We start from the raw sequence: 72089 nt of genomic DNA, 5'->3' as shown, positions 1-72089 counted from the left end.
ACATGAAAACATGCAAAAATACATGGCAAGGCATGGAGCCCATGTCAATATCTAACCCTCTTCACACACTGGGTAAATTCTGGTGCTTGAAGAGTGAGGCTGCATGATTTTTGAGGAATTATTACAAGCATAATCTCAAAGTTATAGCATTAGACATATATTTTCTATGCCAGAGTCAGAGTAGCACTCTGATTATTTGTAGCAAGACTTGTGCCTGGGTCTGTCAATTGCCTTATCTTCACATACTCTGATTCGCCACACCATAGGCCATCTGGAGATTTCCACCAATACAAGACAAAAGATGGCAGTTCAAAAAGGAATGGCTACATTTAATCTTCCTCCTTGAAGTGTATCCTGCAGGACTTGACTTCTTTCCCTCCAACATACAAAACCCAAAGCACTTACAACAGTCTAAAATTGGTTGACTAAATAGGTTGCACTTAATTTTAAAATGGCCACAATACATCTCTATTTGGAAGATGTTTTTCTTCTCCTTTCAGTGGTTAAATAGGATGGAGACTTTCAATTCTAGTTACAATGGAGTAAGCACACTCCATCTTGTCTCTCCTTCTGAATTCATCTATAAAATCTAAATAGGATACATAGAACATCCATTTTAGGACTCTGAAAAATAAATAGTGCCAGACACAGTGCAGAAGAAGACCAAAATTAGAAGTACTTTCAAACTAGGCGTGAATTTATTTTACTTTATTATTTCCTACTGGTGTCTATCAGTCTAAACTCAACACAATTTGAAACATGAAGACAATAGTGGCACAGACAGGGAAGAAGTTGCAGAAGGCTAATTCTGGCACAAGGAGCAAGAAAGGTGTCTCTTAATGCTCAGAGAGTGAGGAAGATTTCCCATATTTTACATTTTCCTCTTTTCCCCATTCTCTAGCATCTAAGAAATGGTGGCAATGACAATGGTGTCAATAGAGGTCCACAATAGCTTAAAACTCTGATGGAAAGAAAACTTTCTTTACTACTTGAGGAATGTAAGGTGTACTTCCTTCTTTTTCTTTGTCATCCCAAGAAATGGGCACAGTCATGGAAAGTGTACAGCAGAACAGGATAAATAAAGTACCAGCTTTCCAGTGACAGAACCAAAAAAAAAAAAAGTCCCAAAGAAACAGAAGATACCAGGGGACTGTGGAGAGGGTGGAACTTGGTAAAGGGGATCCCCAAGGTAAGGGACTCCAGAAAACTTTTTATGGACTTGGCTTACCCCTGAGCTATATATGTCTGGATCTGATGCTATTCATGGCACCAATTACTTTAAACACTGAACATACAGACCACTGCCCTGGTTCCAGATTGGCCAATGGATGACACACATGAAACACAAATCTAAACAACACTGAAAAGTACTTAAAAATAGAACTTAAAATGAAGTCATTATCTGTAGAGATGGGTGGCACTTGTAGCTTAAACTCAACCAGGTCAACAGCCTATAAAAAAAAAATGTCAACATTTTATGTAGGATGAAAATAAGACCTAAAATACTCTAACAATATTCAAGATATCCAGGATACCATAGAAAAATTACTCTGCCTATAAAGAGCAGAAAAGTCATAACTTGAGAAAATTCAATCAATAAACACTACCCCAGAGATGAAACAGCTTTTGAAATAATGTAACATTTTAAATTAGTTGTTATACTCTGAGAATACTCTTTAAACAAATGGAAAAATGAAGTCTCAAGTAGTAAAAGATACAAAAAAATTTTAGAATTGAAAAATACAATGACATATAAAATGCTCACTTAATGAGTTCAAAAGAGATGAATATGACCAAAGAAACAATCAGTGAACTTTGAAAATATGTCGGTAGAAACTATTAAATCTGAACAACGAAGATAAAAGGATTAGAAGAAAGGAACAGAATTTCAGTGACTGTGGAAACTTAACAAAAAGTAAAATATCTTTGTCACTGAAATCTCTCAAGGAGACAAGATAGAGTTAGTTAATGCAGAACTTTGAAGAAATAGTGACTGAAAACTTAAATTTTAGAAAAGACAAAGATATAAAAAAAAGAAGAAAAAGACAAACCTGCTATAGATTCATGAATCTTAGTACATCTCAACAAGAGAAACACAAATAAATCTGTGACTCTGTGACTATATATCATAATTAAACAGCTGAAAACAAAAGGCAAAGAAAGATCTTGAATGCAATTAAAGAAAACAACAGCATAATGATAGGGCAATAAGGATTTAAGTGACTTCAGAGTTCACATCAGAAATGGTGGTGACCAGAAGGAAGTAAAATAATGTTTATAAAGTGCTGAAAGAAAAGAATTGTCAGCCCAGAATTCTATACCTAGCAAAAGTATCCTTCAGCAATAAATGAAAAAGGAAAATAGAGACTTTGCTGACATATAACCTGCTCAAAAAAATGCTAAAAATATTTTTCAGGCATAAGGGAAATGATTCCAGAAGGGAATTTGTAACATCAAAATGAAGTATAAACAAATGGCTTTTATCCAGGTAAATAGACATTCTTATATTGAGTTCTTTAAAATATGAGTGAACATAGGGGCTCCTGGGTGGCTCGGTTGGTTTAGCGTCCAACTTTGGCTCAGGTCATGATCTCGTGGTTTGTGAGTTTGAGCCCTGCCTGGGCTCTGTGCTGACAGCTCAGAGCCTGGAGCCTGCTTTGGATTCTGTGTCTCCCTGACTCTCTGCACCTCTCCCAATCACAATATCTCTCTCTGTCTCAAAAATAAACATTAAAAATTTTAAAAATAAAAATAAAATAGAAAAAAATTAATAAATTTTAGGGATACCTGAGTGGTTCAGTCTGTTAAGCATCTGACTCTTGATTTTGGCTCAGGTCATGATCTCACAGTTCATGAGATGAAGCCCTGTGTTCAGCTCTGTGATGAGCATGGAGTCTGCTTGGAATTCTCTCTCTCCTCCTCTCTCTCTGCCCCTCTCCTCATCATGCACACTCCCATTGTCTCAAAATAAATAATTTTTTTAATTAAAAAAATGAGTTGTTTCGCCAACATGATATAACAATCCTAAAAGTGAATATACAACAAAACAGAACTTCAAAATAATGAAGCAAAAAACTGCTAAAACTAAAAGGAGAGATAAATATACAACTACAATTTGAGACTTCATGACTCCTCTGTCAGCAGTTGATTACCAAGGACATAGAAGAACTAAACAACACCATCCACCAACTGGGTCTAAATTATGTTTATAGAACACTCTACCCAACAACAGTAGGATGAACATTTGTTTCAACTGCATATGGGATATTTACCAAGATAAACCATATCCTAGGTCAATAAAACAAATCTTAATAGATTTAGGTGAATTTAAATCAAAATATGTTCACTGAACATAATGAACATAGACTAGAAATCAGTAACAGAAAGATAAAGAAACATCTCCAAATACTTGGAAATTAAACATCACACTACTAAGTGATTCATAGATCAAAGGGGAGGTCTATAGAGAAATTAGGATACACTGTGAACTGAACAAAGAGGAAAATGCAACACAAAAAAAATTTGTGAGATGCAAGTAAAGCAGGCCTAAGAGGGAAATTTATAGCATCAAATGCTTACATTAGAAAAAAAGTTTTCAAGACAATAATCTAAGCTTTCATGTTAAGAGAAAAGAGCGAAATAAATTCAAAGCGAGGATAAAGAAATAATAAATATAAGGACAGTTATCAATGAAACCAAAATCTGTTTCTTGGAAAGAGGCCAAAAGTTGATAAACCCCTAGAAAGACTGACAAAGATCAAAAGAGAAGATACAAATTAGTATTTAAATATGGTACCCATTAAGGAGAGAATGAAAATACTAGCTTCTCAGAGGCTTAGAGCCAAAAAGCACAGATCACCTTGTTTTTAATTTTTTTTATGTTTATTATTTTTGAGAGACAGAGACAGAGACAGAGAGCAAGCAGGGAAGGGGCAGAGAGAGAGGGAGACACAGAATCGGAAGCAGGCTCCAGGCTCTGAGCTGTCAGCACAGAGTCCAACACAAGGCTCAAACTCACAGACTGTGAGATCATGATTTGAGCTGAAGTCAGCCGCTTAACCGACTGACCCACCCAGGCATCCCAGATCACCTTGTTTTTTCAAAAAATATTATTTGGAAGTCTTTTATGGGTTCTTAATGGTAGCCTAAGGATACAACCATGTGTCCTGTGATTCAAGTAGAATAGACCCTTTCCATTTCTAAATTTGATGCTCCCTGACGCCACTGGAAACATAGCCAGGCAAGGATTAGATTTATTTATATAAGGAGTCCCAGGACCTGAGGGAAAAAGTCTAGGCTAACACCATCATTTAAGGTTAGGTGGATTGTGACCTGCACAAAGCACCAGCTGGAGAAGTGGTGGTTTGAAGCTGAAATCCAGCAGATGTTCATTCAGCCTTCCAGGAGCTGTATGTATCTAGAGAAAAGAAAGATTTCATCCTAATTCTCACAAAGGCGTCATGAAATCATGAGGAAATGCCTTTGTAAATGCACACCAAGGCACTGCATGGGCTAGAGGAGGCTTGTCTGACCACACAGGCCCAAGTCAAGGTTCTAACAATCAAAGGGAGGTCCAGATCAGGTGCAGCCTGAGACTTTTGTTAGAAGTTACCCCACCAGACCCAACCACGATGGCATAGGAGATAGGATTCAATAAACTACGGCTGAGCATACAACTGTGGTCTAGGAACATGGTATCTTCTAAGTCCAAGCATGAGCCCGGCTATAGGTAGGCAGTGACTTAGACCTGAAATAGGTGCAGAGTATCCCTCAGAACTTAGAAGACTGCATTAGAAGAGTAGGACAGTGGGGAAGCAGGAAGAAATACATCAGTGAACTCGAGAACCCAGGTCCCTCTGGCATAGAAGAAAACCGGCAACCACACTCCTTGGAGCTGGGTTTACCCTTTGGGATTTTTAAACCATTTAAAAGTGGAGTAGAAGTTTGAAAAATCAAGTACTGATAATAAAATGATTAACTGAAACAAAGTAAAGAGAAATGACATGTTTATATCCAAGACCTACACGATCTGGCCTCCATTTTCCCCCTCAGTGTATAATCTCCTAAAAACTGCTCACTGTCTTTCAGCCACACTGGCCTCCTTCCTGTTCCTCAAACATAAGGCACACAAATGAACCTCAGGGCCTTTGAACCTGTTGTCCCTTCCACCATGAACATTCCTTCCCCAAGATCTCCATGGCTCACCCTTTTCTCTCCCTCAGATCTTATTTTCATCTTTTCAGTGAAAACTTGCTTAATCATCCAATAAAAAGTTGGATTGAAACCTTCCTTCCATTGCAAATGCTACCCCGACCTCATTCTAGACACTTCCTATCTCCCATCCTTGCTTTATTTTTCTGATTACATTTACCCCGATGATAAAAAGATATATTTACATTTTGTTCATTGCATGTCTCCCACTATCCCCAACATGAAGTTTACAAAGTACTCCCTACCAAACACTAAAATTTAACTAATATTTTATGTACTGAAAATGTCTTTTTCTTTCTACAAACAATGATAGCTGTGAAGTGTTGTGGTCCCTGGGATTTTTGGCTTTCTATATCTCAAGTATTATAAACTTAAGACTGATTATGGTTAAGCCACTGAATTTTCAATACCACTAGTTGTTCAAAGCCCAGAGACATGCAGGAGAATAGTCCATTGTTCCTGTGCACATGGGAGGGCTGTGGTAGAAGTTTAAAGACAACTGAACCATGCAAGGCCTTAAGGCCCAGAGCACAAATACCACTGGGAACAAGGATCAGGGGGAGTGATGACCACCTCGGTGATTTCCAACCAGGATTATAACGTTACAGCTAATAGCTAACATCTGCTGAGTATCTGCTATTTGCCAGGCATGGTTCAAAGCCCTTAAACTATAATAGCTCATTTAAGATACAGAATAGTCCTTTGAGGTAGGCACAATTATTAGTCCCATTTTACAGATGAAGCCATGACACACAAAGAGGTTAAACAATTTGCCCCAAAGTCAGACATCTAGTGAGCCAAAGAACCAGGTCTGAAAACCACCCAAAGCCTGTGCTCTCAATCAATATGCTGTACTTTACAAACAGATGAGGATAATCCAAAACAAATTCCTGTGAACATTTTTATCTTCCTATAAGAAATCTCTGATCAACTCAAGCTATGAAGCAGAATTCTAACATTAATAAAAGTTTGTGACATTATATTTAGAAATAGGGAAGTCACTCAGTTTACTAGGTAGAAAAATGAGTACATACTCAACATAGTATTTCAAAGGGACAATTTATTGGACTATGTGTTTGGTACCCTGGGGAAGTGGCTAGTGTGTGTGTGTGTGTGTGTGTGTGTGTGTGTGTGTGTTCTGTTCCTACAAGACAAATGAAAGGCAATATCCATCATTTCAGAAAAATCAAAATTTTATTTGTTCCTGTGGCCTCATTGTGCCATACTGATTTGAGATTGCTTATAATGTTTAAGGAATCTTAAAAACTATCTTTTAATGATTCATTGAAAAATTCTACAAATTCTGTAGGAAATGTGTTGATTTAAACAAATCTACTTTACATTTTTCCAATTACTTTTTTCCAACTACATATTATAATTCCTTATGAAAGCATAAAATATTTTTCCTCAATGTTTTGTCTACTTTGTTCTTTATTATGTTTTCCTTTCAAGTAAAAATAGTGCTATCTTTCTACTAGCTTCCTATCAAATAGGGCTTAAAAAGAACATCACATAGTAATTTGTTTTTACATTTTTCCCCACATTGCATGTGCATTTTTCTGTTTAATCGTTTGATCCTAACAGCTCTGTTTCTTATTTCATCTTACAATTATATCTCTGTAGATTGAGATTTTCTTATAGTAAATATAAAAAAGAATGACTATTATACATTTATGTGAAACCACCTCATAGTACAAAAACCAATTTGTGCCATGTCGATCTATAAATCTTAAACATTGGAAATTTTAGAAAAAAATAACTTTGATATTTTCTAAAGGTCACAGAAATGGCTGATCAAGTATATTGCTTTTGAATATTTGAAAATTCAACACTAAAGAGGTTGTTATAAAATAATAGATGGGACTATGATGCCAGTAATTTGCAATAAATTATATGACTGGGAAACTTAACCTTCCTGTCACTTAGGAATTGTTGAGATTACCTTTATAAACAAATTAAGTAGCTTACTGATTTTGATATGAATAACGAAAGAAAAATATTCTGAAAGTACTGCAGATCCATCATTAGGAAAAGCCTTTACCATTTGGACATTTTACCTTTAGCAGTGAAGATAAAATTATGCTAGCCTAATGTTCATCCTCGACTTTGCTCCCCTTTTTGTGTCCAAACACATTTTCTTTAAATGTTGATTTAGGGTAAAGTACATACTAAGATTATCAAATAAACCAAAGCTAACTGATCCACACAGGGCTTGTTCTTATGACCCTGGCTTCATTAACACCCTGTACTCAACAACTAAGGTAATCAGGCAGAGACAAGTGATTCATCAAGCAAACAGCATATTATTGAATACCAACACATTATAAAGCACTCAGCCAGAATTTGCAGTGAAAACAAACAAGAAGGATAAAACACAGTCTCTGCCCTACAGATGCTTACAATCAATCTGGGGATATTAATTAAAGGAACAGAGTAATAGAAACTTAAAAATAACAGCAATAATAACGAGAATAAATCAACATTCACAGAAAACATGTTTGGACACAAAAAGGGGAGCAAACTAGAGAATGAACATTAAGCTAGAATAATTTTATCTCTACTACTAAAGGTAAAATGTGTATAAAGAGGTTAAAGTTGTCCAAGGTAAACATCTGAAAAAAATGACAGATGTGACCATTAGTTGAAGTACTGATAGCAGCTATAGAATGGGAATTCTCAACTGAGATAGTAAAGGAAATTCCAAGGAATCCAACCAATAGTACCTCTTATATCATATGAGATGGCTCTTAATTTTTTGTTTTCACTTATATCTCTTCTTCTGAGCTCCAAATGTATACCCAACATCATACCCAACAGATCCACTGGATTTCTAATAAGTGTCACAAATTGAATTGGCCCAAACAGTACACCATATCTCTCCTTCATGTCTTCTATGTTTTCTATTTTCCAATTCAGTGTTTCTCATTTCAGCCAGTGGCAGCAGCATCTATTCAGTAGTTCAGGTCAAAATATTTGGTGTACTGCTATCTTGCTGTTAAACTCCACACATCCAATCAACTAGTAAGCCTTGTTATCTATAAAACACATATATACGTAACACTCTATGAATGTGAACACTTTGCACTATTTTTGTGACTGCAATTTAAGTTCTTTAAACTCTTGCCTAAAGCACTGCAATGGCCTCCTGAGATGTCTTTCTTCACATTTGCCTTTCCTCTAAGGGCAAGCACTAGTCAGAGTGATTTTCCTAAAACATAAATCAGTGTAAGCACTTATCAGACTTACCTGATTTTATGTTTGATGCTCACTGCTGCTACCTCTACTCGCTGTGGTAAGAGCACAAAACATTTAATAAAGTTAATTTTTATAAGCAATGACAAAGGGCCAAAAATGGCCCTCACAATTTGTGAAGATAGTATTTTTCATTTCCAAGATACAGATACGGAGACCCAGAAAGTGTTTAATTATCATGTCCCAGGTAACAGCTGGTTAAGTCGTTTTTTGAAAATAGGCAGACTGGCTGAAGCTAGCTTTTTTATGAACAAACACTATTTCATCTTTTGTATAAGTGTTAGGACCATCTTGGTATGTCAAAATCCATATTGACTGAAATTGTATTTATAATTTAATTTGGGGAAGGGTATTTATATCTTTATAATATTATATACTTATAATATTAATTATAATGTCTTATTAAGTGCCATGTATCTCTCTTCTTTGGCTTTGTGTCCTTCACTTAGTTTTCTTTGTACAAATAACTTTTTAATATTAATGACTGAATACTTCGTATGTATTTTTTGCTGTGGTTAATTACATTTTTTCATGGTTATTGCTGTCATGTAAAAATCCTTTTGATTTCTGTATACTTATTTTCAGTCTGACAAACTCGCTGAGCTCTGTTATTAGCTGTAATAATTGATTGCACATTTCATCCATTAATCCAACATATATTTAGTGGGTACTTAATATATTTTCAATGTTATTATGATGACAGAGTAAGTAAATATATGAATCATATATATGGATGTAAATTGTGCTATTTCATATAATCAATTCCTGTGTATTTAAGGCAATTTAGTTTTTATGCTAATTCTTATATCTCGTTTAATTTCCTTGCCTTATTGCACCGGATAGAATTTCTAATCTAATATCAAATGCAAGTGGAAATAGTAGGCAACCTTGCTTTTTTCTATTTGTGAAAGATTCAATCTAAAATTTTACTATTAGATATAGTATTTGCTATGGAATTTTGGTAGATATTGTTTATTAGGTGAAATAGATTCCCCCTATTTTTGTTATGAATATGTGTTGAATGATAAAGAATACTTTTTGGTATCTATTGAGATAGGCATGTGGATAGATAGATGTGTGTACAAACACAGACACACACACACACACACACACACACACAACCATATCATAATGCTGTACATGTTTTAAATAGGTGCAAAATTTATTTATATTTAAGAATTTTGCATTTATAATAAGTGATTTTCTTTTCTTTTACTGTTATTTTCCATAGTTGTTATTAAGGTTGTACTAGATTCCTAAACGAGTTACAGGTTTTTTGCTCTTTTTATACTCCCTACAAATATTTGTTACTTGAATATTTAGTAAAACTTGCCTTAATATCCACAATGTAACATCAATAATGTTTAATTCAATGGACTTATGGCAACCTAGTATACATGTACATTTCTGCCTTCCCTACTAGGTTCTGTTTTCATGTGCGCAGCAGCCTACTAAGGGTAAATGTTCCATTTTTACTCTTAACATACTCTCAGATGTTGAGGTGTATATTAAGCCACCTGATCTAAGGCAGATGTTATTAAGTCATGGGACTAGAGATCACCTAGAGGAATCATCAAGACAAAAAGAGAAGAACAAAGATGGAATCTTGCCACATCAACATTTTAGAAGTTCAGTAGATATGCAAAGCTATCAAAGGAGATGAAAAAGGAACAGTGAGATAGGGGAAAAACCACATACGGTTATTTGAAAGCCTGAAAAATAAAATGTCCCAAGGAGGAGGCTATGGTCAACCATATTAAATGTTACTGAGAGGTTAAGATAATAACAGAAAAGTAATCATTGTCTTTGTCAAAAGTTCATCATGACCTTAAAAAGAGCTCTTTCAACATAATGGTGGTAGATTAAGAGACTAGATAGAGTGAGAAAATGGGAGTCGAAGAAGCAAAACTAGTGAGTGGAAAAGTATTTTTCTGTAAATGTGGAAAATGAGATGGGGCACTTAGAGGAACACTTTGGGACCAAAAGGAGGTTTTATTTAATAGCTCCTAAAGCATGTATGTATGCCTATAGGAATGATATAATAGATAAAATCCAGTAGTTATTCAGATTCTTTCACTTAGCAAAATGTTTTCAAGGTTCCTCCATATTGTAATATGTATCTGGACATAATTCTTTTTATAGGCGAATAATATTCCATGGCACAAATAGTTCACATTTTGTTCATTGATTCATCAACTGATGAACATTTATTTCCACTTTGGCTATTATGCATAATGTTCCTATGAACATTCATTTGTATGTATTTGTATGAATATGTTTTCATTTTTGTTGTGTATACACCTGGAAATGTACACTAACCATGTGACGAACTGTCAGAATGTTTTTCAAAGTGCCTGCCATATTTTACACATCCAACAGCAGTACATGTGTTCCAGTTCCTCCACATTCTTGTCAACACCATTACCAATTTTTTTTTTAATTTTAGCCATCCTGTATCAAATGATAGTTCATTGTGATTTTGACTTGCATTTCCCTAATGCTTAATGATGCTAAGACATCTATTTGAGCATTTGTGTATCTTCTTTGAATAAATGTCTGTTCAAACCCATTTCCCATGTTTTAATTATTTATTTGACTTATTGTTGAATTATAAGCGTTCTCTATATACTCTAGATTCAAATCACTTAGCAATAACATGATTTGCATTTTTTCCATTATGTAGGTTGTCTTGACTTTTTGACGGTGTCCTTTGAAGAACAGTTTTTTCATTTTGATGTCCAATTTAGGTATATTTCCCCTTTTGTTGTATCTGTTTTTTTAGTGTCATTTAGGAAATCATTGCCTAATCAAAGGTCTCAGAGACCTACTATTGTAATTTGTTGTAAGTGCTTTACAGTTTTAATTTTTTAGATTTGTGCCAGTAAACCATTTTGAGTTCATTTTGTATATGGTGTGAGATAGGATTCCCACTTCATTTTTTTGCATGTGAATATCCAGTTTTCCCAAAGTCATTTGTTGAAAACACTATTCTTTCCGCATTAAGAGGTCTAGGCACCCTTGTCAAAAATCAATTGCTCATCTATGTAAGAGTTTATTTCTGTACTTTCAATTCTATGTCATTGGTCTATATATCTATTTATATGCTAATACACACTGTCTTGATTTCTTTAATTTCGTGGTAAGTTTTGAAAGCAAGAAGTGTGAGTTCTCCATTTCTTCTTTCTCAAGTTCCTTTTGGCTACTCTGGGATCACACAGACCACATACAATCCACATGATCATCTCAATGGATGCAGTAAAAAAAAAAACATTTGAAAACATCCAACACTATTTCATAATAAAAACATCCAACGAACTAGGAATAGAACTTTCTCAACCTGACAAAGTCCATCTATCAAAACCAATAGCTAACATCATACTTAATGGTGAAAGACTAAATGCTTTTCCCCTAAGATGAGGAATAAGATGTCTACTTGTACCACTTCTAGTCAACATTGTACTGGAGTTCCTACCAAGGAAAAGTAGTCAAGAAAAAGAAATGGAAGACTTCCAGATGGGAAAGGAAGAACTAAAACTATCTCTATTTGCAATGACTTGATCTACACAGAAAATCCTAATCCAGTTTTTTAAAGAAAGAACAAATGAACTCAGCAATTTTATAGGATATGAGATCAATATAGAAAAACCAATTGTGTTTCTATACACTAGTAATGAACAATCCAAAGACAAAATTAAGAAAATAATTCCATTTATAAAAACATCAAAAAGAACAAAATACTGAGGGATAGGTTTATCATTAAAAGTACATGATCTGTATACTAAACTCTAGAAAACATTGTTAACAGATTAAAGATGATCTGAATAAAAAGAGATACCATGAGTATGGATGTGAAGACTTAATATTGTTAATATGGTAATATTCCTAAAAATACAGGAGAATCTAAATCAAATCAACCTCTGATTATTTTTTCCTGTGAGAACAGTACCTGATGGCTCTCACACTGTCATTTGACTTGTTAGAATAGAAACATTGTGGCATATATCAGTTTGACAGATTTTTACTGAAAAGGAAATATGGGAGTTAAAAAATTAAATATTTTCTTCCTAAGGGCCATGACAATTTGATCCAGAGCAAATACTAGATTTTATTACATCTACCTTTGACTATAAGTTGATTCATAATTTCAGGGACATTAAATTATGATTTTAAAGCATATGTGCATCTTAGAATCAAAGATTCCACGATTCCACATAAATGCTATCACACTACATAGTGCAAACTTTAGGAGAGAAAGATAGCATCTGATTGAAAAAATCAAGGATGGATGAAGTATTAACTGAATTTTGAAAACACAATATTTTTTTTTCCAACGTTTTTATTTATTTTTGGGACAGAGAGAGACAGAGCATGAACGGGGGAGGGGCAGAGAGAGAGGGAGACGCAGAATCGGAAACAGGCTCCAGGCTCCGAGCCATCAGCCCAGAGCCTGACGCGGGGCTCGAACTCACGGACCGCGAGATCGTGACCTGGCTGAAGTCGGACGCTTAACCGACTGTGCCACCCAGGCGCCCCGAAAACACAATATTTTTATATGCATTTATAAAATGAGAAGGCATGGTGGTGATGGGAACTTGAAGAAAGCAAAGCATACAGGAGGGAAAATCTAGTTCATGTTAAGAGAAGAGCAAGAATGCATTCAAAAACTACTCATGTTTCAGAAATGGGAAGTTACAGTGCAAAGATTAACATGGCAACAATAAATAAGAATGAGTTATAAAAATTAGATACTAGGAAATAACCATTTAACAATATTCTTGTTTCAGATGTTAGCAAAATAACAATGGAGAAATAGGTCACAAGACATCGGAAATATACTTAGAAGAGCATTCAAGAATTATAATATCAATTTTGGAAAACACTAAGTAAAGGCAAATGGAAGTGGTGAAAGTAGAGTGCCAAATGGAATAATGTCGAGGAAAAAAATAAAGGCAAGAATAAAATCCTGAGAAATGTCTACACTGTGGTAGAAAACAGAAGAGAACCAAAAAGACAATAGAGAAGGAATAAGGAAGAAAACAGGAAACCAAAGTTAGAGAGACTTTCAATATGAGCAACAATGTCAAATGACAATGTGAGTCAGGTTAATAACCAGGAAAGAAGCCATTCATTTTTTACATAAAGGGCATCAGGAACTTCTGCTAGAGCCATCTCATTAAAAGTCACTTTCAAATAAGAGAGAATGTAAGTTTAAATAATCTTTTTTACTTAATAGTAGTACTAGATCCTAAAACAGCATGTTTGACCTCTAGTGGCTTTCTGGCTTCTGGATCATCATTTTCTCAAGATGTGTACTAAAAATTTTTAACTGAAAAGAATACACAGGACAGCACAGTTTTCTAATCAGCTGTTCATTTATCTACCTCCACAAAGACTCAAAATTAGGACCGTAAACACAAGAAAAGAAAGTGGTCTCATCTCTAAACAGAGTTAACCTCTTGAATATATTTTATGGGGAGAAAAACTCATTTTGTTTATTTTTTATGGAAGTATAATTAACACACAGTGTTATAGGCGTTTCAGGTGTACAATATAATGATTCGTCATTTGTATACATTACTCAGTGCTCATCATGATATGTGTACTCTTAATCCTCTATTTCACTCATTTCTCTACTCACCATTGCTCTGGCAATCACCAGTTTGTTCTCTGTATTTAAGAGTCTGGTTTTTTCTGGCAAGTTCTGGTTCATGATGGTGATGGAGGAAACTTCAACTCATCTCCTCCAGAACACACCAATTTGGGCTTATTAATAAAACAATTAATAAAAGACAAGGAGCTGTGGAAATGTTCTCTCCCCTTCCACCTTATAAGAACATACTAGAGAAGGGTCCATTTCATGGTGAGCTTGAGATCTCAGTGCGCCTCCTTCTTCCTCCTGAAGAATTGAGCACTGACTTAATGGCTACTAAACAACCAAATACAGAGAAAATGGCAAGAAAACAGCAAATGAGACAGAAACACAGTAACAAAGGGAAGCCCCACACCCAACACTGCAAATAGCAGTGGGGAGGGACAATACTAGGGAATGGAGAACAGTTCCCTCTCTCCTGGGGCACAGAAAAAATGCCACAGTTTAAAAGAGCAACTAGCATATAAAAGAGAAAATACTAGAATTCTGTGAGAAAGCTCTCTAGGTCAGAGTGACAGGAGAACAACACGGTTTACCTTCCCACCCTACCTTAAAAGCTAGACTAGAACAGCTGTGTCTGGTCATCTTAGTGAATTTTTCAACTTCAGGGAGCCCAGGGCTCAGAAAACAAACCATAGTTTAAAAAGGCCAAGGAGCAGTAGGGATACTCTCTCCTTCCACCTTACAACCCCAGACCAGAGCAGGGTCTGACACCATATTCGTGGGTTCAGATGCAATAATAAGTGGGCCCTGGTGCCATGATTGGTGGGTCATATCCTCACAAGAAGCTTGCAGCTTTAGCAAACTCATGGTACACAAGCCCATACCAGTCCTAGCTACACTGGGACACAGAAAGGTGGACACAGTTTAAAAGGGCCAAGAAGCTACAGGAATGTTATCTGCCCCTCCACCTTATAAGAACACACTAGAGTAGGGTCCATCTCATGGTGAACTTGAGATCTCAATGAGCCCAGGATCCACAAGCCCACATAAGCCACCCTGTGGTGATAGGGCATGAAAACAAGCTGCCGTTTTTTGGAATTTTTTTTTAACTTTTATTTACTTTTTAAAATTTATCAATTTCTTTTCTTTTTTTTTTAATTTTTGGTCTTATTTTTTCTTCTTTTTACTCTTTTTTACTTTATTTTCTTATTTTATTTACTTTCTTTCTCTTATAATTATTATTTTTTATTCTTTCTTTAAAAAGCCAGGGTTCACTATGGCCAACTCCAGCCAGCCAGCAAAAGTCACAAAGCACAGTCTGAATAGGGCCACCCTACACAAAATCACTACTTCAACTTTAGAAGAAGTTGCATTTTGCCTAATTCATAGAAGCAAGACACTGAAAGTCAAGCCAAATGGGGAGATAGAGAAATCTGCTTCAAAAGAATAAGATAAAACTTCAGAAAAAGAACTAAATGTAATTGAGATAAACAACATGCTTATAAAAATTTAAAGAAATGATTGATTGTAAAGATACTCACTGGGCTGGAGAAAAGAATGGAAGAACTCGGGGAGACTTTTAATAAAGAGATAAAACATATTAAAAAGAACCAGTCAGAGTTGAAAAATACAATAACTTAAGTAAAAACTACACCAGAGGGAATCAACAGTAGACCAGAGGATGCAGAACATATCAGTGACCTGGAAGTCAGGGTAATGGAAGCACACAAGCTGAACAGCAAAAAGAGAAAGGAACTTTTAAAAATGAGAAGAGATAAAGAAATCTCTTGGACAACATCAAGCAAACATTTATATTAGAGTGGTCCAAGAGAGAGGGAGAAAAGTATAGAAAACTTATTTAAAGAAATAATAACTATAAACTTCTCTAAACAAGGGAGGGAAATAGATAACCAAGTCTAAGATATCCAAGTCCAAGATATCCAAGATCAAAGAGGTCTAGAAAAGATGAACCCAAGGAGGTCCCCAGCATGACACATAATAATTAAAATGTTAAAGATAAAGAGAGAACTTTAGGGGCGCCTGGGTGGCGCAGTCGGTTAAGCGTCCGACTTCAGCCAGGTCACGATCTTGCGGTCCGTGAGTTCGAGCCCCGCGTCAGGCTCTGGGCTGATGGCTCGGAGCCTGGAGCCTGTTTCCGATTCTGTGTCTCCCTCTCTCTCTGCCCCTCCCCCGTTCATGCTCTGTCTCTCTCTGTCCCAAAAATAAATAAACGTTGAAAAAAAAATTTTTTTAAAAAAAGAGAGAACTTTAAAATCAGTGAGACAGAAACAAAACGTTACTTACAAGGGAAAACCTATCAGGCTATCAGCTAATTTTTCAGCAGAAACTTTGCAAGCCAGAACAAGTTGCACATATATTCCAAGTGCTGAAAGGAGAAAACCTACAACAAAAACTCTCCACCCAGTAAGGTTATCATTCAGATTAGGAGAGATAAAGATTTTCCAGAAAAATAAAGGAGTTTATCATCACTAAAGCAGCCTTACAAGAAATGTCAAAGGGACTTCATTAAGCAGAATAGAAATGGCCATAATTAGACACAAGAAAAATATGAGTAAAAAGGTATAAAATATGACAAAATGTACATAAAATGTAAAGGGAGTAAAAAGGGAAGAGAAGGGGAAAAAAGATTATTTCTTTCTCTGATATTTTTTTTAAAGAATATGTTTGAATTTAAATAATGATCACATTAACTGCTGTTTTTCAACAAATGAACTGCTATTTACTTAGGATGTTATATATGAACCTCATGGTAAACACAAACCCCAAACTTATGATACACAAAAACATAAAGAGAAAAAATGACAAACAAAACATTGCTTATACTCATCAATCATAAAAAAAAAGAGCAAAAGAAGAAAGGAACAAAGAAGAACTACAAAAATAACCAGAAAACATATTTTTTAAATAGCAATAAGTACATATCTATCAATAATCACTTTAAATGTTAATGGACTAAATGCTCCAATCAAAAGACATAGGATGATCAAAAGGATACAAAAATAAGATCCATCTACATGCTGCCTATAAGAGACTCACCTCAGACCTAAAGACACATACAGACTGAAAATGAAGGGGTGGAAAAACATTGACCATACAAAGGGAAGTGAAAGAAAGCCAGGGTATCAATACTTAAGTCAGACAAAATAGACTTTAAAATGAAAACTGTGACAAAACACAAAGAAGAGCATTACATAATGATGGAGGGATCGATTCAAGAAGAGAATGTAACAATTTTAAATATATATGCACCCAACACTTGAGCACCTAAATACATAAAGCAAATATTAACAGACATAAAGAGAAAAGTTAATGGTAATACAATAATAGGAGGGGACTTTAGCACTCCACTAAGAACAATGAAAAATCGTCCAGACAATTAATAAGAAGCAATGTCTTTGAATGCCACATTGGACCAGATGAACATGACAGATATATACAGAACATTCCATCCAAAAACAATAGAATACACATTGTTTTTCAGTATACATGGAAAATCCTCCAGAACAGATCATATATTAGTCCATAAAACAAGCCTTAATAAATTTAAGAAGACTGAAATCATATCATGCATCTTTTCCAACCATAACAGTATGAAAATTAGCAATAAAGCACAAACTAGCAAACAACTGCAAGCAAAAAAAACCATGATATTAAATGACTAATGGGTCAATGAAGCAATTAAAGAAGAAATTTTAAAAAATCCATAAAGACAAATGAAAATGAAAACACAATGGTCCAAAATCTCCAGGATGCAGCAAAACAGTTCTAAGAGAAAAGTATATAACCATACAGGCCTACCTCAAGAAACAAGAAAAAGACTCAAACAATCTACCCTTGCACATAAAAGAACTAGAAAAATAAGAATAAAGAATAAGGTGAGTAGAAGAAAGGAAATAATAAATATATCAGAGCTGAAATAAAAGTAGAGACTAGAAGAAAAAGAAGAAGAGAAGAAAAAGATCAATGGAACCAAGAGCTAGTTCTTTGAAAAGATAAACAAAAGGAACAAACCCTTAAACAGACTCATTGAGAAAAAAAAGAGGAAGTATCCAAATCACTCAGAAAGGAGAAGTAACAACTGTTACCACAGAAACATAAGGGATTTTATGAGACTATTATAAAAAATTATAAGCCAAAAACCTGGATAGCTTAGAAGAAATAGATAAATTTCCAGAAACATACAATTTTTCAAAGCGGAACCAGGGAAAAATAGAAAACCTGAAAAGACCAATTACAAGTAACTAAATTGAATCAGTAATTGAAAAATTACCAAAAAAGAAATGTCCAGGACCAGATGGACTCCCAGGTGAATCCTGCCAAACATTCACAGAAGAATTACTAATGATTCTCCTCAAACTATTCCAAAAAATACAAGAAGGAAAGCTTCCAAATACATTATATGAGGCCACCATTAATCACTACCAAAGCCAGACTAAGACGTCACAAAAAAGGAAAACTACAAGCCAATGTCCTTGAGGAACATAGATGCAAAAATCCTCTATAAAATATTAGCAAAATGCATAGATCAATACATTAAAAAGATCATTCACTACATTCATATGGGATTTATTCTGGGGATGCAAGGATGGCTCATTATTTGCAAATCAATCAATGTCATATACAACATCAACAAAATAAAAGATAAAAATCATATGATCATGTCAACAGGTACAGAAAAAGCATATGACAAACCAAATACCATTTATTAGAAAACTCTCAGCAAAAGGGGTTAAAAAGAATACCCCTCAACATAATAAGGACCATATATGAAAAAGTCACAGCTAGCATCATCCTCAATGGTGAAAAACTGAAAGCATCCTCTCTAAAGTTAGGACAAGACGAGGACGTCCACTCTCACCACTTTTATTTGACTCAGTACTAGACATCCTAGCCACAACAATCAGAAAAGAAAAAAAAATATGAGGCATCCATACTGGCAAAGAAGTTAAACTGTCACTATTTGCAGATAGGATACTACACATACAGAATCCTAATGATTTCACCAAAAAACTATTAGAAGAAATTAATTTAGTACAGTGAAATCATAAGGTATTTATTTTCTCTGATTTATCTCACTTATCATTACACCCATTAGGTCTACCCATGTTGCTACAAATGGCAAGATCTCATTCTTTTTTATGGCTGAGTAATACTCCAGTATACAAACACAAACACAACATCTTCTTTATCCATTCATCTACTGATGGATACTTGGGTTGCTTCTTTACCCTGGCTCTTGTAAATAATGCCGCAATAAACAGAGGTTCAGATGTTTTTGAATTAGTGTTTTTATTTTCCTTGGGTAGATATCTGGTAGTGGAATTACTGGATCACATAGTAATTCTATTTTTTGCCTTGTTGTTTTATTGATGGTTGCCTTCAATGTCCAAAAAGTTTTTATTTTGATATCACCCCAATAGTTCATTTTTGCTTTTGTTTCCCTTGCCTTAGGAGATATAACTAGAAAAATGTCTCTATGGCCAATGTCAGAGAAATCACTGCCTATGTTTTCTCCTAGGATTTTATGGTTCTAGGTCTTACATTAGGTCTTTTCATCCTTTTTGAGTTTATTTATGTATAAGGTGTTATAAACTGCTCCAGCTTCATTCTTTTGCATGTATCTTTCCAGTTTTCCCAACACCATTTGTTGAAGAGACTCCTTTTTCCATATTGTACATTCTTGCCTCCCTTGTTATAGATTGACTACATAGGTGTGAGTGTATTTTTAGGTTTCTATTTGGTTCCATTGATCTGTGTTGTCTATTTTTTTGCCAGTACCATAGTATTTTGATTCCTACAGCTTTGTAATGCAACTTGAAGCCTGGAATTGTGATACCATTAGCTTTATTTTTCTTAAGATTGCTTTGGCTCTTCCAGATCTTTTGTGGTTCCATGCAAATTTTAGGATTGTTGTTCTAGTTCTGTGAAAAAAATGTTTTTGGTATGTTCATAAGGATTACTTTAAATCTATAGATTGCTTTGGGTAATATGGGTATAAGAATATTGGTTCTTCCAATCCATAAGCATCATAAATCTTTCCATTTGTTTCTGTCATCTTCAATTTCTTTCATCAATATTTTATAGTTTTCAGAGTACAGGTCTTTCATCTCCTTGTTTAAGTTTATTCCTAGATATTTTCTTCTTTCTGGTGGAATTGTAAATGAGATTTTCTTAATTTCCATTTCTGCTACCTCATTATTAGTGAATAGAAATGCAACCAATTTCTGTATATTAATTTTATATCTTGAGACTTTACTCAATTTATGAGTTCTAGAATTTTTTGGTGGGGTCTTTAGGGTTCTCTATATATAGTATCATCTCATCAGAAAATAATGAAAACTTTACTCCTTCCTTACCAATTTTGATGCCTTGTGTTTCTTTTTGTTGCTTGATTGCTACAGTGAGGTCTTCCAGTATTATGTTGAATAAAAATGTTAAGAGTGAACATCCTGTCTTATTCCTGATCTTAGAAGAAAAACTCTAAATTTTGAGGGTGTGGGTGGCTCAGTTGGTTAAAAGTCTGACTTCAGCTCAGATCATGATCTCCCAGTTCATGGGCTAAGCCTCACATGGGGCTCTGTGCCAACAGCTCAGAGCCTGGAGCCAGCTTTGGATTCTGTCTCCCTGTCTCTCTGCCCCTCCCATGCTCATGCTCTGTCTCTGTCTCTGTCTCTCTGTCTCTATCTCTATCTCTCTCTCAAAAATGAATAAACTTTAAAAAAGTTAAAAAAAAATTCTGTTTTCACCATTGAATATGACATTAGCTGTGAGGTTTTTTATGTGGTCTTTATTATGTTCAGTTTCCCTCTAAAGCTACTTGTGAATTTTTAACATGAATAAGTTGAGAGTTTTTAATATAAATGGATTTTATATGGAGGTTACAGCACAAAAACAGTAAAATCAATTATTTCTACAAAAATCAGTCAAGAGATTTATAAAATAAAAGGATGTAAAGTATGACAACTGTATACATAAAATATTTAGTGCTCTTATAATGGGTTCAAACCTAAGCAACCATCAACTGACCATAGATTGCTATAGGCATAAGAGGTTATATATATGCACCTAATGGTAACCAAAAATCAAAAACCTGTAAGAGATGCACAAAAATAAAGAGAAAGGAATCCAAGAACAACACTAAAGAAAACCATTAAACTATAAGGGGAGAGAGCAAGAAAAGAAAGGAACAGAGAAGAACTATAAAAACAACCATAAGATAAGTAACAAGTGGCAAGAACTACATATCTATCAATAATTACTTTAAATGTAATTGGACTAAATGCTGCAAGCAAAAGACATAGGATGACCAAATAGCTAAAAAATAAACAAACAAAAAATAAGACCCATTTATATGCTGCCCACAAGAGACCTCAGTCCTAAACAAATGCAGACTGAAAGTGAAGTGATGGAAAAACATTCACCATGCAAATGGAAGTAAAAAGAAAGCTGGGGTACGATACTTACATCAGACAAAATAGACACTAAAACAAAGACTATAAGAAAAGATGAAGAAAGACCCTGCATAATAATAAAGGGAACAATCCAGAAAGAGGATATAAGAATTATAAATATCTAGGGGCGCCTGGGTGGCGCAGTCGGTTAAGCGTCCGACTTCAGCCAGGTCACGATCTCGCGGTCCGTGAGTTCGAGCCCCGCGTCGGGCTCTGGGCTGATGGCTCAGAGCCTGGAGCCTGTTTCCGACTCCGTGTCTCCCTCTCTCTCTGCCCCTCCCCCATTCATGCTCTGTCTCTCTCTGTCCCAAAAATAAATAAACGTTGAAAAAAAAATTTAAAAAAAAAGAATTATAAATATCTAGACATCCAATATGGGAGCACCTAAACACATAAAGCAACAGTTAACAGACTAAAGAAAGAGCCTGACAGTATTACAATAATTGTAGGGGACTTTATACCCTATTTACATCAATGGAGAGAGAATTCAGACAGGAAATCAACAGGGAAATGGTGGCTTTGAATGGCACATTCGACCAGAAGGACTTAATAGATATACACAGAATATTATTCATTCTTTGAAGTGCAATGTCCTCCAAAATAAATCACATATTAAGCCACAGAACAAATCTTAACAAGTCCAAAAACACTGACATCATATCATGCATTCTTTTCATATGATATGAAACTAGAAATCAATCACAAGAAAAACATCTGGAAAGAACACAAATACATGGAAGTTTTATCATGATACTAAATAATGAATGGGTTAACCAAGAAACCAAAGAAAATCAATCACAACAATCCAAAATCTTTAGGTTGCAGCAAAAACTCTTCTAAGAAGGAAGGTTATAGCAATATAGATCTACTTCAAGAAACAAGAAAAATCTCAAATACAATCTCACCTTATACCTAAGGGATCTAGGAAAGAAAAGAACAAACAAAACCCAGAGCTGATGGAAGAAAGGGCATAATAACAATTAGAGAAGAGCTGTAACAGAGGAAAGAACAAGGAAGGAAGGAAGAAAGGAAGGAAGGAAGGAAGGAAGGAAGGAAGGAAGGAAGGGAGGGACGGAGGGACGGAGGGAGGGAAGAAGAAATAATTAATGAAGCCAGAAGCTGGTCCCTTGAAAAGATTAATAAAGTTAATAAAACTTTAGCCAGACTCCATGAAAAAAAGAGGATTCAAACAAAATTATAAATGAAGGAGAATAACCAATACCATAGAAATATAAAGAATTATGAGATTATGAAAAATTATTGCCAAAAAATTGTACAGTCTAGAAGAAATGTATAAATTCCTAGAAACCTATAGCATTCCAAAACTGAATAAGAAATAGAACATTTGAACAGACATTGCTAGCAATTAAATTGAATCAGTAATCAAAAAACTCCCCCCAAACCAAAGTCTAGAACCAGGTGATTTCACAGATGAATTCCATCACACACTTAAAAAAGAGTTAACATATATTCTTATCAAACTGTTCCAAAAAATAGAAGAGCAAAGAAAGCTTCCAAATCCATTCTACAAAGCCAGCATTATCCTGATACCAAAACTAGAGAAACACTATGTAAAAAAGAAAACTACAGGCTACTGTCTCTTATAAACGTAGGTGTAAAAATCTTCAACCAAATACTTGCCAACTGAATCCAATAGTACATTTAAAAAAAATCATTCACCGCAATCAAGTGGGATTTAGTCTAGGGATCCAAGGGTAGTTCAATATTTGTCAATCAATCAGCACGATACATCACATTAAAAAGAGAAAGGATAAAAACCATATGATCATCTCAATACATGCAGAAAATACATTTACAAAGTAAAACTCATTTAGTTTAACACTACTCTGACCAGCATTATCCAAGGTGTAAGTGAATAACTTTGAAGTTTGAAGGGAAAATGGAAATATTAATATGAAAGAGAGAGAATGACAAATGCGTAAGAGAATATGCTATAAACTCCAGTACTCATGAATTAGGAGGAAGAACAAAGGCATGTGGTCTGTAAAGCTGAGAGGTGGTGAGGCATGGAGAGCAGATGCAAGCTGTGTATCATTTCACATTCCTTTGCAGCTTCAGAGGAAAAGAGGAGGAGATATGAAAGCATTGGTACGTCATGTGACTAAACATCCCCCTGAACGCCAATGGTTAAGAGCAGAAAAATCCACATAATGCTTTGGAATAAGAAGAAAGCACTTTAATAGCAGTTTCTAGTTCACAGGCTACATATTAATTCTGAGAGATTGTGTAAGAAAGAGAGGACTTGACAGGATCCGACATTGGTTTTGTGAGTTGAAAATTACCTGGAAGACAAGATACAGAAAAGCTTTGTAAATCAGAACTAGAATTCATCTGCTCTTGAAATTATAGGTCACGGAAATATTTGATTTAACCAGTCTCTAATGGTGCCAGCCTGTCAGACTGAGGATTACTTACATGAGTTGCTTACAGTGCAAAATAATAACCCTATTAAATTTAAGAAGGTTTAAAATGCATTTCCTTTTGATGAGATTAAGAAAGTCCTAATATTTAGAAAAAGGAAATTAATATTAATTTTCTGAAGGGCCGACTTACTTTAAATATATTTAAATAACAAAAGAACTACTTTTATCTTTACCTAAGAATTTAGGAAAGTGAATGGTGTGTGAAAAAAAATTGTTTTTAGTATTTGCAAGCATTTGGTAAATTTTAAAGGGTTGCTGTTTCCTGTTCTTTATTAACGTACTTAGGGGCGCCTGGGTGGCTCAGTCAGTTGAGTGTCCGACTTCGGCTCAGGTCATGAGCTGGTGGTTCATGAGTTCACGCCCCACATTGGGCTCTGTGCTGACAGCTCAGAGCCTGGAGCCTGCTTCAGATTGTGTGTCTCCCTCTGTCTCTACTCCTTCTCTACTCACACTGTGACTTTCTCTCATAAGTAAATAAACAATTAAAAAAATTTTTATTAATGTACTTATAATATTAAAGGCTACCAAAAAAAAAAAAACTAAGGGTGCCTGATGCTTTTGCAAGAGTCAAATTAATCATCTGTTTCATACATTATTATTTCATTTTAGAAATTCTAATGAACTGGTGCAGCTGCTCTGGAAAGCAGTGTGGAGGTTCCTCAGAAAATTAAAAATAGACCTACCCTATGACCCAGCAATAGCACTGCTAGGAATTTATCCAAGGGATACAGGAGTACTGATGCATAGGGCCACTTGTACCCCAATGTTCATAGCAGCACTCTCAACAATAGCCAAATTATGGAAAGAGCCTAAATGTCCATCAACTGATGAATGGATAAAGAAATTGTGGTTTATATACACAATGGAGTACTACGTGGCAATGAGAAAAAATGAAATATGGCCTTTTGTAGCAACGTGGATGGAACTGGAGAGTGTGATGCTAAGTGAAATAAGCCATACAGAGAAAGACAGATACCATATGGTTTCACTCTTATGTGGATCCTGAGAAACTTAACAGGAACCCATGGGGGAGGGGAAGGAAAAAAAAAAAGAGGTTAGAATGGGAGAGAGCCAAAGCATAAGAAACTGTTAAAAACTGAGAACAAACTGAGGGTTGATGGGGGGTGGAAGGGAGGAGAGGGTGGGTGATGGGTATTGAGGAGGGCACCTTTTGGGATGAGCACTGGGTGTTGTATGGAAACCAATTTGACAATAAATTTCATATATAAAAAAATAGAAATTCTAATGAATTTTTATTGTTCATATTCTACCTGTATACAGTGAAATAAAAAGATACTAGAAAATTGTATGTATTCGAGGATTAAAAATGCCAGTGCATCTTAATCATGTTTCCTATCTTCCAATACTGTCTGCCGGAATCAGCTGGTAATAACAGAGCAGAAGAGAAAAATAGTGAAAAACTGAATTCAGAGTAATCCACGTGGACAGTGCGTTTAGCTCAACACTATAATAATCTATTACCTGTCTGTATTACTCACGTTAGCAGGAACATTTTTGGTTTCTGAGTCTACTCATCTGAGTAATCAAATGCAAACTTTTTTCAATTGGGAAATGTTTGTCCCTGAATGATGGCAACTCTTTCAGAGAATCAGAGCACATTTTAGTTATCTAGCAGGGACTAATAAATTACAATTATTAAACCCTGTAACAGTGCTTACCTTACCTTTTTTGACAAGAATCCCTCAAAAGAGAGAACAGTCGATGTCTGCCCTAACCTCCAGATTTCTTTGAAGTCTCCTGTATTATTTTTTAAATGCCAACTAGTTTTATACCATTTCCATAACACATTTGAGTTAATATAATTAATACATTTTCAATTTCCATGAATGCTTCTAGAAGACATGCCACTTTTACGCTACAGTTTCTAGCACCGAAGGGGTAAAACAAAAAGAGGGCACACTCCAATTTGAAAACAGACCCTTATAAGATCTAATTTACTTTTTTAATAATTTACATGCCTAAAGCACAGTATATCCAAGCATAATATTTCACGGAAACTTTATGGACTTTTCTATAATGAAATACTTTTGAAGACGATTATATCGAGTAAAAGAAACCTCATCCAAGGAGAATGGGTAGGTCAGAGAGAAGGGAGGCATTTTTTAACCAGTAAACGACATTTCTTTTACATAATTAAGTCTATGAAATCATTAAACTGCCTAAACTTGAAGACAATCAGGCAGCATTAGAAAATGAGAATAAAGTGCTGCGAATTTGGGTGCTCATCTCTTGCAATGAAATGATCTTGCAGGGCTCCCTCTGTGGGCACCTCTGCGGTCTACATATATTTCATAATAAAGGCCAAGCAACCTTCCAATCTTAAAGATGTGCAAAGGTTCCTTAGAAAATGTTTTAAATTATCAAAGCAGATTTTCCTCCCAAACTGATGATCAAAGTCATTAATCAACTGAGGCTTTCTTTGTAGATCTACAAAATAGATAGAATGGGAGGCAAATATGCATTGTTTTTAACAAGGAAAAAGAACTTACATTCCTGGGTAATGAAAATAAGGTATTTATCGTGTAAATGGAGCATTTATCTATCAGAAGGAAGAATTTTTAAGTTATATAATATTAAATTAAAAAAAAATTTCTCTTTCGGGGCACCTGGGTGGCTCAGTCGGTTAAGCGTCCCACTTCAACTCAGGTCAGGATCGCAGTTTGTGAGTTCAAGCCCCACGTCAGGCTCTGTGCTGACAACTCAGAGCCTGGAGCCTGTTTCAGATTCTGTGTCTCCCTCTCTGCCCCTTCCCCACTCATGCTCTGTCTCTCAAAAATGAATAAATGTTAAGAAATTTTTTTAAAAAATCTGTTTCCTGCTTTGAGGTTATCGTTTATTTGTGATTAAAATCTAGCCACACAAGAGGTTTTAAACAGGCGGTTGACAGCCCAAGCATTGCTCAGCGATTCCCACTGCATTCCCTTCTCAGATTTCTTTCCTGCTCTATCCTGTTTTCCTCCCCCCACATTTTCAACTACACTTTCTCCTATTCCTCCCTGCCTCCTACTGCTACTCCATCATTTCATTTCTCCCCTCCCTAAGTCTTAGCCTCATGCTTCTGCACGAAAAAGATGGCATTAGCAAAATTCATTTCAATTTTTCCTATCAGTTCACCTATCCCTCCTTAAAGACTTCCAGTTTCCTTATTCCTCATATAGAACATTCAATTGTAACCTCAATAGTTACTTTTCTCCCCTCTTTTTTTTTTAAATCTGGGGGAGATTCTGGTCCAACATTCAGCCTGGTAAACACTAGAGTCACATTCAATTCCAGGTACAGCTTGGATGAATGGAAACTTACAGAACTTGGCCTCAGTAGTGGAGAGTTACTCTCCAGAGACTTGGGAAAAAATTAAAGGACCTAATAAGGGATTATCATGTGATACCGCCTTGCTATTTTAGTTCCTACTGTTTGCTTCCCCATTTTAATTAGGCAAAAGTAATGAGCCCTCTGTTCTGCAGAATTGCTCTAAAAACTTCTTCAACAGAAGTCCTTCTGGCAAAGTAGCACACGTTAATTCCACATATTCCAAATTCAACCAGCTTTCACTACAAATGGGGCGCAAGTGGGTCTTTATCTCCTATTAAGTATTCAATTCCTATTCCCTATCATCTGCAGTAATACATGGGTGATCCTGAAGGCCTTCCACAGCAAAATCCTGTACTGAAATAATCATGTTGAGAATAGGAAAATGAAATCTAAATCTCTTTATTCCCACATAATCTTTTGTACTGTTTGAGGATCATATTGTGAGTTGAAGAACAGGTGACAACATCCTCTAGATGTGTATTTTTGTGAACTGCTAGGTTAAATTAACCACAAACCTAAATTCCAAACTTACATACCAGACTCAGTTAAACAGCCTAAAAACTTTATTAAATGCTATCTAAAGGCTCAAGACAGTATTTTCATCTGCCATTTTCTTTCTTTCTTTTTTTTTGCTTCCAGTGTTTAACTAAGGCACATGAACTGAAAGCTTTTTAAAATTGTTAACCTTCACAGTTATTTTATTTAAAATTATTTTTCATCCCTCACTCATTTGTAGCCCAAGGATTACAATATTTTTAATGATAGATTGCTATTCTGATTTATGTCACTGGGTGCTTTGGACTTAAACCATGTGATTCCACACATTTTTGACTTTGCACTCTTCTGACTGCTGTTATTAAGTAATGTTCTCAGGAAATCTCCCATTGTAGCTCAGAGCCAATCATTATAGTTGACAGCATCCAAGACTTCAAATGATAATGTCAAAAGTGAATTACAGCTTTCAAAATAGATTATTATTGGGCTACACTACATTGTGGAAGCAGTATACTTTTCAATCAAGGGAAGTCACTTTCAATCACATCTTTTGAAAGATTTTCAAGATATTAACTTTCTAAATATTTTTAGGAATTTCAGAGCTTTTAGATTTTTCCCACCCCTTCTCAAATATCAACTGATCTATAAAATAAAAAAGAATAGCCTAAAAGCTACACTACTCTGGATTATGGTTATAGCTCATATTTAATATTCTAGTCCCTCAGTTATTTTCTCTTAAGTTTTTGCCATTGGGTATTACTGTATTAACTCTATTTTAATGGTGCAAACTGGATCACTGAGAGGTCAATTAATAGCAATACAAGAGCTCAAACACAGGTGCCTGGGTGGCTCAGTCAGTTAAGTGTCCGGACTCTTGATTTAAGCTTACGTCATGATTTCATGGTTCATGAGTTCAAGCGTGGAGCCTGCTTGAGATTCTCTCTCTCATTCTCATTCTCTCTCTCTCTCTCTCTCTCTGTCTCCCTCTCTCTGCCCATTCCCCACTCATTCACACACAAACACACACACACACACACTCTCTCTCTCTCTCTCGAAATAGACATTAAAAAAAGAGAAAGAGCTAGAACAAAAATACTGACGATTCTTTGTTTTTACCTTGAGGACTACAGAATCTTTCATATGTATTATTTTAAAGAATCAGGATCCTTCAAAATAATCACCAATAAATGGGAAACAAAAGACATATCTGAATAAAATTAAGGGATTTTTGTATTAGACATCAGATTCTCAAAAATCTTTTCAAATTTTGGGTTCTAATCCCCAGCTGGGCAGGTAGATTTCACCATCAACTTGCAACCTCTGTCCTCAAATCAGTACTACGTACAACTCAGCAATCTTACCAGTTTTCTTTTCTTCATACCTATAATTTCATACCATTTTTTCCCTGTAATGCCCAGCTTTTCTTCACCCTATAATACTCAACAGGTTATCTTGCAGTATTCTTAATCAAGAAAATATGGGGCATTTGGGTGGTTCAGTCAGTTGGGCGTCCAACTTCAGCTCAGGTCATGATCTCGTGGTCTGTAAGTTCAAGCCCTACATCAGGCTCTGTGCTGACAGCTCAGAGCCTGGAACCTACTTCAGATTCTGTGTCTCCCTCTCACTCTGCCCCTCCCCATCGCACACTCTTATCTTTCTCACTCTCAAAAATGAACATTAAAAATTTTTTTAAAAAGAAAATAAAAGCTATTAATATGATAGCTTTCATGTCTTTGGTGTACAAATGCAGCTGAATTTGTACCCTTTCTCTCTATTTAAAATTTAAAGAGTGGGGGCGCCTGGGTGGCGCAGTCGGTTAAGCGTCCGACTTCAGCCAGGTCACGATCTCGCGGTCTGGGAGTTCGAGCCCCGCGTCAGGCTCTGGGCTGATGGCTCAGAGCCTGGAGCCTGTTTCCAATTCTGTGTCTCCCTCTCTCTCTGCCCCTCCCCCATTCATGCTCTGTCTCTCTCTGTCCCAAAAATAAATAAAGGTTAAAAAAAAAATTTTTTTTTAAAAATTTAAAGAGTGTCTGAGCACTCTCACCTGAACCCTTTCCCTTTATGTCTTTGCAGAAATATCCTTTTGTTGGTCAACCCATTCTCAAGCTTTACAACTTCTACTCTTCTACCATAACTGTGTCCTTGCCATTAGCATCCACACATACCTTACTAGACATCGTTAAACAACAACAAAACCTCTGCTGACCACCTTCCTAATTCTCTTCTCACCTTAAAAGAAAAACAGGTTTTTCTGAAGGAGTCTGGGAAAATGGCTTGCCTTGTCACACCAATACAGCTAGATATTCACATCAGTGTAAATATCACAGAAAACTACCCAAACACTAGCAGAACCAACTCCACAACTAAAGGTAGAGCAGAGGTCACTTCAAAGAGGGTAGGAAAAATGGGGAGATAAGAAGGCCTTGGCCTTCAGGGGTCAGGAAGGAGCTGGAGGCAGGGAGAAGGGCAAGAACCAGACTCTTACACCGGGGAGCCCACACAGGGAAGATGAATCCCCATAATATTTTGTTTTGAAAGAGAGAGAGGGAATGAGTTTCATGGGTTCTTAAAACCAGAGGTACTTAAAATCTTGAATTTTAAAAATTATCTCACTCAGCTCTGGGGGAGCCCAGAAAGCTTTAGGAAGCTGAGTCCCTGCTTTAAAGAGACAGCACTACAAACACCCTGTGAAAATCCAGTTTAGAAGCCACAGTTTGAAAATCACCTGGGCCTTACAGGAAGGAATTATTTAATCATCTCAGAGCATGTCCTAGAAAGGCAGGGATCGCAAGGAGACTCCTGCAGGAACAGAGAAGCTGGAAAGCGCCATTCCCCTCCCTCACCCCTCAGCATAAACAAAGGGCCACCTGCAGAAACCAGCACAGTGCTAATACTCACTACCTAACTTGCTTACACCAAGCCCCACTCCCCACATTTCATTGGAACCACCCTTTCCAGTCATGATTGCCTTAATCCTTACCATGAACGTCCCTTCCCCTAGATGATTAGCATAAACCTCACCAACACTGGAACTCCCAAATTGCACATTTTGTGGGACTTCAGTCCCAGGAGTGGTGGCTGGTCATCTCTCAGGAGGATGCATGCACCTTGTTAAAACTGTAGCCCAGGCACACATATGCACTGCAGAGCAGCCCCACCAGCCTGTCTCTGCAGTAGCTATGTGTCTCCTGTGGAAGAGGGCCAGTGCCACCTCAATAAATGTGAGCACTCTGCCCACTACTTTCAAGAGTGAGAAACATAGCTGACTTTCTTAACACACAGAAACAGACACAGAGAGTTAGACAAAATAAGGAGACAGAGCAATATGTCCCAAATGGAAGAACAGGACAAAACTAGAGCAACATACCTAAGTGAAACAGTTACAAGTAATATGCATGATAGAGAATTTAAAATAATGATCATAATGATACTCACTAGATTTGAGAAAAGAATGGAGGACATCAATGCTACTCTTGACAAAGGGATAAAAAGGAACCCATCAGCAATGAAGAACACAGTAAATGAAATTTTAAGCTACCCTTGATGGGGGCACCTAGGTGGCCCAGTTGGTTAAACATATGGCTTCAGCTCAGGTTATTATCTCATGGTTCATGAGTTTGAGCCCTGTATCGAGCTCTGTGTTGACAGCTTGGAGCCTCGAGTCTGCTTCAGATTCTGTGTGTGTGTCTCTCTCTGCCCTCCCCTGCCCTCTCTCTCTCTCAAAAATAAACTTAAAAAGGCCAAATTTTAAATACACTTGACAGAATAAATAGCAGGCTAGAGGAGGCAGAGAACAAATTAATGACCTGGAAGACAAAGTAATACAAAGTAATCAAGCTGAGCAGGTGAGTGAAAAAAAAATATATGCTAAATTAGAATAGACTTAGGAAACTCAGTGACTCCATAAAGCATAACATTCACATTAAAGAGGTCCCAGAAGAAGAGAGAAAAAGGGGAAGAAAATTTGTTTGAAAAAATAATTGCTGAAAACTTCCCTAATCTGGAGAAGGAAACAGATATCCAGATGCAAAAGGCACAGAGATACCCCCACAAAATCAACCCAAGGAGGTCCATACCAAGATACACAGTAAGTAAAATGGCAAAAAGTAGTGATAAGGAAACTTAAAAGCAGCAAGAAAAAAGAAGAGGGTTACATACAAAGGAAACTCCTTAGACTACCAGTGGATTTTTCGGCAGAAACTTTGTAAGCCAGAAGGCAGTGGAATGATATATTCAAAGGGCTGAAAGTAAAAATCTGTAGCCAAGAATACTCTATCTAGCAAGGCTATCATTCAGAAAAAAAGGAGAGACAAAGAGTTTCTCAGACAAACAAAAACTAAAGGAGTTCATGACCACAAAACCAGCCCCACAAGAAATGTTAAGGGGGCCTCTTAGAGTGGATCATAATTAAGAATATGAAAAGTAACAAACACAAAAGCAGTGAAAACCAGTGTATCTGTAAAAATCAGTCAATGGATGCATAAAACAAAAGGATGTAAAATATGACACCATATACCTAAAATGTGATGGGGGGGATGGTGAAGAGTAATAATGTGTTCAAGCTTAAGCGACTATCAAGTTAATATAGACTGCTATATACAGAAGATGTTATATACAAACCTAATGGTAATCACAAATCAAAAACCAGTAATAGATATGTAAAGAATAAAGAAAAAGAAATCCAAGTATATTGCTAAAGAGAGCCAATAAACCATGAAAGGAAGCAAAAGCAGAAAGTTGCAGAGGAAAAACTATGAAAACAACCAGAAAACAAGTTACAGAATGGTAATAAACACATACCAATAATTACTTTGAATATAAATGGACTATATGCTCCAATCAAAAGATATAGGAAGACAGAATGAATTAAAAAAAAAAAAGGAAACCCATCTATATGCAGCCTACAAGAGGCTTATTTCAGACATAAAGCCATATGCAGATTGAAAGTGAGGGGATAGAGAAACATTTCTCATGCAAAAGGATGTCAAAAGAAAGCCAAGTTAGCAATACTTATGTCAGACAAAATAAACTTTAAAACAAAAGCTGTAACAAGAAATAAAGGACACTATGTAATAAAAGGGACAATCCAACAAGAAAATATAACATTTGTATGTGATTACACACCAACATAGGAGTACCCAAATACATAAAACAGTTAATAACACATAAAGGAACTAGTCACTAGTAATACGATTATAGTAGGAGACCTTAACACCCCACTTACATCAATGGACAGATCATTTGAAAAGAAAATCAGGAGCATCTGGGTGGCTCAGTCAGTTGAGCATCTGACCATTGATTTCAGCCCAGGTCATGATCCCAGAGTCAAGGGATCAATCACGCATTCAGCTCTGTGCTGGGCATGAAGCCTACTTGAGATATTCTCTCTCTCCCTCTCCCCTTTGGCCTTGCTCATATTCTCTCTCTAAATAAATAAATAAAATGAAAAAATTAATAAATACATAAAAAGAAAATCAACAAGGAAACAGTGGCTTTGAATGACATACTGGAACAGATGGATTTAATAGATATGTTAAGAACATTCCATCCTAAAACAGCAGCATACACGTTCTTTTCAAGTGTACGTGGAAGGTTCTCCAGAATAGATCACATATTAGGCCACAAAACAAGTCTAAACAAGTTCAAAACAATCAAAGTCATACTATGCATCCTTCCTGACCACAATACTAAGAAACGACAAATCAACCACAAGAAAAAAAATCTGGAAAGAGCACGAATAACCTCTAGCCAGACTCACAAAAAAAAGACACAAATAAAATCAGAAATGAAAATAAATAACAACTGATACCACAGAAATACAAACAATTGTAAGAGCTTATGTAAAATTGCCCAAAAACTGGGCAATGTAGGAGAATTGGATAAATTCTTAGAAACACAAATAACCACCAAAACTGAAGCAGGAATAAATAGAAAATTTGAAGTCTGATTACTAGCAATAAAATTGAATCAGTAATCAAAAAATTCCCAAAAACAAAAGTTCAGGACCAGACGGCCTCACAGACCAATTCTAACAACATTTAAAGAGTTAGTACCTATTCTCAAACTATTCAAAAAAATAAGAGGAAGGAAAGCTTTCAAATTCATTCTATGAGGCCAGCATAACCCTGGTACCAAAACCAGATAAAGATGCCACGAAAAGAAGAACTACAAGCCTCTACTCTGATGAACACAGATGCAAAAATCCTCAACAAAATACTCGCAAACTGAATCCAACAATACATCTAAAAACTCATTAACCATGATCAAGTAGGATTTATTTCTGGGATGCAACCATGGTACAATATTCACAATGTGATACATTATATCAATAAGAATAAAAACCATATGGTCATTTCAACAGATGCAGAAAAAGCATCTGACAAAGTACAACATCCATTCATGATAAAAACCCTCAGTGAAGTAGGTTTACAGGGAACATATCTTGACATAATTAAGGGCTTATATGAAAAACCCACAGGGCTGTCTGGGTGGCTCAGTCGGTTAAGCGTCTGACTCTTGATAACAGCTTGGGTCGTGATCTCAAGGTCATGGGATCGAGCCCCATGTTAGGCTCTGTGCTGACAGTTTGCAGCCTGCTTGGGATTCTCTCTCTCTCTCTGCCCCTCTATCTCTCTCAAAATAAATCAATCTTAAAAAAAAAATTCACAGCTAATGAGTCATACTCAATGGGAGAAAACTGAGAGCTTTTCCCCTAAGATTAAAAACAAGGAGGTCCACTCTCAACACTTTTATTCAAGATTCTACTGTGAGTCTTAGCCACAGCAATTTGACAAGAGGAAGGAATAAAAGACATCCAAATCAGTAAAGAAGTAAAACTTTCACTATTTGCAGATGATGTGAATATATATGTATATGTATTTATATATATATATCTATATATGTACATCCCCAAAGACTCCACCAAAAGAGTACTAGAACTGATAAATAAAATCAGTAAAGTCACAGAGTATAAAGTCAATGTACCAAAATCTGCTGTATTTCTTTACATAAGGAAGCAAAGAAAGAAGAATTAAGAAAATAATCCCATTTGCAACTGCACCAAAACTAATGAAATACACAAGAATAAACTCAACCAAAGAGGTGAAAGACCTGTACTCTGGAAACTATAAAACACTGATGAAAAAAAATGAAGATGACAGAAAGAAATGGAAGGACATTCCATGCTCATGGATTGGAAGAACAAATATTATTAACATGTTCATACCACTCAAAGCAATCTAAAAATTTAATGCAATCCCTGTCAAAATACTAACTGCATTTTTCACAGAACTAGAACAAACAATCCTAAAATGTGTATGGAATCCCAGAAGATCCCAAATAGCCAAAGCAGTCTTGAAAAAGAAATACAAAACTAGAGTTATTCCAACTCCAATTCAAGTTACATTATAAAGCTGTAGTAATCAAAACAGTATGGTACTGGCACAAAAATACACACATAGATCAATGGAATAGAATAGAAAACCCAGAAATAAACCCACATTATATGGTCAATGAATCTTCCACAAAAGAGGAAAGACTACCCAATGGCAAAAAAGCAGTCTCTTCAACAAATGATGGTGGGAAAACTGAACAGTTACATGCAAAAGGGTGAAACTGGAACACTTTCTTATACCACCCCCCCCCCACCGACACACACACACACACACTTTAAGATGGATTAAAGACCTAAATGTTAGACAGGAAACCGTAAAAGTCATTGAAGAGAGCATAGGCAGTAATCTCTCTGATGTTGGCCATAGCACCATCTTTGTAGATATGTCTCCTGAGTAAGGGTAACAAAGGCAAAAATAAACTATTCGGAATACATCAAAGTAAAAAGTTTCTACATAGCAAAGGAAACAACCAGCAAAACTAAAAGACAATCTAATGAATGGAAGAAGATTATTTGCAAACCACATATCCCAGTTAAAGATTAGTATCCAAAATATATAAAGAACTTCTATAAGTCAACAATAAAACAAATAATCTCACTAAAATGGGAAGACATAAACAGACCTTTATCCAAAGACATACACATAGCCAACAGACACATGAAATGATGCTCCTCATCATTATCAGAGAAATACAAACCAAAACTACAATGAAATATCACTTCACACCTGTCAGAATGGTTAAAATCAAAAACACAAGAAATAAGCGTTGGGGATGATGTGGAGAAAAAGGAACCCTCTTGCACTTTTAGTGGGAATGCAAACTGGTGCAGCCACTGTAGAAAACAGTATAGAGGTTCCTCAAAAAACTAAAATTAGAACTACCCTATGATCCAAAAATCACACTACAAGTATTTACCCAAAAAATAAAAAAAAACACTAATTCAAAGGGATATATGTATCCTTATGTTTATAGCGGTATTATTTTTTTTTCAATATTTGAAATTTATTGTCAAATTGGTTTCCATACAACACCCAGTGCTCATCCCAAAAGGTGCCCTCCTCAATACCCATCACCCACCCTCCCCTCCCTCCCACCCCCCATCAACCCTCAGTTTGTTCTGTTTTTAAGAGTCTCTTATGCTTTGGCTCTCTCCCACTCTAATGTCTTTTTTTTTTCCCTCCCCTCCTCCATGGGTTTCTGTTAAGTTTCTCAGGACCCACATAAGAGTGAAAACATATGGTATCTGTCTTTCTCTGTATGGCTTATTTCACTTAGCATCACACTCTCCAGTTCCATCCACGTTGCTACAAAGGGCCATATTTCGTTCTTTCTCATTGCCAACAGCAAAGGAAACAACCAACAAAACTAAAAGACAACCAACGGAATGGGAAAAGATATTTGCAAATGACATATCAGACAAAGGGCTAGTATCCAAAATCTATAAAGAGCTCACCAAACTCCACACCCGAAAAACAAATAATCCAGTGAAGAAATGGGCAGAAAACATGAATAGACACTTCTCTAAAGAAGACATCCGGATGGCCAACAGGCACATGAAAAGATGCTCAACGTCACTCCTTATCAGGGAAATATAGCAGTATTATTTACAATAGTCAAACTACGGAAACAGCCCGTCTCTGTCAATAGGTGAATGGATAAAGAAGAGGTTGTGTACACACACACACACACACACACACACACGCACGCACACACACACCCCTGAATATTATTCAGCCATAAAAAAAAAAATGAAATCATGCCATGGGCAACAACATGAATAGAGTGTATAATGCTTAGCAAAATAAGTCAGATAAGAACTACCATATGGTTTCACTCATATATGGATTTTAAAGGAAAAGGAGAGAGAGGCAAGCCAAGAAACAAGACTTTTAACCATAGAGAACAAACTGATGGTTCCCAGAGGGGAGTGGATGGGGAAAATAGGTGATGGCGATTAAAGAGCACACTTATGATGATGGGTCCTAATGGATAGAATTGTTAAGTCACTATATTGTACACCTGAAATATAACACTGTGTTAACTATACTGGAATAAAATTTTTTTAACTTAGTAAAAATATTTAAAGGGCAAAAAACAAACAAACAAAAAAGCAGAGGGTTTCCCAAGTAAACTCCTATTTACATTTACTATCTACACTTCACACTTTTTGTTCATTTTTCAGCCTCTAATTTACATTCCACTTCTAACACAACCATGAGACTGTCCCACTTTTACTAAAAATGAAAATTATCTCTCTATTGTATATCCCATAGATCCTCATTTTAATTGACTTCTGTATTAGTTTCTTAGGGCTGCCATAACAAACTGGGTAGCTGGAAATGACAAATTTATTCTTTAATAGTGCAGGGGTCCAAGAGTCCACATTCAAGATTTGGCACAAGGTTGGTTCCTTCTGGAGGCTCTGAGGAAGAAACCATTCCATGTGTCTCTCCTGGATGCTGGTGGCCCCGGAAATTTTTGGCATTCCTTGGCCTGTAGCCATATCACTTCAACCCTTACCTGTGTCTTCACATGGCTTCTCTCTCCATTTTTGTGTGTCATTTCCTGTTCTCTTAAGGATTGCACTTATTGGATTTAATCCTACATAACCCTATCTTAACCTGATTATATTTGTAAAGATCCTGTTACTAAATAAGGTCACATTCACAGGTACAGGAAGGTTCAGACTTGAACATATCATTTTGGAGAACACAATTCAACTCACCACACCATCTCAACAACATTCCACAAAATTGAAGTTGCCCTTGAATCATACTTGCCTTTCTTGGCTTCTGGAACACGAGATTCACGTGATTTTCTTCCCAAGTACTCTTTAGTCTCAGTTAGGGGCTCATTTTTCTCTATCCAACATCTGTATTTTAAAGATTTTCAGAGTTCCTCTCTGAGCCATGTTCTCTACTCCCTCCATATTCACTTTCTAGGCAGTCATATCTATCCCAAAATTTGAAAATATCTCAAGTTTATATCTCTTCTGAGCTTCAAACTACTCTTTCCAACTGCCTACATGGCATTTCTATTCAATAATTTCTATTTCTAAGGTAGTGTATTTAAAACTAATCCTGGTTTCCTACCAAAAATTGTGCCATTTCATATCTTAGATTTCTCAACAAATTAAATGTCCATTAACTCAGAGTTGTTTTGTTTGATTTAATGCCAGAAATCTTGGAGTACTTGCCTTTCTCTTTTCCTTAGCACCTTTCCCAGTCCACCATCACAAGTGGTAACCAAGATATGTTGTTTCAATTTTTAATATATACCATATATATATATATTTCAGTTCTATTCATTTTCCCTAGCATAACCTTAATACAAACCACAAGAATTTATATGAAAAACTGAAAAGGATTGCTAAATAATTTCTATTTCTGCATTCTTATGGTCTTCAATTCATTTTTTCTACAACAGCGAGCTTAAACTTTGAAAAAAAGAATATCAGAGCATTTAAGAAGCCTGGTTCAAAATTTTTCAATAGCTTTCCAATGCATTTGGAATAAAATTCCACTTCTTTTTCATGATCTCCATGAGTTGGTCCTGCCAATTTCCCCATCCTCATTTCTCACCAATTTCCAAGACTTGCTCAGTGTATACTGAACTCCTTTTAATTTCTAAAAGCTGCAGGTCATACTAGATTCTTCAACATGTCATTCATATGCACTGGAACATTTCTTTTCCTTATTCTTTTTTTAAAAATTGTACTATTTATTTAGAGGGGGGGGGGCGAGGAGCAGAGAGAGAGGGAGAGAGAGAGAGAATCCCAAGCAGGCTCCATGGTATCAGTGCAGAGCCTGATGTGAGACATGATCCCACCAACTGTGAGATCATAACCTGAGTGAAAATCAAGAGTCAGATGCTTAACACACTGAGTTACCCAGGTGATCCATCTTTTTCCTCATTCTTAATCTGACAATTTTTTATTCCATCTTCATACTTTGAGTTAAATATCACCTCCATATGAGGTCTTTTCCTAATCACAGAACAATTACCCCAATGGAATTAATCCTTCTGTTATAGCCTCTCATGTAAATCAATTTTCTTCAGACCAGGTATCATAGTTTGTAATTATATATTTCTATTTTTTAAACTTCTAGCTTTGTTCTAAAGTTATAGTGGTTAAATATTAAGGAAGGATCTTAGATTAGATTGCAAATCAGAATAACTTAATCTTGACCCTGCCATTAATTAACTTGAGCATGCTTAACTTATCAGAATCTTATCTGTTCTAAATTGAGAAAAATGACTTATTTGGACAAAATGGCTTCCCAAATTTTGTTGTAGCTTAACACTCTGCCATTCTATGGTCCTATGAATACTGTGAAACTTTAAGAGATAATCAACCATTTTCCTACTTTATTTGGGTTACTAAAAAAAACACTTGAGGACCTTCTTAAAATTGGTAGTTTTTCATGAGTATGCAGGTGAACATATGGGTATAATATATTAATAGTTTGTTTTTATTCATGAAAATTTGAATTTTGTGCCTGACAGAAATTGCCCTATTCTTCACTATTTTGTCTCATCCATTTTCAACCTCAAATCCCAGATACCCTGTATTCTCTGTTCATGCTCAAACTATTTAGGGTCTTCCAGATAGTTTCATAAAGCCTGGATCTTCCTGAGAAGCTCATCATTGTCTCTTACACCAAAATACATTTTACCCTTAGAATACAAGTCTCTTAAGATCTCATTCAATTATAAATCTAATTGTTTTTCTTTACAAATAGACAATCAGTTAACACAATAAATTAATCTATACTGGGTTGGTAGGTTCCAAAGGTAATGTGTTACTCTTTCCAAACAGGATATTTCTATTAGATGAACATATTTTTTGTTCATATTCAATTTCAACAATAAGTAATATTAATTTAAATTCCAAGTGTACATCATACCATTTATTAGATCTTGCTAAAAGTATATCATTTATAAATGTGTTATTTTATTTCTACTTTATAAATAGATGTACAATGTTTTAATTATATATATTTTATAATTCCTTACACATATTTATACAGAAAAAAGCATGCTCTCTGAGTGATATAAACTCTAAACATTTAAAGATGTCTATGGAAAATATTTTTCCCCATTTTGATTTAAAAATATAATTTCACTTTTAGTAATGACTAGAACCAACAACTTTCTGATATACTGTATCATGTTTCTAATAGCTTATATTTAAAAAGCATAAGGAGATTGTTGTTAAATAAAAAGTATGGTATTATTATATCTTTCTTTCAAGAAAACAATTCTCAGTGAATTCTCCATTTTTTTGCTTCTAATATGTACAATTAAAAATACATTTTATCCTAATCTTTAATTTGTATCTTCTTTTAAATTCCAGTTACCAACCAAACCTTATTAACTGTTATGTGAAAAATCTCTTAAAAAAATATTTTTCATGTATTATGTCCATTGGTTTGTCAACATGATTAAGATATAGATTACAGAAAACATCTATGTGCTTGCTAGATGTGAGTAAAGAAATCGATTAGGCATTCCACTTTATTTAAGACATATATCAGTACATAGAGTTACAGTCTGCCCTCATTTAGTCGTTTCATTTGTAGTGCTCCATATTACATGAGAGCACATCCATTTGAATCTCTTTAATATTCATGATCCTCTCACCAGCGTGAGCAAAAGAGCTAAAGCATTTGATAGCAATCTGAAGAACTTGATTAACAATGTACTAATCATCAGTACCATTGACCTGATTCAAAAATGTTTTCAATTCATCCATCACTTTTATAACCGAAGATGATTGCATTACTTTACCATTTTTTTATTTAAATAAAACCCCATGAGCTGAAAATATCAAACTATTTCTACTAAATGCACTTGCAACAATTTAATTTATTTTTAAACTAAGTTCTGAAGTGACCTATAATAAACAATTAGTACTTGAACATAGAAAACCAGAGCACAAGTGGTCTGCTGTAAAATCAATTCACCCTGACTTCACATCACTAAATGTTAAATTGTGCCAAGGAATTAATTTTGCAATAAATTGTTATTGTTGTTACAAAAATCCAGCTAAGGGATATTACTAGGAATAATTACACATATATCAAAATGCATTGAATGTAGAGTGTGAACTATAATTATCCCCCAAATTGCTTATCATTCAAATGTTAATTTTAAGAATTCTATTTTTATAGCCATAACTTACTTTATTTAAAAATTTCAAGATATTTTTATGCATCCTAAAAATATACTATTGGCATGGTAAATTTAATAATTTAAAAGTATAAACATATACTAGGGTATCACTTTTGGACTAAACTATTAATTATCAGTATTAGGTTAATATAAGATGATACAGTGATCTAGAAGTGGAACAAATTATCTTTTGTACCAAAATGACAGTGAGGACGGAGTCTGTCAGTGAGCTTGTGCAGTATCATGTATTTTTAAGAAGAAAACAGCACTATGAAGTTGAATACATCTGAGAAAAATAACAATATCATTCTCCAGACAGATTGAAGCATATTTCCATATTAATAGGTCCAAAGTGATAATTGGGCTATCTTCCATGCACATGTTCTTCCATTTTTTCAAATGTCAAACTATAATTTAATATATGTATTAGAACACCTGTTGCAAAATGTGCTTTAAATCATGATTTTGTATTACTTCAACATTTTTAGTCTCTACTTATTTTTTCCTGAAGTTTGAACATAAGGACAAATTATATATCATTTAATATATTTAGAGTATCATATTTTTAAATCATTATTTAGGGTGGCAAACCATTGGGGACAGTAATATAATAGATTTAAATGTTTAAATGTATAATCTAGCTTTCAGTGTGAGAATCTAATTTTTTTCATTTTTACTTAAATTCCAGTTAACATACAGAGTAATATTAGTTTCAGATGTAGAATTTAGTTATTCATCACTTATATGCAGCACCCAGTGCTCATCATAAGTGCCCTCCTTAATACCCATGACACATTTAACTCATCCCCCTGCCTACCTCCCCTCCAGCAACCTTTGATTTGCTTCCTATAGTTAAGAGTCTATTTTCTGATTTGCCTCTTTTTTACCCCCTATGTTCATCTGTTTTGTTTTTCAAATTCTACATATGAGTGAAATCATATGATACTTGTCTTTCTCTGACTCATTTTGCTTAGCATAATACTTGGTACTCCATGCATATCATAGCAAATGGCAAGATTTCATTCTTTTTAATGGCTGAGGATATATGTATTACATATATAATGTAATATTACACATCTTCTTTTTCCATTCATCAGTGCACATTTGGGCTCTTATCAAACTCAACACCCAAAAAGCAAATAATCCAGTTAAAAAATGAGAAGACATGAATAGACATTTATCCAAAGAAGATATCTGGATGGCTAACAGGCACATGAAAAGATGCTCAACATGCTTCATTATCAGGGAAATACAAATCAAAACTACAATGAGATATCACCTCATACCTGTCAGAATGGCTAAAAGTAACAACACAGGAAACAACAGGTGTTGGATGTAGACAAAGGGGAAACTCTTACACTGGTGGTTAGGAATGCAAACTGATGCAGGCACTCTAAGAACAGTCTAGAGGTTCCTCAAACAGTTAAAAATAGAACTACCCTGCTATCCAGGAATTGCACTACTAGGTATTTACCAAAAGGATACAAAAACACTGATTCAAAGGGATACATGCACCCTGATGTTTATAACAGCATTATCAACAATAGCCAAATTATGGAAAGAATCTAATTTTTCAAATAAATTATTTTATTGATTCTTTGGCAAAGTCTACATGCAATTACACGAAAGTAAACAGAATGAAATATTTAGTGAAGCAGATAATGTCTCTATACTAATCAGGGCCTGACATTTCTGGGAATCATGCCATTTAAATCTATGTGGATTGATCTTAAGAAATCAAATAAACCAAATTTACATGATTGCCATTAAAGTTTTTTCTCTCCTGCTTCCAACCCAGTTATTTAAAATAAAAATCTCATGAAAAATTTTTCTATTCAGTTGATTGTAGTTAACTAATAATATCCATTATTTCCAATTTATAATTAGGATGAGTCATTATTTCTAAGGGCTTTTTTAATTATAAAATTTTACTTTCAAAGATTACTTCAATGCTTATAAAGCAATATATCTTTTAAATTTATGGAGTGCAAAAATATTTTGAAAAACAAGTTGACTAGTCTATGTAAGAGTAATTTTCTGATACAACTGGATCTGTCATACATAATTTTTGAGATTTCTTATCTAAAACTGTGAATTATAGCTTGTATATAATTTCCTAGATAAAACACTGCCCTTCTGTAAACAGCAACATGAAGATAATAAAAGCATCAGGACTACACTCTATCTTTTAAATATTAAATAAAAATGGGTAACTGGGAATTTCAGATTAATATACTGTCATACTTCTTCCTTTCCATATTGTTTTATCTATACTAAAGAAGTGCAAAGAAACATGAAAACTTATGAAAATAATTCAATGAAGTTTTAACAGTCTCTTATGATTAGATTGTGCAGTTTTTGCTACATGCAAATGGCAATATTGAATAAAATGTTTTGATAAAAGTGTTTTCTTTTTACATGAGTGAATTTGGAAAATGAAGATCAACAGTTTTGTAAAAGAGTCTCTTAATGAAAATGGTTCCTCAATATAAGCCTCCTTGGTTTTCTCAAAACTTTTTCCATGAAAGATAACTGCCTTGTGGATGATGAATTGAAATCTAAATTTGGGATAAGTATGGTATAAAATGCCCCCAAATACCATTTGCAGAAATCTCTGCAAAGGGGCTACCATTGTCTTGCCCTCTTGGTCAAATGACTTATGGCACTAACCATGTGGGATAAAAAACTAAAAATCTACATGACGCAAAAATTTAAAAAAAATTACCTAGTTTTAGTAGAATCTTCCACTTTTTAAAATATAAATTTGTGTCTTCTTTTTTAGAAAGACAGAGAGAAAGGGAGCACAAGCATCAGGGAGAGGGGCAGAGGGAGGGGAGAAAGAGAGAGAGGGAGGGAGGGAGGGAGGGAGAGAGGGAGAGAGGGAGAGAGAGAGAGAGAGAGAGAGAGAGAGAGAGAGAGAGAGAGAGAGAGAGAGAATATCCCAAGCAGGTCCTACGCTCAGCACAGAACTCTATATGGGGCTACATCCCATGACCCTGGGACCACAACCCAAGCCAAAATCAAATGTCAGTCACTCAACTGACTGAGCTACGCAGGCACCTGTAGAATCTTCCATTCTTCATGAAAAAGTTGATCAAGACTAAACTGGAAAGTTGTGTTTCCAAAAAGTAAACCACTATTCCTCCTTTTTTTTTCTTTTGCTTTCATGATGTTTGGGAGCACAGATACACACAAGGTATACACAGCTATCTGTAAATAAGCATTAATGACAAAACTAGCATTCTTCCTTTATATAAAAGGATGAAAACCATCTAGCCTAATACTGGACAGTACTCATATCAATTCCCTATCAATTATGTCTTAAAAGTTCAATATGGTCCCAGTAGTTAAGAAAAAAGTAAACAGACCAAAATAAGGTTTGAGTAAACCAAACCAAAACATAAACAAACAAAAAATAAAACAAACAAAAAACAATTCAGGGGCAGTCGATTAAGCATCCGACTTCAGCTCAGGTCATGATCTCGCAGTCCATGAATTCAAGCCCCGGTTGGACTCTGTGCTGACAGCTCGGAGCCTGGAGCCTGGAGCCTGCTTTGGATTCTGTGTCTCCCTCTCTCTCTGCCCCTCCCCTGCTCACACTCACCCTCGCTCCCAAAACTAAAATAAACATAAAAAATTTTTTTAAGTTTTAAAAAAAGTGTTCAAAGGTTTATGTGAGCTGAAAGCATATATTGACACAGAAGGAAATATAAGTCAATCTCCATGGAGGGGATGGTAGAATATGTAGCAACATCTAAAATTATTACTTGTGTTGGAACTTTTTAATATAAGCCTCTGTAGATACAAATTCAAATTATTCATCTGATGAGGCATAGCTCACTGCCAACAAGGCATCCAGAACTCTGAGCTGACCTAGAAGATCATTGGACATGTTTTTCATGGTAGGTTGAACAGCTTTCTGCTTGCATTGTATTTGCGAGGGTGATAGCTTTACCATCCTTAACAGTATGATTAGTAGAGTCCATTTCTGATAGCTGAAACAACCTTCTATAAATTAAAGTTTTTAGTTTTAAACAGCTTTGGGGCATTCAGGTAAATACAGCATAAGAGTTTATAATTAGTCTGACATTTCTAGACACAATTAACTTGCAGATTCAAATACTTGATTTACATATATAAATATCATCATGTACTGACAATTCATAACCTTGCTTTGGAAAATGTAACTATCAGAAGTCATTCTCTGGTGGATATTCATTTAATTTTCCATATGGCTACAGACACATACACACACACACACACACACACACACACACACGGGCACATTTGTAACACTCAGATCTTTTATTAATTGCTAAAAAATAATGCTAAACAATAGGTTCTCTGGCCTACAAGTCTTATTACCAATCTTATGTGACTTTAAGAAATAAACTCTTCAAATATCTGATTGCCAACAAAATTTATTAAATTTTATTTTATAGATTACTTTTACATTTTCTAATATTGTTTAATTTTGTCACAAAATACCTATTAGTTTATGCATTAGGTCTTTTAAAATCTGACTATTAGGAAGTCACTTGTGAATGAACAGAAAGGTTATTTTCATTCTAGCACTAAAACACGAAGATGTTGAATCAAACGCCATGGCCATTATTCAAATCCTAGAATATAAATTTATTTCATGACATAAACATTTGTCAGGGAAATCCATGTGATGCTGTGTGTGTGACTTTGCCAACTGTCTGACATTATTTACAGTCACATTTGCATTTACCTCTGTTGTTAAATGTCCAAAATATATATGGTAACATCCTATCTGGAAGGTAAATGAGTCAGAGAAAGGTAATGAAGAGAATCATCAAATAAAATATTAAAATAAAATCCCAACTCATACAGATGGGTTGAAATATACACTCAAAGTCACTGATCTACAAAAAAAAAGACATGCATCTCTTTAGAGCGCTATTGTGTATAAATCATTTATTTCCCATTATTTTAAGAAAGTGTTGCTTAAATGGTGGCATTTTGTACTGTAAAATGTTTAAATTGAATAGATTTAATTTTAGGTCCAGTCAAATGTGTAGTTGTCAAGCATTTAACGCTGAAATACGTTGCCTCGAGAAATGTTATTTTAGAGCTGTTTGCCTTTTAAATTCTAACACTCTGTGTATCTATTTGTCTAGCCGCCATCAAGGAGACTATTGTAGCTGGAGGCGTTGGGAGGAAGACGACTAAAGGGCTACATCATGTAAAACCCTCAAGTAGGAATTATGGCCTTTCTTGCCTCAGTTCCCAGCTGTATTATGTCACCAAATCACATCACAGTGTAATCAAAGATGAATAAAATATTTTTTTTCTTTACCTTAAATGCTTTTTCTGTCAATTACAATCAAAGGACATGATTTCAGGTCTGTCAGTTTGTGAGGCTCTTTCCTACTGATGACTAAAGCTGTAATCTGCTAAATATAAAATGAATCAGAAAAGTCTTAGAATGATTTTGCTATTAAGAAAAAAAGATTTTTTTCCTCCCACAGGGGACAGAAAAGTAATTGGTCTTTAAAGAATAAAATCAAAGATATTTTTTTTAAATGACCACTTTTCTTCTTTTTATGCTTTCCTCTCTCTGCCTTAATTCTAAATCTCCAGTTGCAACACTGGTCTGTTTTTTTGTTGTTGTTTGTTTGTTTGGGTTTTTTTTTTTTTTTGAGAAAATATACATAGTACTCTAACAGAAACTGTATAGCTCTTTGTAAATATTTTATTAGCCCCTTGTTTTCCTATGTCCCAAACTTTCTTGCCACATTACTGACAATCAGGTACCCTGTAATATTAGCAGTAATTCTGCTGTAACTCAACATCTAGGCAGGTTTCTGGCTTGATTACATTATTAGCCATAATCAAAAACATTTCCCCGGAATGATTTTAGCTTGGTAGTAGGGATTGCTTCCTTTGATCTTCTTAGCGTTATTTTACGATAGGTTGATAACTGGTTCAGCAGCCTCTGTCAGCTGCTTTCATCGATGAAAATCAGGTTGTTTATAATGGGGGAGAGAGGCTTAGAATGTAAATGCTTGCCATCACGAGGAGCTGTACAGAACTTGTCATCAACTTCTGCCTCTTGCCTCAATTTTCATTTCTGTATTGAATATAGCATGTATTTGTGCAATTAAGACACCTTCCCTGTGTGTTACACCAAATAGTATCCTTGGTGCTCATATCCAGGATTACTGTTAGGAATTGTAAGAATATAGACGCAACGTACACAGATCTTAAATTCATTATTCCAGAATGTCTCATCAACACTCCCCCTCTTCCCCAACTCTATCCTTCCCTCCTTTATCATCCATTATTATTTATTCATCAAAATGAGAGATACATGGTGAGAAACATCTTAAAACAGCATATCAACATAGTTATTTCTTTATGGTGGGAGAGAAGAAATCACAGACACCTGTTATCCAGTATTTTTCAGTCCTTCAGCATACACACGCACGCACAGAACTACCAGACTGAGAGAAAAGTATGGAATCGAGTACTACATATAATCTGGTAATAAATACAAACGTTTAGTGCCATATATTATTCCAGATACCAGTAAATTCAAATCATTTGGAACAATAGATCATAAACTAGAAATAAACCTCAGTGTTTTCCAAGTACCTTGGTGAACGAGATATCGCCGAAGGCATTACAAAAGACACCTCTGAAAGAGAGAGTCAAAGAACAAGATTCTGCTTGTGATTTTGTCACTAGCTATGTGATCTTGAAATTAACTAAAAAAAATCATTTTTTGGTGTATATATACCCTGAAAGCGCGAGGAGAATCAGACCAGTCAGCAACCCCACTAGTTCCAAAAGCTAAAGAAATCATACAACATTAGAACCACAAAAACTTGTCACCTGGGTGACCCCTTCTTTCATTTTACAAATGAAGAAAGGACCAATGTACATGATACAAGGCAGAAGAAAGCTGTTGTGAAGCAGGCCAACATCAAGGATTCTGTGAAGCAAAATGACTGTCTGAAAAAGTGTTGTATCAAGCTTCACATCTAAATAAAGGTGTCTAGAAAAATGAGCATGACTTTTTTATAATGAATTTTAAGTACATAGTATCCTGTAGTATTGAAAAACAAAGCATTTCACACAAGGCTAAACTTCCTTTTAGCTACCAACCCAAATTCCAGTCTCCTTTATTCAGCTCAACTCCATCCAAAACAAAGAAAAAATACATTAGAACACTGTGTTTCCTTCTGGATGTGTATGTGTGTCTATGTGTGTCTGTGTGTGTTTGTGTGTATGAGAGACAGAGAGAGAGAGAGAGAGAGAGAGAGAGAGAGAGAGCGCACACACATGGGTGTGTACACCTACTGGGTAGAAAATTTTACTATTTGGAAGGGGACCTGAGTATGATCTCAAACTCAGAGAATCCTAATGATGGATCAAAACCCAACATTATGGGGGCGCCTGGGTGGCACAGTTGGTTAAGCGTCCGACTTCAGCCAGGTCACGATCTCGCGGTCCGTGAGTTCGAGCCCCGCGTCGGGCTCTGGGCTGATGGCTCAGAGCCTGGAGCCTGTTTCCGATTCTGTGTCTCCCTCTCTCTCTGCCCCTCCCCCGTTCATGCTCTGTCTCTCTCTGTCCCAAAAATAAATTAAAAAAAAGTTGAAAAAAAAAAAACCCAACATTATGCCTACCACCTTGTGATAAGCAAAGGACACACCATCTTGGCCTTTGATAACTGTATAAACAAAGGTAGTCTTTATGTATGTGCACATGTTGTTCTCTACTGAGTTCATATCTTTTCAATATTTTTATAGGACTTGGAAAATTATTTTAAGTTTAGAATCAGTATCCCTACCTGTATCTTGTGAAGGTATTATTATCAATCCCCTTTGGTGCCTTTTATAGTTAAATAAAATTAAATACCCAGGACAATGCTCAGCACACAGTATTTTTTTTCAACGTTTATTTATTTTTGAGACAGAGAGAGACAGAGCATGAACGGGGGAGAATCAGAGAGAGGGAGACACAGAATCTGAAACAGGCTCCAGGCTCTGAGCTGTCCACACAGAGCCCCACGCGGGGCTCAAACTCACGGACCGCGAGATCATGACCTGAGCCTAAGTCGGCCGCTTAACCGACTGAGCCACCCAGGCGCCCCTTTTTAAAATTTTTATTTAACGAGAACACAGTGTTTACTTGTCATATCACTTATATCTTGTATTTATCTTCTTTTCCCATGGAAAATGGAAGGATGAAGAAACTGTTCATGATTTTATCCTTCCCATTTAAACAGTCTCTGTAACATACAGTTACAGGTACTCAAAAACTTGATTGGTTGGCTGCCTAGATTAACAGGTGGATTATGTGTACACAAATCTAGTCAAGGGGGAGAACTGGCAATTATTTGGTAAATTTTATCAGTTTATAGATAGGAAGTACCAAATATTACTTTACGTTCTCCTCAAACATTTTATCAGTATGTCCAAAAATTTTATTCTTCATCCAAACCATCTGCATGGTTTTTGCTACACCACGTATTACCTACGTCAGTGCTTCTCAAACTTTATTTTGCCATAGAAAAATAACATCCATTCAATTCTCCTGATTTCTCTCACCAGGCTGCTCGAGAGCAGAAGTAAAGGAAGAGAAGATTACCAATGTCCCAACTGCACCCAGGCTCCCAGTGAGCTGGTGTGGTCACTGGTAAACCCATCATGGCACACCAGTCTCACAAATGGGGCAGGGGGCTCTGACTACTCTCATTTGTCTAATGTTACTAATTAAAATGACTTTAAGTACTGTTTCTTGTTAACCTTATCCTAAGTACTAATATCTGTGAAATCACCAATATTATGATCTATTTTTTGTTGTTGTTGTTGTTGTTGTTCAGTAGAAAACAACCTTAAGAATCTTGGTGGCTTGGGACGCCTGGGTGGCTCGGTTGGTTAGATGGCAGTCAGACTTCAGCTCAGGTCATGACCTTGAGGTTTGTGAGTCCAAGCCCCGCATCGGGTTCTGTGCTCACAGCTCAGAGCCTGAAGCCTGCTTTGGATTCTGTGTGTCCCTCTCTCTCTGCCTAACCCTCCACTCACGCTCTCTCAAAAATAAGCAAACATGTAAAAAAATTTTTTTAAATCTCACTGGCTTAAAACAACATGAATTTATTCTTCACTTATGCTGTGTGCCCTTTGAGGGCTGGATTGTTCTCCAGAGCCTCTGTTTCATGTTTTTCTCACTCAGGGACTGAGATTCAAGTACGTTCTAACATCTGAAACATGCCTGGTCACTGGGTTAGTAGGAAGACACCATAGTGATTTGCACATTGGTTAGTAAAGACTTCTGCCCCAAGTTTTATTGAACACAGAAGTCTGATGGCCGTGATGAACATCAAGGCTGTAAGGAAACATAATCCTGTATCTGACAGGAAGAGACTGAAATGCTGAGAAACAGCCCTCATGACTAATCTTTATTTCCTTTTCTTTTTCCTCTTGATATATGAAGGAGACCTTACCATAATGAGGTATATATACACGATTACCTATCAAAAATAATAAAATCAGTTCTTTTATAAAAGAGATCTTCAGAATATAATAATGCTATTTCAACTTTTATGTGCAGAGGTGGAGGAATAGTATCCTAACTTTGCCATGAGCTCCGTGGCTATTATTGCAATGTCACTATTATATTTTGATTAGCTTTACTTTTCACTGTCTTACACAACCCCCATTTACAAACTCCAAATTTTCAAAATTCTCCGTGTGTTCAGAATAATCGTGCACGAAAGCATACACTCGGTCTCTAAAGACACTATGATTCCTTTAGCTGAGAGTAGGCTTCCGCAAGCAAAAGCATGATGTTGTTCCAATGCATTTCCTCTAACAGTGGCAGAGGCAGCCGTCCCGTGGTCCCATGGTGGGCATAGCACAACCACAGCATTTTCCCTGCTTTCACCAGGACATTGCTGCCAGTCATCTGGTAATCCCACCTTGCTGAAGAACCCGAATAACATATCTGAGTGACTAGTCCAGGCCAGAGTAGTCGGACTGGTTGAGAAAGTGTAAGTCAGCCGACAAAACTATGTAGGTTAGAGGTAAACAAATAAATACAATACACATTTACTTAGAGGAAAAATTACTCTAAATAGAAAGGAGTCAGGGTAGTATGTGTAGTTTTCCGGGTTTTTTTTTTTTAAGTATCCAAATAGGGGCTGGCACAGCATTGCCTAGCAAAATATCCAGATATTTTATTGAATGTTTTGCTTTTCATTTGGATGTTTTAATGTTTCCCTGTCGCATTCGGAGGAAATTACATAAAAATAGCACATTCTCTATCCCACACACAGTGTCTGCACTGACAGGTGGCAGGTGGAAAGGCAACTCTAAAAGGAATGTGCCCCTATATTTCTAAATGCCCTGTGGCATACCTTGATGATACACAGTATGATACACGAAATGTGCCCTAAATCTTCAATATGGCAGCCGATTTCCATTCTATACACAAAGCAGATATGAAGCACAAAGACCTGATGGAACATGCATCCTTCAACCTGGTAAATGCAGCGAGATTAACCAAAATATTTTAAAACAGCCAATAATTTTAAAAGCATTGCTTGCCATTGCATAATTATTTAATAAACCATATAACATACAACTGTTATTCAGTCACAGAGGCCCTCTTCACACTGCACCATATGGCTAATGGCTTCGATCGCACATCACACCATACTGAGAATTCCTTCTCATCATACTGTATTGGCTACAGACTCAGTTTGTGGCTAATGTGAGTGTTACCCTTTCACTGCATGTTTATTTTATGAGATGGTGGCGTCTGTTTTGGTGTTGATTCTAAAATGATAAACTACTATTTCTAAAACGTAACTAGAAAATTACCTCAATATTAATTTTCTAAGATGGATTTTTAAATATAATTTGCATCTTTTCCCCAGTTGTAACTTTAAATTTTGGCTTTTTTGCATTTTGATAAATGTCAACAGAGGAAGTCACTGATAGATGCGAAAATCGAAATTAAATTATCTATGGGAATCATTTGAGAACACTTAGCTGGTAGATTTCTTCTCTATGTCTACTACAGGGTGACAGCAAGTCTCTGCGAGTCCCAAATAATTTAATTCCAGAGGCTGTCTTCCATATCCAGTGTTCAAGAGCACCTCGGTGAACCTCTCATGGCAGCTTCTTGAATAAAGGCACATGTCGAGATATCCCAGATACAGGTCCTCAGTGTACTGCTTTCTAAATGAACACTAATTGAGTAACATGTATTTTTGGGTTTGAACAGAGCATAAGGAAGAATGTGCTATTGAAATGTTGCAAACATAATATCAATTTTCAGAAATAATACCAAATATGCGGTCAATGTATTCATATTTAATAAGCATCTAAACTGATTTTATTTTAACTTTCCAGACCAGATGTTTTGGCACTGGTCTTAGATTCTAAAGTGATTTAGATGGGAGGGATGAAATTATTCCTGGGTGTAAGTAGGATAGCTATCTTATCTGAACAAAAAAGTCAAAGTAAAAAGTACATGACCAACATGATGCTCGCTCTGCCTGGAAATAAAAGGAAATGTGAGAAAATACATCCCGTTTCATTTTGGGTTTTTTTAAAGATACAGTTTCAATTTCACATCAGGAAAGCCCATTTCTGGTTGACAAATTTTCTGTTTCTAAACATTAGGAATGTTGCAAGTTAGGAAAAAAATGTTTACCCTCTTTGAATTTAATCAAATTTGTTGATGGCAGAAATTAGCATGACTAGTGCTTAGCACAAAATCAAGATGATTACTCCTAACATATCCCAGCTTTAAAGAACCTGACATGTTCATTTTGTATTTCAGCCAACATAATTTTATAACAGTTTGGCTTCCACTATACTTCAAGGATGAGCAGAATAAATGAATACGTTTTCCTTGTTCAAAAAGGAATCACTTAACGATAAGACAAATTTGGATACTGCTTTGGTTTGAGAAATAAGCTTCATGTTCATAAAAAGTCATATATAAAACCACAGAATTAGATAGGCAAAGGCCTCTCAGATTAGAAAGCAAAATAATGCCGGTATAATTTTCTTAGATTCAAAAGAGCATTCTTACTTTTGTTGGGCCATGTAAGTGCTGGGTAAAATTACATGTGTTTGTATGCTGCTCTATAATCAATCCTAAAGCTCAAATACATCCAGTTTTATAAGCAGGACTCCAGATGAATCTTGGTTCACTCCCCGTTAGAACATCTCAGAAAGTCTTTCGAATTAACAGCTCAGTGAGTTTTAAACTCTACTTTAAAAAAAAAGAGTATTAATCACAAAGGGTCCCAATATTATCCAAATATACAAACCACCAATTAAAGCACTTCTTTCAGAACTAATTCAACCTATTGTTACATGACTCCTACTACGAAAAAATAGATACATAGTCTACATAATCTATTTTCAAATACAATCAGCTTTATTAGAGCACATTCTGCTTAATTTGTAGATGGGCAGTGGGTCAGGATTTGTTTTAAGATTATGATCTTCTATTTTTATGAAGCTTTGTTGCTTCCTTGTCATCTTGCTGTTTGTTTCTTTCTTTCCTTTTTTAAGTAGCCAATGATGAGAAACAAAATGTGTAAGGGTTGTCTTTGTTAGGTGTCAACTTCTTCCCTGGTTCTTTGCTTTCCCAGCTGATTTAACTACCATGAGTCCCTACTACTGGGCTACTGCCTAAAATTTGTAAGGGCTGGCTTCTTGGTACCATATAATTTCATTATGCCTGATCCTACAGAGATGCCGGGTGTGCAAGGGCACCAGGATGCCCATACAAAATCAGTTGTTTCAATGCACCTAATAGTACCCTAGTGCCCAGGAAGTGTTAATTCACTTCACATGAGTGAACAGTCTACTTCCAGATAGCAGTTTGCCCACCCAGGCTCACCATAGGATTGGCCCATTATTAATAAGGCTCTCGCCTTAGTTCACTTCCACAATGGGTCCTGCCTTTGATGCGCCATTTTCCTAGCCATTGCTTTATGGTTTGGTGCATTGATCAAGATCTTTTTTCTCTTAAGTAACTATAAAATTAGGATGCCTTTCAGTGAGAAAATCCATTCATTTGTAACATGGGGCAAATTTATAACCATTCAGTTGCTTCTGATTCTTCTCCAAGGTTCCTCAGGCATTTCCAGTAAATGACACCTGGGGAAAGAACGGGTCCAACATGCTAAACTCTCCACTGACTACTGTACACAAACTCACACAAAGAAAAAACTACTGAGCTTTAATTGCTTGTTAATAAGTTTTTTTAATTGACCTACTCTAGTTTGGTGTATTCTGTGTTATCTTTTGCTTGTTTTATCCAGAGGCCATGCTGTGATATTGCCTCAATGAACCAAAGACAGGGAAACACACAGCCTGGATATGTGTAAACTAAAACAGTTGGCATTTCCCTCTCCTGATGATTTTTGTTCTTTGTAAACCAACTGAGATTTTTGAAAGACTCTAGGAAAATCAAAGTTGGAATAAGAAAACTTACTACTACGGATTATCTCAAAGCCCACCCATATTTCTTCACTTATTCACATAATTAAAATTTTTATGTCTACATTTTAACAGTGCTTATATTCAAATGTATACTTTCCAATGACATTTTGAATTAACGATTAGATTTTAATCCTTTGTTCCGTTAGTGTTTTAGAGAAAACCAGATTTTCTTAAGAGGGGACATCCAAGCCAACAAGTTAAAATGATGTTAACACTCAAATTCTTCTGTGGGCTTTAAACTTAGGAAAATGACATTTTCTTTACACCTCAATTAGGGAAAATATTTTGTATAATAGACTGCCAGGTAATGTGCCGTATTTTGTATTTAAGTTTGCACCATATTTCATCTACTTGCATAAAGCTGTGAATAGATCTACAGCAAACATTCATTTTTGGGGAGATGTATTTGCAAGGACAGTATGAAATAGGGAAAAATGCAAAATCTGTCTGAGATAGGGAAGATACCCAACTGTGAGGAACGTGAGAATGGAAATATATGAGGTGTGACAATAAAGTAATAAAACTAATTTCCTTGTGTGCTTCATAAACTAGCTCTAAAGTCAATTCCATGAATAGAGTTCCAAAAATGCTCTGAGCAGTAGCAACGCTGTGGAAATCAGTATATCACCTTCCGAAGTCCAGTGCTGAAAGCACAGCACACATTTGGGTGTTAACATTTCTGTAAATGTGTGAAAACATATACGCCCTTGAAAGTCTTATCTTAGGAAGTCCTTTTGGATCTAATTTTTCTGAAATTCCACGACAAACTCATCATAAAGTTCTTTAAAATAAAGGACAAAACTTTAAAGCTCCAAGTATTTTCCACACAATTATTCACATTGTGTATGGTATGCTATATTCTGGTAAGGTGAGGTTGCATAAAAGGCTATACTTGTTTTACTGATCTCAACTGAATTATCAGGGGTATGAGTAGTCATTTTCTGTGAAACATTTTAAGCAACTTGAGAAGAAAATGTAATAGGATCCATCAGAAAGTATCAATGGACCAAGGAGAATCCCGATGTGCAATAAGGTTTCCGAAAAAGAACTACAGTTGAGGAAAGAGAAAGTCACATCGTTCTTCCTGATTACTATTTGTGTTCTGAAGTGACTTTAAATGAATAGTATATTAAAAATGCAAAGTATTATTTCACAATTCCTTTGAATTTCAAGAGCTGAATCTTAAAACTTAGTTGATTCTGACCTAACTAGGAAAGGGGGTATGTATTGCAATTTTTATCATAGGCAGAAGCTGGGCCTTATTCATTTTTTTTACATTTGATAAAATCACTGTATGAAATTATTTCTTCACCTGAAGACAGATATTTCCGCCAAGTTTTTCACATTAATTGCTGATAGTCTCATTCATAAATTCTCCTTTAAATCATGAAGAGCGTCACATGGTTTAGAAAACAAGAAAGAGCTTTTGCTTATATCTAATTTCAATAAAAGAATCATTTCCTAATCATTACCAGTGTCACTTGAGGACAACAAGTGACTCTGTCGAGGCCAATACGTTTGATGCGTCATGTCAGAGATGGAAGAAACATGTATAAATCTGTAGTTTTCAAGTACGAAAACCCAGACCCAGAGAAGTAAAGTGATTTGCTCAACACCCCACAGCAAATCAGCGGCAGAGCCAAAATGAAAATCCAGCCTTATCAGCACCCTGTGACCAACCACAGTCTGTTCTGCTTGTGTGAACTCGTCACATTTATCAAAGTCCAGCTTCTCCTCTCTGGAAGGAGCCGTTGGTCACAAACAGCTGTGAAACCTTCTGGCCATTGATCAGTCTACTAGTTACAAAATGATTTGGCTGTGGTCCCCACAGGTACTGGCATATGGCCTGACAGGGTGCTACCAAAAAACAGCCGACAGTGAGGAGTTGTGCCATTTGGCTCTGCACAAGCATGCCGGACAAAGAGGGTGAAGGTGAGCTGAAATCCAGCCTATGTCCCGACGGTTCATTTTACGCATCAAGTTGGCTGAGCCATGGTGCCCAAATATTCAGTCAAACATTATTCTGGATGTTTCTGCGAAGGTGTTTTTTGGAGGAGATTAACATTTAAATCAATGGATTTTGAGTGAAGCAGATTACCCTTCATAATGTTGATGGGCCTCATTTCATCAGTTGACATTTAAATAGAACAAAGACTGACCACCACACCCCCTCCCCACTCCGCCAAAGGAAGAAATGCTGCCAGCAAACTGCCTTTGGACTTGAACTGCAATTGTTCCCCAAGTGTCCAGCTCACCAACCTGCCACATCAGATTTGGAGCTCACCATGCCTTTACATTGGTATAAGCTAGTGCCTTAAAGTATCTATGCATCTAAGAGACTCTTAAGAACTGCGAACAAACTGAGGGTTGATGGGGGGGTGGGAGGGAGGGGAGGGTGGGTGATGGGTATTGAGGAGGGCACCTTTTGGGATGAGCACTGGGTGTTGTATGGAAACCAATTTGTCAATAAATTTCATATATTGAAAAAAAAAGAAAAAAAAAAAGAAAAAAGAAACAAATTAAAAAATAAATAAATAGATTCCCACTGGAAAAAAAAAGAAAAAAAAGTATGCATCTACATATATGTATGTAGATATGTATGTATCTATTTATCTATATAGATATAGATACAGATATATAGATATATAGGTATCTATATAGATATAGATACAGATATAGATATAGATATATAGATATAGATATATAGATATAGATATATAGATATATCTATGGTCCTGTTTCTTTGGAAAACTTATACACTCTGCTCACCAGTCTAGGTAGAAGAGGCTCTTTTTTCTAACCCTAATGAAGGTACTATATATGGGCTACCAAAAGGCTCATCTTTCCTTCACTGTCACTTATTTTTTACCCCATACATAATAGTATACTAAACATTCAGGATTTACTCAACGTTGTTCCTTGGAAATGGACTTTTAAAATACTAACCAAAACTCAAAACATACCCTTCAAAGATGCCTGGACATCAGAATCATCTATGAGACAACTAGATTAGAAAAGAAGAAACCAGAAAGTGTCATCAGCTGGTAAATCCTTCCTTGTAGGCACCAGTTCCTTCTTCCACACTGTGGCTTTGACCTATGGCTTTTTCCTCCCTTCCTGACCCTGGTATCTTGTTGAATATTGCTCTCCCCTATAGTCCTGATACCTATATGATCCTTATATAGATAATTCTGTTTGTTCTATCCCTGGACTGTATTCTAACTCTAAACAGCTCAGTTATAATAGCTCAACAGAGGTCCTAGTTTCTTGACAAATTTAGGCTTTAGGGCAGTAGGATTTGATATATATTTATTAACTCATATTACCCTATCCTACTTACTATAATTGTTCTTCAATCAATTATGAACATTAATTTATTAGTAACTGAATCAAGTTCCCATTCCATAAAGGTAAAGTACCTTTAGTACCTAAAGTACCTAAAGTAATTAGAGGATTAAGTAAGATTTTGATCCTTTTCTTTTTCTATTTTGCAGCATATTTGATATAAAATATTTTTCTATAAAAAGGATATATATAAAAATTATTTTAACTTGGTAAAATCGTGGTAGTTCAATTCTGTTAGTCAGTGGGAACTTCACAAACATAATTATGATAAAAATTTAATGAAGAATCCCAAAGCATAAGATCACATATTAAGTCATACACTGGCAGAAGGCAGGCTACAATATGCAATAGTGTACATAAATTTGGGGGAAAAGTAGTAAATTTTAGCCAAGAAACCAAACCATGGGCAATTTTTATCACTGTCTTGTTTTCTAGATCATGAATATAAAAATATTCTCACAGGTATATATTTAATTTTTAAGGTTTTTCCCAAGGTACTATATGTAGTAGGATTTGGGTGTGGTTTGGTTTATTGACTGGCAGAGGAAAGGTTGGAGAAAGGATGGAGAATTTTTTTTACACAAAGGCTTCTCCAGTTAAAGACATAAATTACCTGCATTTAGTAGAATACCACCAGCTATTCCTTCTTTCTAAAACCTTTCCAAATTGCTTGGACCCCAGACTTTTGACTTCAGTACAATCAATACAAGGTTATCTGCTACCTTAGTCTGAGGCTCACCCCTTCACCTTACTCTTACATTTCTATGCACATAACCTTATCATATCACTACATTCTAAACTTTATCAGGGCAGGCACTGGGTTTCTAAGAGTTCTTTGTATCTTTCACATGGCACCTTCTGGTTGAACTGTCAATAGCTGAGGAACTCTGTTTTCTTATTGGGCGATGTTGGCCCTATACGATGACATCAGCTTTCTGTCTTGAAGATTACTACAGACAACGAATAATTTAAATTGGATTTGGTTAAACTAACAATGCTTGGTCTTCCAGAACCACTTAGGCTTGCCAAATTGAGGTATCATGATAAAAAAAATCGAATAAGTTGATACTACTTCTATCTACCATCATCATGCCTTTTTGGTAGTAAGGAACTAGAGTTGTTACAGATCAAACTTAGAAGAAACTAGCGATAGTAAACATTTTTTTTTTACTTCTGCTAGTCAGCAGTGCATATTCAGTTTGAATGGTTACCAAAATGTCTTTCACTTTGTAATAAGTTTCTAGCATTCCACAATCAGTTCTCTGTAGTAGCCTTCAGCAGCCACCCTCCGATCTTGAGCTTTCATTTAAATTAGCTTTTCTACATCTTCATTTTATAAGTGAAAAAAAACAATGGACTCATGCTCATTCAAAAATATTTTGCTACAAACTTTTGAAATTTAAGTTACTGTTGGGTTACCAGCTTCTCATAGGGTTTGTTAGATTTATATTCCTTATCTACAAGCCTTAAGCAGAGTGGAAAGAACTATTTTCCTGATTCACCTATGATTTATTTATTTATTTATTTATTTATTTTTATTTTTTTAATTTTTTTTAATGTTTATTTCTGAGACAGAGAGAGACAGAGCATAAGGTGAAGAGGGGCAGAGAGAGAGAGGGAGACAGAATCCGAAGCAGGCTCCAGGCTCTGAGCTGTCAGCACAGAGCCCGACGTGGGGCTCGAACTCACGGACTGTGAGATCGTGACCTGAGCCGAAGTCGGACGCTCAACTGACTGAGCCACCCAGGCGCCCCATATTTATTTTTTAAAATATCATTGAACATAAACTATATTCCAAGTACCATGCTACCTTTGGGGAGATAACTACAAACAAACCAGTTATAGCCCCAGTCCTCATGGGACTATGAAAACAAGTGATAAATTTGACAAACAGTGATATATCAGCCTTGGAGCCTTATTAAAAGATATATTCTAAGGCTATAACATATTCAACATAATTAAATAAGATACTTTGAATTAACTATAGTAGTTTTAATGAACCTACAAACTGAATGGCATTGACATTAGGATATGAGATTATGAAATTCAACTCAGAAAAAATACCTAGTTAATGTAGCATTTCATGACTGAACGAGTACTAAAATTCTTGCCTTCCGATAGATTGCATTTTTCAATAAAGAGGACGAGGATAAAGTCTAGAATAGTATCTACTCAAAACCAGTTTAGTCACATACATTCCATTTCTCCCTTTTCGATCTCCTCTTCTGACTTACTCCAGTGCTCTGCCTTGACTAAAAGAATAAACCACAGACAAGACAAAGAAACTAAGAGCACTATTATTATTACCTGTGGCTCAAGTCAAAGACAACTTATCTCACAAGTCCTGTAAGATTTGAAGATTTCTTTTACTTGAATTTTTCCCCTTTGTCTTAGCTGAAGGAGAGAATACATGCTAGCATCTCTCAAAGAAGAGATTTCAACCATAAAAAGAAATTGAGAAGAAAAGAGTTACACTTTCTTTTGTGAATCATGTATTTGAAACAATTCGAGGAAATAACTATCGTCCCAGCATTGCTCAAGAAAATTATTAACCAAGTTTAAATAAAGACTGCTGCTATTCACTGCTGCTATCTACAGAGTCATTCTTCACAAATCACAAGTCCCCATCTCTATAATGACCCCCTAACCATTGGGAGGGCCCCAAATTGCCTCTCAAAATCAGCTTCCTGTATGTCTATATGTTAACCACATTTTTAAAAACATTTTAACCAGACCTACAAACTTAAGGCAAGTATGTTACCCGGCTTTAAGTAAGGCAGTAACACAACAAAACAGAAGTTGATTTGAAATGTACAGATTTACAATCTATGGTCTACCTCACAACAAGAATCGGAATGCATGCCTCCTTAAAATTCCATTAACTATAACCAAAATCTAGGTCAGAAACCTGTTTCTAAAATGACATAATTAGAGGAAGTTAAGATGGCAGAGTAGTAGGGGGACCGTGGGCTTGCCTTGTCCCTCAAACACAGAGCAACACTGAAATCATTTCAAATACCTAGGAAATCAATCTGAGGATTAAGAGAAAAATCTGCACTATTAGAGGGAGAGTACATGGCAGGTATGAGTTGTGGAGCTGTGAATTGGGGGAGAGAAAAGCCACAGTGCCACAGAGGAGGGGTGAACAATTTTGAGGAATTAGGAAAGAGAGGGAAAGAGAGCAGCACATTGGGTTTGTGCAAGAAAAATACTTCCTCAAAACCACTGACTGGAGAATTAAAGGAACTGTCACAAGTTTTTACAAGCAGTGGAGCTCAAACTCTGAGGTTTTAGAAGTCTGCATCATTCCCCAGAGTTGAGCCGGGTGGGCATAGCTGTGCTTCCGGGGAGGAGGGTGGTGGCCTGGGAATGGACAGCATGTTGTAGGGATCCCCTGGGGCACACTGGAAAAGAATGTTCCCCTTCCTGGAGTATGTTTGGAAGGGGGTATATTGCCTTTCCAAGTACAAAAGACACAGCAGGCATCATCGAGAGGCTGTTCACCTGCAAGGGAGAGAAGCATACACAAACGGCAGATAACCTGGTTGCTGCTTTTCACTGTGCTTCACCATAAATTCCAAACATCTTGTGCAGCTGTGCAATTGCTTTTCTGGGAAAAAAAAAATGGCACCAGTCACAGTGCTGCAAGGCTCTCCTCCAGAGGCGGGGAGTGGGTCCACGCCATGTGGGTCTTTAGGATTTGGAGTTTTGAATCCCAGCCAGATGCCAGAGATAAAACATAGAAGAACTATGGGACTGGGCATGCCAATGGCCTGGGCACAGATATGGTGAGGGCAGGGACCTGACAGAAGCCTGGGACACAAGTGGGGAGATTGTTTGCTCTTCTATGAGGGCTTTCTGAACAGTGGCAGGTGCAAGCTCCCATCTTCAGGGATAAGAAAGTGGTGTGATGCCATTTTCCCCCTACGCACCAGCCAGGTCGGACTTCAGCGAGGAACATAGCACTCCAAGTGGAGGCTGCCGCTCATTACACAAAATCCCAAAACCCTGCTCCCTGCAGGGGCATCTTTACTAGGGCAGGACTGACTGTGAGCCAGCACAGAGTTAATAATTACTCTCCTCAAACTGTTCAAAAATATAGAGATGGAAGGAAACCTTCCGAACTCATTATATGAGGCTCACATTGCCTTGATTCCAAAACTAGACAAAGACCCCACTTAAAAGGAGAATTACAGACCAATACCCCTGATGAACAGGGATGCAAAAATTCTCAACAAGATAGTAGCAAATCAAACTCAAAAGTACATTAAAAGAATTATTCACCACGATCAAGTGGAGCTTATTCCTGAACTGCAAGTGTGGTTCAATATCCACAAATCAATCACGTGATACACATTAATTAAAAAAAGGATAAGAACCATATGATCTTCTCAATAGATGCAGAAGAAGAACTTGACAAAAGACAGCATCTTTTCTTCATTAAAACTCTCAATAAAGTAGGGAGAGAAAGAACGTACCTCAACATCACAAAGACCATTTATGAAAGACCCTCAGCTAATATCCTTAATGAGGAAAAACTGAGAGCTTTTCTTCTAAGTTCAGGAACACAAGGATGTCTGCTCTCACTGCTGTTGTTCAACATAGTACTTGAAGTCCTAGCCTCAGCAATCAGACAACAAAAAGAAATAAAGGCATCCAAATTGGCAAGGAAGAAGTCAAATTTTCACTCTTTGTGTACAACATGATACACTATGGAAAACCTGAAACATTCCACCAAAAAATTGCTAGAATTGACACATAAATACAGCAAAGTTGCAGGATATAAAATTGATGTACAGAAATCTGTTCCATTTCTATACATCAATAATACAGCAGCTGAATGAAATATCAGGGTATGGATCCCATTTACAATTGCACCAAAAACCATAAGATACCTAGGAATAAACCTAACAAAAGAGGTAAAGATCTATAATCTGAAAACTACAGAAACACTTATGAAATAAATTGAAGAAGACACAAAAAAATGGAAAAACATTCCATGCTCATGGATTGGAAGAACAAATATTGTTAAAATATCTGTACTACCCAAAGTAATCTACACATGTAATGCAATGCCTATCAAAATGCCACCAGCATTTCTTATAGAGCTAGAACAAACAGTTCTAAAATTTGTGTGGAACCAGAAAAGACCCTAAATACTCAAAGGAATATTGAAAGAGAAAGGTAAAGTGGGAGGCATCACAATTCCAGACTTCAAGCTGTATTACAAAGCTGTCATCATCAAGACTGTATGGTACTGGCATAGAAACAGACACATAGATCAAAGGAACAGCATAGAGAACCCAGAAATGGATGCACAACTAGATGATCAACTAATCAACAAAGCAGGAAAGAATATCCAATGGAAAAAAGTCTCTTCAACAAATGGTCTTGCAAAAACTGGACAGTGCCATGTAGAAGAATGAAACAGAACCACTTTCTTACACCATACATAAAAATAAATTCAAAATGGATAAACAACCTAAATGTGAGACAGGAAACCATCAAATCCTAGAGGAGAACACAGGCAGCAACCTCTTTGACCTCAGCCAGACAAACTTATTTACTGGACACATCTCTGGAGGCAAGAGAAACAATAGCAAAAATGAACTATTGAGACTTCAAGATAAAAATCTTCTGCACAGTGAAGGAAGCAACCAACAAAACTAAAAGGTAAACTACAGAATGGGAGAATATATTTGCAAATAACATATTGGATAAGGGGCTAGTATCCAAAATCTATAAAGAACTTATGAAACTCAACACCCAAAAAATGAATAATCCCGTTAAGAAATGGGCAGAAGATATGAACAGACCCTTCTTCAAAAAAGACATACAAATGGCTAACAGACACATGAAAAAATGCTCAACATCAATCATCATCAAGAAAATACAAATCAGAAACACAATGAGATGCCATCTCACACCCGTCAGAATGGCTAAAATAACAACTCAGGAAACAGAAGTTGGCGAGGATGCAAAGAAAGGGGAACTCTCTTATACTGTTGATGGGAATGCAAACTGGTGCAACCACTCTGGAAAACAGCATGGAGATTCCTCAAAAAATTAAAAATAGGACTACCCTGTGACCTAGCAATTGCACTGCTAGGTATTTATCCAAAGGATATAAAAGTACTGATTTGAAGGGGCACATGAGCCCCAATAATAGCAGCACTGTAAGCAATAGCCAAATTATGGAATAAGTCTAAATGGATAAATGGATGAATGGATAAAGATGTGGTGTATGTATATTTGTGTGTGCGTGTGTATAGTATGTATAAAATGGTATATATATGGCATATGGCATATATGGTATATATATATATTGGTATATATATATATTGGTATATATGTATATTGGTATATATGTGTATTGGTATATATGTGTATTGGTATATATGTGTATTGGTATATATGTGTATTGGTATATATGTATATTGGTATGTGTATATATTGGTATGTGTATATATTGGTATGTGTATATATTGGTATGTGTATATTGGTATATATATGGCATATATAAAATGGTATATATACTATATATATATATATATATACCATTATACATTGTATATGTATATATACAAATACATATATGTATACATAATTAATATATATTGTATATATATATTATATATAATGGAATATTACTTGGCCATCAAAAAGAATGAAATCTTGCCATTTGCCACAATATGGATGGAATTAGAGTGTCTTATACTAAGCAAAATAATTCAGTCAGAGAAAGACAAATACCATAGGATTTCACTCATATGTGGAACTTAAGAAACAAAGCAGATGAAACTAGGGGAAGGGAAGGAAAAATAAAGATAAAAACAGAGAGGGAAGCAAACCACAGGAGACTCTTAACCATGGAGAACAAACCGAGGGTTGCTGGAGGGGAGGTGGTTTGAGGGGGTGGGCTAAATGGGTGAAGGGCATTAAGGAGAGCAATGGCTGGGATAAGCACTGGGTGTTATATGTAAGTGATGAATCACTAAATTCTGCTGAAATCAGTAGTATACTATATGTTAACTAACTGGAATTTAAGTAAAAAGTTGGGGGAAAAAAACAATGCTACCTCAGAGATTGACTATGAAAATCAAATAAAACATCTACAAATTTTAAAGTGTATAGCAAGTAGTTCATGTCCAATAATTATTTTTAAATAATTGAATATTCTTGTGAAATAATTTTTATGCATATGTCAATTTGGATATTTGTGTTCATTTGACATATTTCTACTAGAAATATAAAAAAAATTGATAGTAAAAGGGTATAATTACATTTACAACTTAAAAGGAAGGTGTAAACTCTTTGTAACTTCTAAGTTAATAATTTTGATGACAATATATGTTAGGACAAAATATTTTTTTATGGGTACCTTTTTTATTGTGGCAAAACATAAGATGGTAAATCTTATATATAGTTAACACTACCATACTGTATATTTAACATATGTTCAACAGATCCCTAGAATTTTTTCATCTAACAAAACTGAAACACTTATCAATTCAACAACTCTCTTTTCCTCCTTCCTCCAATCTCTGGAAAAGCCATTCTATTTTTAAAGGGTCTGAATATTTTAGGTACCACCTGTAGATATAATCATGCAATTTTTATCATTTTGTGACTGGCTTATTTAACTTAACATAATGTCAGGGTTCATCCATGTTATAGTATATGATAGAATTTCCTTTTTAAGGCCGAATGATATTACCATGTGTAACCTACACACACACACACACACACACACACACACACACACACACACACTTTTCATCCATTCATCTATAATGGACATTTAGGTTACTTCCACCGTTTGGCTACTGTAATGTTGCAATAAACAAACATGGTTGTTCAAATATGTCATCATGACCCTATTTTCAATTCTTTTGGATATATACCCAGAAGTGGGTTTGGTAGATGATATGGTAATGCTATTTTTTAAGTTTTTCAGCAAACTCTATGGAGTTTTTCATAGTGACTGGATCACTTCTCAATCCCATCAATAGTGTAAAGGGTTCCATATTCTTCCACATCCTCAACATCAGTTATTTTTTAAAATAGTGTCATCCTAACAGTTGTGAGGTGACATTTCATTATAATATTGAATTGCATTTCCCTGGTCATTAGTGATGTTGAGCATCTTTTCATGTGCTTGCCAGTCATTTGTATATCTATTTTGGAAAATGTCTATTCAAGTTCTTTGCCCATTTTTTAAATCAAGTTACTTTTTTGGTATTGAGTTTTAGAAATTGTATGTTTTCAATATAAACCCCTTATTAGATATACTTTGCTATTTTTTTCTCTCATTCGGTAGGTAGTATTTTCACTCTATTGATTGTTTCTTGTGCAGAAATTTAAAAATTTGACGTAGTCTCACTTACGAATCTCTGATTTTGTTGCCTGGGTATTTGGTGTCATATCCAAGAAATCATTGAAAAATCCAGTATCATGAAGATTTTCCCTATGTTTTCTTCTAAAATGTTTATAGTTTGAGGTCTTACATTTAGGTCTTCAATCATTCTGAGTTAATTTTTGTATATGGCATAAAGTAAGGTCAAACTTCATTTTTTTTGCACGTGAATCATTTTACCAGCACTGTATTGTCTTTTTTTCCTTCAAAATTTTTTTCAATATATGAAATTTATTATCAAATTCGTTTCCATACAACACCCAGTGCTCATCCCAAAAGGTGCCCTCCTCCTCAAATTTTTATTTAAATTCTAGTTCCTTAACAGATAGTATAATATTGGTACCAGCACCATTTTTTTGAAGAGACTATCGACTCCCCATTTTGCACCTTTATCAAACATCACTTGACTGAATATGTAAAGGTTTATTTCTGTATATAGTTTGCTCCACTCGTCTATGTGTCTGTCTTTACAGTAGTAACAGACTGTATTGATTACTGTAGTTTGTAGTAAGTTTTGAATTCAGGAAGTGCCACAATTCCAGCTTTGCTTTTCTTATTCAGAACTATTTTGTCTATTCAAGTTCCCTTGAGATTCATATTCCATATAGATTTTAGGAGGACTTTTTCTATTTCCACACACAAAAACAAGTGCCATTGGGATCTGGAGACCGCATGACTCTGTAAATGGCTTTAGGTAGTACGAACATAAAAGCAGGATGGTGGGGTCTTTCCATTTTCTTTTAATTTTTTTTTAAATTACTTTCAGCAATATTTTATAATTTTCAGAGTACAAATCTCTCACCTCTTGATTAATTTCTATATATTTTATTCTTTTGTGATGCTATTGTAAAACAGACTGTTTACTGGTAATGTATGAAAACAACAGATTTTTGCAAGATGATTTTGTATCCTGCAGTTTTGTTGAATTAGTTCTAACAGGTTGTTTTGCGCAATTTTCAGGGATTTTACACATGATAGCATGCCATCTCTAAATAATTTTATTTCTTCCTATCCAATTTAAATACTTTTATTTATTTTTCTTGCCTAATTGCTCTGGTTTGTACTTCCAATCCATATTAAATAGAAGCACTGAGAGTGGGTAACATTCCCTTATTCTTTATTTCAGAGGGACAGCTTTCAGTTTTTAAACACTGAATAGGATGTTAGCTGTGGGCTTCCTATATGTGATTTTTGTTACGTTGATGAAATTTCTTCTGTACCTATTTTTTTGAGTGATTTTGTAGGCATACCTTATTTCATTGTGTTTCACTTCATTGTACTTCACAAATGTTGCATTTTTTATCAATTGAAGATTTGTGGCAACCCTGCATTGAGCAAGTCTACCAGTGCTACCTTCCGAAAGCATTTACTCACTTCATGTTTGTGTCACATTTTAGTAATACTCACAGTATTTCAAAATGCTTATGATTATTCTATTTGTTATAGTGATCTGTGAAGAGTGTCTTTGATGTTGTTATTATAATTGTTTCGGGTCCCCATGATCCACATTCATATAATACAATGAACTTAATTAATAAATATTGTGTGTGTTCTGAATGCCCTACTGACCAGCCATTCCCCCATCTCTTTCTTTCTTCTCAGGCCTTCCTATTCCCTGAAACACAACAATATTAAAATTAGGCCAATTAATAATGCTACAATGGCTTTTAAGTGTTTAAGTGAAAGGAAAAGTCATATGTCTCTCACTTTAAATCAAAAGCTAGAAATGATTAATCTTCCCAAGGAAGGCATGTTAAAACCTTAAATAGGCCAAAAGTGAGGCCTCCCACACCAAAGAGTTAGCTGAACTGTAAGTGCAAAAAAAAGTTTTTTTGAAGGAAATTAAAAGTGCCACTGCAGTAACCACAAAGTGATGAGAAACAGAAACAACCTTATTGCTGATGTGGAGGACATTTTAATGCTCTGGATACAAGAATAAACCAGCCACAAGTTTTGTAAGCTAAAGCCTAACCCAGAATAAGACCTTAACTCTCTTCAATTCTATGAAGACAGTGAGGTGAGGAAGTGGCAGAAGAAAAGTTTGAAGCTAGAAGAGGTTGATTCAGGAGGTTAAGGAACAGAGCCACCTGCAAAGCATTAAAGTGTAAGATGAAGCAGCAGGTGCTGACATAGAAGCTGCAGCAAGTTATCCAGAAGATCTAGCTAAGATAATAAATAAAGGTGGCCACACAAAACAACAGATTTCCGATGTAGATAAAAGAGTCTTCTATTAGAAGGTGACATCTAGGACTTTCATAGCTAGAGAAGAGAAGTCAATGACTGGCATTGTCCTGCAGAGGACAGGCTGACTCTTTTGTTAGGGGCTAATGCAGCTGTGACTTCAAGTGGAAACCAATGCTCATTTACTCTTGTGAAAGCCCCAGGGACTTTAAGAATTATGCTAAATCTACTGTGCCTGCGTTCTAGAAATGGAACAACAAAGCCTGAATGACAGCACATCTGTTTACAATATAGTTTACTGAATATCTTTAAGCCCACTGTGGAGACCTACCGCTCAGGAAAAAAAATTCTTTCAAGACATTACTGCTCATTAACAAAGCACCTGGTCACCTAAGAGCTCTGATGAAAATGTGCAAGGAGATGACTATTGTTTCCCTGATTGCTAACACAACATCCATTCTGCAGCCCATGGATCAAGGAGTAATTTCCACTTTTAAGTCTTATTATTTAAGAAATACATTGTGTAAGGCTGTAGCTGTCATACATAGTAATTCATCTGATGGCTCTTGCTAAAGGCAATTTAAAAACTTCTGGAAAGGATTCATCATTGTAGATACAATTAAGAATATTCATGATTCTGGGAAAGAGGTCAGAATATCAGCATGAATAGGAGTTTGGAAGAAGTTGATACCAACTCTCCTGGAGGACTATGAAGAGTTCAAGACTTCAGTAGAGGAAATAACTGCAGATGTAGAAATAGCAAGAGAACTAGAATTAGAACTGGAGCCTGAAGATATGACTGAATTGCTGCAATCTCAGGATAAAACATTAATGGATGAGGAGTTGCTTCTTATGGATGAGCAAAGAAAGTGGTTTCTTGGAATAGAATCTACTAGTGAAGATGGTGTGTATATTGTTGAAATAACAAATGATTTAGAATATTACATTAACCTAGTTGATAAAGAAGGAGAATGGTTTGAGAGTATTGACTTCAATTTTGAAAGAAGTTCTCCTGTGAGTAAATTGCCATCAAAGGGCATCATCTGCTACAGAGAAATCACTTGTGAAAGGAAGAGTCAAACAATGAAGCTGAAACTTCATGGTCAGCTTATTTTTAAAAATAGCCACAGCCACCCCAATCTTAGCAACCATCACCTTGACCAGTTTAGCAGCCATCAACATTGAGGCAAGACCCTCCAGAAGCAAAAAAAAAAAAAAAAAAAAAAAAAAAAGATTATGATTCCCTGAAAGCTCAAATGATGATTAGCATTTTTAACAATAAAAGTATTTTTAAATTAAGATATATACATTGTTTTGGGAATGCAAGCTGGTGCAGCCACTCTGGAAAACAATATGGAGCTTCCTCAAAAATTAAAAATATAACTACCCTACGACCCAGCAATTGCACTACTAGGCATTTATCCAAGGGATACAGATGTGCTGTTTCGAAGGGACATATGCAGCCCAATGTTTATAGCAGCACTATCAACAATAGCCAAAGTATGGAAAGAGCCCAAATGTCCATCGATGGATGAAAGGATAAAGATTTGGTATGTGTGTGTGTATGCATACACACACACACAATGGAGTATTACTTGACAACCAAAAAAGAATGAAATCTTGCCATTTGCAACTACATGGATGGAACTGGAGGGTATTATGCTAAGTGAAATTAGAGAAAGACAAATATCATATGACTTCACTCATATGAGGACTTTAAGAGACAAAACAGATGAACATAGGGAAGGGAAACAAAAATAATGTAAAAACAGGGAGTGGGACAAAGCCTAATAAGAGACTCATAAATATGGAGAACAAACAAAGGTTTAGTAGAGGGGTTGTGGGAGGGGCGATGGGTTAAATGGGTAAGGGGCATTAAGGAATCTACTCCTGAAATCATTGTTGCACTATATGCTAACTAATTTGGATGTAAATTAAGAAAGAAAGAAAGAAAGAAAGAAAGAAAGAAAGAAAGAAAGAAAGAAAGAAAGAAAGAAAAGAAAGAAAAGAAAGAAAGAAAAGAAAAAGGAAAGGAAAGGAAGAAAGGGAGAAAGGGAGAAAGGAAGGAAGGAAGGAGGAAAGAAAGAAAGAAAGAAAGAAAGAAAGAAAGAAAGAAAGAACGAACGAACGAACGAACTGGGGCAGGGCCAGAGACCATCAGGTAGTAGTGAAAATTCAAGAGGAATTGATACAAGGAATAATGGGGAAATGGGGAGCATTTTGTTATTGCTACTGTTGTTTTTAATAAAGATGGAACTGTAAAAAAATAAAAAGTAAAAAAATAAATCCTCTTAAAAAAGATATATACATTGTTTTTTTAGAAATATTATTGCATACCTAATAGATTACAGTATAGCATACACATAAATTGTATACACACCAGGAAAGCAAAACATTTGATTTGCTTTACTGTGGTATTTGCTTTATTGTGGTGGTCTGGAAACAAACCCACATTATTTCCAAAGTATGCCTGTACAGTGTTGGTGGTATAGTGGTGAGCATAGCTGCCTTCCAAAGTAGGTCTGTACTAAAAAAGAATGTTGAATTTTGTTAAATGCTTGTACCACAGCAACTGAGATGAACATGTGGTATTGTCCTTCATTCTTTAATGTGGTGTATTACATTGATGATTTTCATATGTTCAATAATCCTTACATTCCAGAAAGAAATCCCACTTTGTCACAGTGTATAATCCTTTTAATATGTTGTTGAATTCAATTAGCTAGTATTTTGTTGAGGATTTTTGCATTTATACTCAGAGATATTGTTCTCTAATTTTCTTTACATGTGACTTTGTCTGATTTTGGTAACAGGTAATGCTTCCCTCATTAAAAAAAAGCATTTGGAAGTATTTCCTCTGCTCAAATTTTGTGAAATAATTTGAGAAAGATTGATGTTCATTCTTTAAACGTTTGGTACAACACATCAGTGAAGCCATCCAGTCCTAAGCATTGTTTTGCTAGAAGTTTTGGATACTGATTGAGTCTCCTTACTAATTACAGATTTTCTATTTCTTTATGGACTCAGTCTTAATAAGTTGTGTGCTTCTAGAAATTGATTTCTTTTATGTTCTCCCATGTGTTTGCATATAATTTTTCATAGTGGTATCATGATTCTTTCATTTCTATAGTATCAGTTGTAATGCCTTCTCTTTTATTATTAATTATGTTATTTGAATTTTTTTCTTATTTATCCTAGCTAAGGGGTTTGTCAATTTTGTTGATCATTTCAAAAAACCAACTCTTGCTGATTTTTTTCTATTGGTCTTTTTTCTCTATTTCT

This window comes from Prionailurus bengalensis, chromosome C2 (genome assembly GCF_016509475.1).
Source record: "Prionailurus bengalensis isolate Pbe53 chromosome C2, Fcat_Pben_1.1_paternal_pri, whole genome shotgun sequence".
Classification (NCBI taxonomy): domain Eukaryota; kingdom Metazoa; phylum Chordata; class Mammalia; order Carnivora; family Felidae; genus Prionailurus; species Prionailurus bengalensis.
Note: the sequence above shows the minus strand (reverse complement) of the source record.